The sequence below is a fragment of the Lissotriton vulgaris genome, chromosome 2_1 (genome assembly GCF_964263255.1).
Source record: "Lissotriton vulgaris chromosome 2_1, aLisVul1.2, whole genome shotgun sequence".
NCBI lineage: Eukaryota > Metazoa > Chordata > Amphibia > Caudata > Salamandridae > Lissotriton > Lissotriton vulgaris.
Genome location: NC_141687.1, coordinates 1,881,735,348 through 1,881,807,436, shown reverse-complemented (window position 1 = coordinate 1,881,807,436; position 72,089 = coordinate 1,881,735,348).

Genomic DNA, 72,089 nt, shown 5'->3' with positions numbered 1-72,089 from the left:
GCCTGGAAATCCACAGTGGGTATCTCGAGAAGATTAAGAGTAAGGAACCAGTGTGCAGCAGCAACTGTAGTGCCCTTAAGTATTGAGCATGTGCCGTGTCCCAACCGTAGAATGGGGATAGTGTGTGATGCTTTAGAGTATGTAATGCCAAGCAGTGGACCATGGCAACCAGAAGCTGTCCGGAGAATGGGTGAGAAAATCTAACATTCGGGCTACTCACAGGGTGTAACTTGGTGGAGGCCATGAGGCTCGGTGCATTCCTGACAGCTACAAATGGAGGTGAGGGGAGTGGGACAATAGTTAGGATTTGGCTCCAATCACTGGCTGGTACACAGAATAAATCTTGCTCCTCCACCTATACCGCCATCTCTTTAGAACATTCCCAGACCCAGAAAGACTCCATCTGAAGAAGAAAGCCCTGCGGGAAGAAGTATCCTGGCTCCTGCTGGAAGAAGTGGGCTTAACAAGGACTCTAGGACTTCTGAACCCTACTAGCACGCAGAGACTGCACCTGCTCTCCAAAGGTTATTTGGTTTGCCTCCTGTTTACCTGTTTCAGGGGCACAAAAAGCAGAAGCACCCCTGATTCCAAGTGTGCCCAGCTGACTAAAGAGGTCGAATCCCTAAAGGAGACTTGGGAGGAGAAAGACCAGATGCCCCGAATGCTGCCCTGAGGAGCATGTGACTGCGGGCTAACCAGAAGAAGCTTTCCTAATAATTGGAGGCTAAGTTTGAAGGTAAAGACTTTGACCTGGACAACCCGCTTGGTGTATTCAACCCCCACTCCATCACTGTTGGGCAGATATGTTGCCTAGGTCCTGGTCCACAGCAAACTTAATTTTGTTTTTTTACAAAGCTTTTGACTAATTTCTAGGTCATTTTTCCCTTAAAACTTTAAAAATCCATATCTCCAATTCCCCTTGTCCTATTTTGATTCTCTTGGCGTTTTTTGCTCATTAATCTTTTCTTTCTTTTTCTAAATTAGTTTGGTACTTTATTGCTTTATGTTCTTTACTTTGAAATTGTTTGTAGTGTTTGAACTTAGCAGGCACTTCCCTCAAAACTGCCTACCACTTGTGCCATAGCCACCAGTGGTTGGGCAAAGGTTCTCTCAGTATTGATTTTTGACCTAACCAAGGTGGGTATATTAAGATAGTAGGGTGCCCCATTTCTGACACTCTTATTTTGACTTATCAGTTGGGGAAAGCTTTGTGGTAGTGCCTTTCGCCATGAGCAGTGGGGCCCTTCAGTCCATAAACATTGCCCTGATAGTGGTCAACCAACTGAATGAAAGCTTGAGGAGGTACAGCCATAGGCCCGGCACAGTTGGCCCTTCCCTCTGTAAAGCTCGCCCTTGCAGTTGTCTACCGAGTGAATGCAAGTTTTAGACATGGCGGTCCTCAGCCAGGCGCAGTGGGGCCATTCCTTCCTTGAAGCTCATCCTGCTAGTGGTGTTGCAGGCAGGGGATGTTTGACAGTTCTGTGGACCTAAACTCAGGATCCCGTCAGAGGAGATATCAGGGGACCTATCTTTAAATCCTTAAGAAAACAAAAAATACATTAAAAAAAATGTAAGTGCAAGAGTGGGATCTCTTAGACCACAGACCTGGAGGTTAAGGTGTGGTCACAGTGCCCCTTTATATGACCTTTTTATTTTAATTTTAGTCTTGTGTAATGGCAGGCACTGCATTTCCCCTCAATGTTGCGGCCAGCCAGTTATATCATTCTGGTTGCATAGACTTATTTCTTCAATCTGCAGTACCAAATAGCCAAAGGGAGAAAAACCTCCCACAGGCAATAGAATTTAAGTATATTATAAATTTCTGAGTCCAAGGCTAAGCCCAAATTATTAACATTTCTGATACATATAAAACTTTACTTAGAAGATTATTAAAATGATATCGTGGAGGATTTGTTTCCAAGTGGTGTATGTGAAAAAATGATGACAACTGTGGAGAAGTTACTGTTCCACTTGTGAACCCCTGTATGGGTGCAACCTTTCCTGGAACAAGCTTTTGTAAACAATTCACTAGTTGTCCTTGCTGATGTCTCCTATAGTTTATGGCACTTTTTCTTTTTGACAAAGTATAGGAAAGGATTTTCAATAAATTAAAAAGTATGGGAACACCAACACCAGTAGATTCTGCCCGTTAAGACTTCTTTGTTTCTATTGAAATGGATAAAACACCCACATTCTTTTCAGTGATCACTGTTATACACAGCACTAAAGGAAAAGGTTCCCAATACACTGAATAGTCCCTATAGAGTGAACTAAGCCCATGGAGCAAGAAGCACCGATGGAGGAAATCTTGCCTCTGGAAGCACGTCTGCCCAGTAAAGCTGCGGAAAACTAAACACATGTAAATGTATATTAGGAATGGAATTGTGTGCTCTCCCTCAACACACTGTTGGAGCTGGTTCTGATTATTAAAAAGAGAACAGCAAGGCTTGGAAATCAGGAATAGTTTAAGTTTAATTAAACAATAACATCCGGGAATTGCAGCCACATCTCTCACCGCTGCGGGATGGAATTCACTTTGCATCAGGTACATTACACGCTTTATACTGTACAGCGGGTGCAATAAAGTGAAGCTCGTCCCAATTTGGGCAGGAAATACTGGTCCAGTGGGCCATACATTTCATGTTTAGATGCTTGATTCCACTCTGATAGAAGGGGCCGTAAACACCAACTAGAGGTCACATTTTGAGGTGGTCCAAGTAGCCGGGTATGTCATGTGTGTAGTGACACTTACTACTCGGCATTGTTTGGGCTTTATCTGATGAATGCAACTGACGTTGTTCTGGCATCGTGTCCTTGAGACAAATGTAGCCCTCTGCTGTGCGTCTATTTCTGTTTATGAGTGTGTGCATCTGGCACATTTCTTTAGGTATTACATCCTGGGGCCATGTGTGATTTACTGCTGCAGGCTTCCAGGTGTGTTTGAGGCATGATCCATACCTGGTGTTTCCATAACCGGAAGCACAAGGGGTGAACAGATGGCAGCTGTGTTATGTTGATCTGATAATGGGTCATTCTGAAACAGTAATAAGTGTTTTATGGTGAGTTTGGTTAGCGCAGGCAACAGTGGCTCTACAGTGTGCTGCACTCCCAAGAGCGAGACGTTTCTAAAAATCGATCTGATGCTAACACCTTTGGCAAATGGTGTGACAAAGGCAGCGTTTTTTGGTAGATTTTGCTAACAATCATTGCTAATAATTGAATGTTTTTTAAAGATCTCTAAGCGCATCTTCTGAGATACAGGCCCAGTGCTGGACTGACCTGGCGGGCAGTCGTGCACTGCCAGATGGGCTGTCTTACAGAACCCGTCTTTGACTAGTATTTTGCCCTTGTGGGCAAGTTGTGCCGGTTTTACCTGACCCAGACAGCTCTCAGAGTGAGGCCGGCTCTGAGTCTGGGTACTGACTTGGCTCTGTGAGCCTGTACACAAACCTAGCCATGTGAATATTTGTCATATATGATGTACATCATGCATCAGCCTGTACACAAACAGAGCAGTGGGAATATTTGTGATGTATGATGTACTTCATGCTTCAGCCTGTGCACAAACTGAGCCATGGAGCTATTTGTGATGTATGATGTACACTATGCATCAGCCTGTGCACAAACCGAGCCATGGGAATATTTGTCATACATGATATACATCATGCATCAGCCGCGCACAAACCAAACCATGGGAATTTTCAGCATGTATGATGTACATCATGCATCAGCCTGTGCACAAACCAAGCCAAGGGAATGCTTGCCATGTAGGATGCACTTCATGCATCAGCCTGTGTGAGTGTGTTAGTATGTGTATCCATGTGTGAGTGGGTGTTTGAGAGGCTGTATGGGTGTGTGAGTAGCTGTATGGGTGTATACATGGGTGTGAGTAGCTGTGTAGGTGAATGAATGACTGTGTGAGTTGCTGTATTATTGAGTGAATGGGTGTGTCAGTGGCTGTATGGGTGAGTCAGTGGCTCTATGAGTGGCTGAATGGGTGAGGGAATGGATATGTGAGTGCCTGTATCAATGTGTGAATGGGGATGTAAGTTTGAGAGTGAGTGTGTGAGTACTTTTATGGGTGAGTGAGTGGCTGTTTTGAGAGGCTGTGTGGGTGAGTGTGTGAGTGTGTGAGTGGCTGTATATATGAATAAGTGGGTGTGTGAGTAGCTGTATGGGTGAGTGAGTGGCTGTATGGGTGATTGCTGGTTGTATGAGTAGCTGTATTGGTTAGTGAGTGGTTGTGTGAGTGGCTGTATGAGTGGGTGAGTGGTTGAGTGAATACTTGTTTCAGTCTGTGAATGGGTATGTGAGTGGTTGTGTGAGTGGGTTTATAATCTCAAGAAAATCTCAAGATCAAGTGTATCCTCATTACATACCTTTTTTTTATAACAAGTGACCACCTACGCAACCTAGGCTTTATATCTTCCCTTTATTTAGCGATATGTGATAGTTTTATGATGTACCTTTACTATGCTGCCTTTACATGATGTGATATATTCGTGCTCTGACCTGCCTTCAATGTATGTAAAAGGACTTTATGCACTGTAAAGCGCTCTGATATCCGCAAGGATCTTGTTCGCGCTCTATAAAACTTTCAAAATAAATAAATAAATATGTTGGTATTCACTCTTATAAAGTTCACTGATGCCTAGCATTAAAACGTTACTTTAGCAGTAAATGGTTAAAAACAAATTGGCCTTTTAGCCATGATGCACAGCATCAGGGAAGCTGTGAAAGATGACTAAACTAGTGGAAAAGCCAGTGTTTCCCAAAGGTGAGACTTATTGGCTGAGCCAAAGCTTGTTAATTATCTGTCATAGCATTTCAGGTCCTTTGTGAAGTGATGGAGAGGATGTGGTCTAACGGCTGGAACGGTAAACCTCGGAGTTGGGGAACCAGGTTCGAGTGTCCACAGGGACGCTCAACATCCTTTGATTCTGGGAAAATCATGAATCTCCCCGTGCCTAACACAAATAAATGTGTCCTTGTGTAACATAGCAGGTGCTCATGTACAGCGCTTTGATACCTTCGGGCCTAGTTTGCGCTATAAAAAGCTAAAAAAAAGTGCATGATCACCGTCTATTCCTTGATTCTAATAGATAATTATTGTCAACCAGAAAAAGGAGTTAATTTTTTTAGTGGGCCTGGATGAAATTTTACTTATGTCGGAGTAATTGCAAATAATTCCATGTTACTTTTTGACATGGAATTACCATTATTTATACTATTGCTTCTCCTCACATAATGAAGAGAAATTTGAGAGGAAAAATCGTACTATGAGAGCACATTTAGCAAGCATGAACTGCTATTTTGTTTTTTTGCATTTCTCACTGTTTCTTAGTGCAAAATGCATCCTTTCCTCCACTCTGTACAGAAATACTCTTTTCGCATTATTAAACCATAATCTCACAGAAATCTTATGTAATTCCCATGATTGCACTATATGGAACTACGCAAATTATGCCCGTCCCTAGGGGCAGATTTATGTTAACTACCGCATCCCCAGGGATGCTCCAGTTAATTTGCGCCACAGTGCGCCACAGCTACGCCACCCATGGTGCGCCGCATTTACAATGCGGCGCACCATGGTGCAAAAACGGCACAGATGCGTGACGCATCTGTGCTGGAAAGGTGGCGCATTGCTGGAGTTGCGTCGCAAGCGCGACGCAGCTCCAGCAAGGCTCGGGGGTGCCCCATCTTCACAATGCTGCGTCAAGACCTACGCCTGCTTCAAGCAGGCGCAGGGTTTTGACGCAGTATTGGCCTGAAAGTGACTGAGTGAAATCTCATAGATTTCACTCAGCCACTTTCAGGAGGCGTTACTGCGCAGGAACGCCCCCCCCCCCCCCCCTGCGCAGGAACGCCTCCTTATGGCGCAGGGCTTTACAACGTGACGCATCTCCTAGATGCGTCACGTTGTAAATAGGGCGCATTGTTTGCACAGCCATTGCGTCAAATAAAGTGACGCAATTGGGGCGGAAAGAGGCGTAAGGGCATCATAAATCTGCCCCCTAATTTTTAGCCCTCGCATTGAAGGTAAGCAGTGTGGACAGTCCCTAGGTTGAACCGGAAAACAGGGATGAAAGCGAACCTGTTGCCACACATACAGTATAGCTTTGTTCCACCGGACCAGCGTCCAACTCCATGGTACCTTGTCAACATGGAAGACACAGCGCTCCTCCCTTCAGATGGAGACATGTAAATGTTCTCTTTGTGAACTCTGAATCCCGCGGAAAACGCCAAACTCCCAGCCTTGCGCACTTAATGAAAACAGACATGGCTGCCAGTGGAAGTGTTCCAGCGCCTCTGAAGCCCGCGCCGTGTTAGTCCTCAACCCTGATTGCACGTGACACCTGACTGAAAGCATTTTGCGCTAATTTGCAAGGAGCTTGTCTACTAAATTCGAGGTGAATGAGTGAAGACTTGAGCGGGGCACATTAAAGAGAATAAGAGCATCTGGTACCTGAACGTCCAGGGTAGAATTGTTGCTTTTCGGAGAAGGGTCATCAGGAAAGGTGGAGCAGGTTCACGGAGAAGGCCACGGAACATACATTTTGACTCAGCATGGGGCTGCCCGTATCACTTTGGAATCACAACATTTTCTTTGGCACAGGGACCCCATGCTCGTCTCTGGAGAGGTAACCGCGGCGAGGAAGGCAGTCCTGGCCCTGAACCTCCGCAGGGGACGTCTTAGACATATGATTCATATTCCAGGGGTGATGGGGCCTAAAAACACCTATTACTTTAGCATTGAAACAGCAGTCACTTGGACTTTGTCCCGCAGCTGATTGCTTTCCTTGGATAATCCTTTTCGAATTTTCCCGAACATAAAAAATAACAGCTTTACGGCGTTCCTGACCCTACTTATGGTTTGGTGTATGTTTTAAACCTCTAGTCTGTTGTCATCTTTAAAGAGGGCAGGCAGGAAATAGCAGTGTTGAAGCAGGAGGGGGGTGAATAGTCTGCTTCGTGGTCTGTAATTGATCGTTTATGGAGAGGGGAGAATAGAAGAGAAGGCCGGTGAAGCTGCAAATCTTTAATAAGTAACACATGGGCAATTTAAAAACAGACCTCAGCTGCGTCGAAGCCATACAAACCTACGATTTCTTAAAACAGGCTATACTCTAACGTAGATAGTTATAGTTCCTTCTATGCTAATAATATAGTGTACATATACATACATATATACATATATATATATATATATATATATATATATATATATATATATATATATATATGTATATATATATATATATATATATATATATATATACAAACACACACACGCATATATATATGTATATATTTATTATTATTATTGCCCAGTTTAATTATATATGTATACCCATATGCATAACTGACATGAAATTAATAATTGCACAATTGCCGGAAATTGCAAAACGAGGATTTTATGGTGGAATTTTATTTTCGCACATCCCTACACTTAGCCCCTCTAACTTTTGCCAGTTTGTAGTGGCCATGCTCCACAGCTTTGTGCCAATTGCTGCTGTCAGTGGTGGCCAGAGTTCATGTATTATGCTGTGTTCTATGTGTCCTTAACACAGCACATACTGGATATACACAAGGCATGACCGTGCAGGTGACCAGAGAATGTTGCTCTACCTATAATACACAGTATATGGCGTCTGGTCAAGCCTTTTAGACAAATGCCACTGGCACTGTGTGCTGAACATAGCCTTAGGACGATGCACAACACATAGTGCACATACATTTGCATTCATTGTGCGCAGGGCATTGCTTTTGCAGATGCCCTATTTGATATACATACGGCTACTACACGTAGGGCATTGACATAACCCCGCATTGTTAGAACTGGGGGTCTCTAGTTGGCAATGGTTTGCACCTTTGTCCAAATAGGAACCCTTGCTTCTAGTCAGGGTAAGGGGCTACCCTCCTAAAATAACCCCTGCTCAACCCTGTGGTAGCTTGGCACATGCAGGTAGGCTTATCTCAGAGGCAGTATGTAAAGCATTTGTGAACACAGGCAGTAATACAGTAAAAACACTACAGATGGACACCACACTGGTTTTATAAAAATAAGTATTCTTTATATAGACTTAACACAAAACCCAAACGACAAAAATTCACAATATGGTATTAGGAAAATGACTTTTAAATGATAAAAATAGCTTAGTTCAAAGGTGATAATAAATGCGACATGTTTCTCACAAAGTAACTTTGGATGCGGTGTACAGTCAAAATATCGAGTTTTTTATATCGATTTACCTTAACATTGATTCAAAAATATCGAATGGACACAATATCAACTGGACAGAATATAGACTACAAAAATATCGACTAGAATAGCAATAATATCGATTCCAAAAAATCGAATGGACACAATATCGACTGGACAGAATACAGACAACCAAAATATCGAATTAAAGGTAAGTAAGTTAATATCAATTTTTTAAAGTGTTTTTTATGTTACTATATGTGTGAAAAGTGTATATTTATTTTATAATTTATTTTAAATAATTAATTTTATGGTATTTTATTTTTGCGTAATATAAATCAGTAGCGGGTTGTGGGTTTATAGGGGAATAGGGTGGGAAGTAATTTAATTATACTTAATTAAATAGGTTAATTTATTTCTTGTTATTTATTTTGAATTAATTGTTAATTATTTATTAATTGGTAATTAATTAAAATTTAATTCGTAATTCATTTTAATTAATTGATTAATTGATAATTATGTTAAATATATTATTTATTTTCTGTAGCAGGTTGTGGGTTTATAGGGGAATAGGGTGGGAAGGAATTTAAGTGTAATTAATTAAATATGTTAATTTATTTATTGGTATTACATTTTAATTAATTGTTGATTAATTATTAATTGGTAAATAAAAATTAAATTGGTAATTAATTGTAATTAATTGGTTTATTGATAAATATGTTTATTATATTAATTTATTTTCTGTTGCGGGTTGTGAGTTTATAGGGGAATAGGATTGGAAGTAATTTAAATAAAATTAATTAAATATGTTCATTTATTTATTTGTATATATTTTGATTCAATTTTTAATTGATTATTAATTGGTAATTAATTAAAATGTAATTGGTAATTAATTTTAATGAATTGATTAAATGTTAACCACGTTATTTGTATTATTTTCGTTTCAGTAGTTGGTTGGGGGTTTATAGGGGAATAGGGTGGGAAGTAATTTAATTATAAATAATGAATTTTTTAAATTTATTTATTGCTTATTTTTGTTGAAATTAATTACTTTATTATAAATAACTAATACATTTTTTATTTTTAATTGGTATTCATAGTTAATTAACTTTCATTCATATATGAAGTATTTATGTTCCCTACTGTTGCACTCTCAGGAGTGGGAATAGTAATTTTTACTCCTACGCTATCCAATGCTTTCCCTACTGTTGTACTCATTGGAGTGGGAATAGTAATTTTTACCCCTACGCTATCCAGCGCTTTCCCTACTGTTGCACTCACTTGAGTGGGAATAGTAATTTTTACCCCTACGCTATCCAACCCTTTCCCTACTGTTGCACTCTCTGGAGTGGGAATAGTAAATTTAACCTCTACGCTATCCAACGGTTTCCCTACTGGTGCACTTACTGGAGTGGGAATAGTAATTTTTATGTCTACGCTATCCAACACTTTTCCTACTGTTGCACTCTGTGGAATGGGAATAGTAAATGTTATCCCTACGCTATCCAGTGCTTTCCCTACTGTTGCACTCTCTGGAGTGGGAATAGTAATTTTTACCCCTACGCTATCCAACCCTTTCCCTACTGTTGCACTCTCTGGAGTGGGAATAGTAATTTTAACCTCTACGCTATCCAACACTTTCCCTACTTTTGAACTCACTGGAGTGGGAATAGTCATTTTTACCCTCCCGCTACGTATTTATTATATATATTTTTTTAAATTATATTAATTATTTATTAGTTTTAATGTTATTTAAGTATTTTAAGTATTTTTAAGTTAGTTACATTTATAATTTCATTAATCCTAAATTACTTTTAACTATTTAAAAAGTCGATATTTTGACTATCTATATTTTTTACATCGATGTTTTTGATTTGATATTTTTGTACTTATCTGTTTGGAGATAGGAAGTCGATATTTTGGCATTCTATATTTTTAACTCGATATTTTTGTATATCGATTTTTTTGACATCGATATTGTGTCAGTGATCCCTTTGGATGCGTAACGCAAGATAAACAAAAGGTTCGCAGGGAGGACAATGCAACAGATCCTTGCTTCGGGGGAGGTGATGCATCTGTTCCTCGATGCTTGTGCAAAGTAGGCGATGCATCTGTTCCTTACCAGAGAGGAGGTGATGCGTCTATCTCTTGTTACATTCCGGTTGCGATGCGACAAGATGGCGTCGCAATGCGACGATCAGGTGTGATTCAACAAGATGGCGTCTTTGAAGCAGTGCGACAACATGAAGGTGATGCATGCACGCCTGATGGCCATGCGGCAACTCGGGAACTTCTGAGCAGCGGCAGGCCCTGTGACACGCTGCAACCGAGACACGCTTCTCTGGCAATGCGACGGCAACCCCTGCGGCGGCGACACGCTTCTTCCGGTGATATGATGGATACAGCTGCGGCGGCGACAAGCTTCTTCTTGGTGGTCGCGCTTCCAGCTTCCAACAATACGCAGCAAGGAAATTCAGGGGGGAGCGGATGGTGAAGTCTTGTATCCTCGAGACTTCAGCAGGAGGCAAACACAATTCAAGCCCTTGGAGATTCTTCTTCAAGATGATGAAAGGTTAATTCAAAGTTACTTCTCCATTCCTTGGCAAATAAGTAACCACTGCAGGCCAACCCAGAAAACAGCACAATGGCACGGGGCAGTCAAATCCTTAAGCTTCATTGGTTCCCCTCCTTGGCAAAGGTTCGTCTTGGTTCCCAGAAGTGACCTAAATTCTTGGGAACTGGGCCCCAATATTTATACTACTAATGTATTTGTTCTCTGAAGGCAGAGTGTGTCTGTACCTGGCCAAAACCAGTTATGTCCTCACTTGTGCAGCTTCCTGGCAGGAGGTGGAGACAGCATTGTTGAAAGCAGACCTGGCCTAGGTAGCTGAAAGGTAATCTCTTCCCCTTACTCTCTCTTCGATGAGGGCTCAGGGGAGTGAAAGAAAATCTCTGCCCCCTACTCTTTATTCAGCCAAGGTCCTATTCAGCCCAGCCCGGACTCATCAGAATGTTGGAGCCACAGCACTTCTGTCACTCACAAACTAGACATGCAATACACAACCTAGCAGAGGAAGGCTGGATGGTTAGGTAAGAAAATACCTACTTTCTGAAAGTGGTCATTTCAAACACAGAAAGTAAAAATCACATTCACTGAAAGATGTATTTTAACATTCTGAGTTCAGGCATACTAAATTCATTTTCTACTATGTTCCCTGGGTCAGTTAGGGCATGTCCTACCTTTTTCCTACAATGCACCCTGCCTTTGGGCCTACCTTAGGGGTGGCTAACATGTAGAAAAGGGAAGATTTAGGGACGGGTAAGTGGGTGCACTTACCAAGTCGACATGGCAGTACTAGACTGCACCCAGGCTCTGCAATGGCAGGCCTGAGACACACTTTACAAGTACAATCAGTGCTGCAAGCCCACTAGCAGCATTTGATATACAGGCCCTGGGCACACATGGTGCACTGTACTAGGGTCTGACAAGTAATTCAAATAAGCCAATCATGGAGTCACTAATCCATTACAACAATTTACAGTAGGGTCCACTTGCACTGTGGCAGTAAATAGCAGTTGCACAGTGCCCAAAGCATGTAAACAGCAAAAACATATAAAAAAATTGAGGAGACAACAGCGAAAAATGGAAGGGAGACTCACGCCAATGGTACCAGGTCTAACACACATGTACTGTGCACAGGCCATAGCCTTTAAAAATGTCCTGCTTATAGTAAATTCTGGGACTAGCTTCATATCTCCCTGCCGCAGAGAGCACACTGCACGATATTGCGCTTATGCTGCACAGGATATTGCTTTAGGGCATTTCCTGCATGGAGTACCTAATGGGCATAGCCTGACTAGCTATCCATGTAAATGGGTATTTTTGTGGGAAACTCTTACTGCTGTATTGAAAAAAAACTGGTTTGCGGCCAAAGAAGCTGCTATATGCCTCCAGCACTTCTTGTGGCGGCCAATCCAGCACCACCGAGAAGTGCCAGGAAAGATCCTCCAGCCAGAGGTGCTACAATATACACCTGCTCGTCTTGTGTATACAATATGGACCGCTGCGGATGACAACAAATGAGAGCACACTTGAAATACAGAAAAGGACCAGGCCTAGAGAAGCAATGTAAATAATCAAGGCGAAATAATAAGCATAATTAATTTAAAAAAATAAAGAAAAAGCAATAGAAAAGACACTGTAGGCAAAACTAACCGGATCTTGAAAAGAGTGACAGACAGTCCATGAAAAGAAATTTAACGACGAAGAAACATCAGAAGTATAATAAGACTTACTGTGTTACAGTTTTAGAATTTGAGAGTGGTGCATCATGGGTTAATGCACCCAACTGTGAGGTTTTTGTATAATCAGCTGGGTAATAAACTCCATACTAGTGATAAAAGAACAGTGCGCTGATATCCCTATTGTGGGGAAATGTATGCAATCTGCGGTTATATGTATGTATGTATATGTATGTATTTATAATCTTTTATAGCGCGTGTCTGTCACCCCACGGGTATCCTGGCGCTTTGACTGATGAAAATCCTGCCATACATCCTACTGGAATTTGGGATTAAGAAGATGCAGTCCTAGGAAACAGATGTGTTTTTAGGAGTTTCTTGAAAGAGAATCTAATCACAGAAAAAAAGTGTAGTAATTTAACACATCTGCTACAGAGAGTTTAGTGTAATGTGCAGGTCACACGTTCATTCCCAGTGAAACATATCCTTGATTTAATGCACCAATGGCAGAGGTCTATGTGAAACCGCTAAATCAAATGTTCATACCTCAGTGAATTCTGTCTCCCAGCAGTGTGCTGTAAGTGCAGGGTATATAATAACAAGGTCCCACAATTAAAAGCAATGTAATTTAAAAAACAACATTGGAAAATGTAGCAGTAAAATGCATTGTTCTTTCGCCTTAGATTGCCCTAAACTCTGTCCATCCCATCTCCTGCCCACACCCTTGGCCTTTTACTAGCCCTGCCTACTGGATCATTTCCCTTAAATCTCCCACTGGTATTCATTTCTGGACATTACAACAATCAGTCTCTTTTAACATAAAGCACCTACAGCTAACATCATATCAAACACCCACTATATATACATCTGGGATAATGTTGCCTCTGCTGTACACTATTATAAAGATGGTAGTGCAAGTCACTGAGGAGTCCAATGACCATATAGAGGACCACGGCCAAAGGCAGAGTTCCTTTAAACGGTTATGGAACTCCGAGGTGACTTACAATATCCTTCTCTTGTACAGCAGGGGGTACTGTATCCCTTATTGCTTGTGGTCACGTTATCACCTTTCCCACTAACCAATGAAATCCTTGGTATATGCCTCTTTTATATGGAAGAAAGAGCATGTTTGTAAACCTGAAGAATAGATGTTCAATATAAGTTGTAAAAAAAGTGTAATATGTCAGTTTTTTGGGCACAGTAGATCGGAATGAGTAGAAACATGAAGAATGATACTACTTTTCCCATAATTATCAAGGGAGAGCAAACAATGAACATGTTATTATAAATATCTCCTTTCTGCCTGTCATTGAAGAGCAGAAGAAAGAAAAGCCACATTTCATTTTCTTTTTTTAAACTGCTGTTTTAATTATGCTGCCGGACTTGACCTGCCTTTCCCCTCAGCTGGTGGCACTGGCAGGAGGTATTATCACTAGTCACTGATTATAGAGAAATTAGAGCTGAGTTTTTATACATATTTTTTGCCTGATCACCTCAATTTTTCTTTGACTGTTACTGGTGGTTACTGACTCTGATGTGACGCGGACTCTGCTAACCAGGTCCAGGGCCAGTACTTGTTTAAATGTATATTGTAATTCGGTGTAGTTAAAGATTGGTTGTTTGAACCAATTATAGGTGATTAGTATATGGCGGGGCATGTAGCTTAAGAAACCTCAGTGGAGTTAAAGCATTTAAGTGTGCCCTGCTGTGGTGTTTGCTGTCATTTTAAAACCAGCCCTGCCTTGCAGGCTGATTCTGAAAAAAACTATTTCCATATTTGACTTTGGAATTAAAAGTACTTCCAAAGTCAAACAAATCTACCATTTTGGTACATATGAGTCACCCATAAGGTCTGCCATAGGTGCTACAAGGGAAGGGTGACTTTTAATTAAAAGCAGGAACTTTATACGTTGTTTTTTATGCCCTTGGGAAGGAAAACTGCAAATTTGATTTTCACCATTGTAGTTTTGCTACTGCCATAGGCTAACATGTAAAGGCTTTATTTAAATTTAATAAAGTCTAACTTTTGACAGGAGTGAGTTAGAACAATACTTCAAAGTATCAAAATAATAGTTACAATAAATTCAACAACTTGTCAAGGTTGGATTTATTATAACTATTGCAGGAAAGCAGTTTTAGAACTTCCTTTACAGAGGTTACCTAAAGCAGCCCTGTAGTAGCCTCTTCTGATTGGCCAGCATTTAACAGGCTGAGCCAGCTGCTCCTCATTGGGTGAGAAGTGGCCTGGGCTAAAACAATGCGACCATCTATTGAGAGGAGATCTGCTGCTTGCAGATGCCAAGACAGGAAGGGGGCTGGGTAGCTAAACTGGTCTTCTAGGAGAGAACCACAGATAGATAGATGTATTGATTAACTTGGTTTGTAGCTAATTTCAATGGGCACTGGTATATGACAAAGAGAGTATCTTACAGTCTGTGTTGTCTTGATTATGTGGGTCATAATTACGATTTGTTGAATATCTATCCTGTTGTGAGTTATATGTATTGTTTGTACCTTTATAAGAAGGTTTTTTATTGGAGCAATTTTTTGATGTTATTTTTAGATGTTTTTATGGATGTGTAATGAAATTGCAATATTTACTATTTTGTGAAAATAAAGCGTTTTTAATGTGTATATAGCATTGGATTATGTTGGTGTAAAGTAAACAATTGCGTGCTTACAATTGTGATATTTGAGGGTCAAGGGAATCTCACATTTCTTGGTTGAAAGTACCTAATTTCCCTTGTCTAGCAATAAGGGGTCCCTCTCTACTTTTCTAATATAGAACCACAGATAGCATAAGATCCAAGCCCCCCCTTCACTTCCTGCACCTTCAGCCAGATGGGAGCTTTTCTAATTAGATTAGGAGAGAGGCTGAAAGGGTAGTACAGGGAAAAGTTAGCCACACCTATGGGTTTAGCTAGCCAGACTTGATCTTACAGGAGAGACTTTCTCTATTTTGATTTGGACTGAGATGTGCATTCTGGGACAAAAATATGCCACACTTCAAAGGCGGAAGTGATCATCATAGAGGGTGGCAATTTGAACCCCATTTGTTGGGGGTGCCCCCTCCTTCCAGCCCAGAATCTAGAATAAATATAGTAGAGCTGCACAGCACCTCTGATCCCCGCTTGGAAACATCTCAAGAAGAAGGACTCTTGGACTGCACAAAGAGAGGCCTGCGCTCATATGGACTACACCTGCTGCACTCTCAATGCTTCCAAAAAAGGGGACTTTGCCTGTCTTAAAGGGTCAAGGAGTGGACTCTCTCCCTGATCAGCAACAGGGAGAACAGTGCTGGAAGAAGTCAGCTGTATCATCTCCAACAAGGGGAAGCCCAGCAGACCAGCTTCACCTAGCCTTTAATTGATTTGACCAGGTGCAGTGTGGGAATTGTAGTCCCGACGCCTAAAGAGGCAAACAGAGCTTCTGGGCCCTTGGCTGATTTTCTGGACCCTCAAATCCCCTCAAAGGACCTTTCAGAAGAAGTTCTGAAAGTCTGGAAACATTTTGACAACTTGTGGTAAATAGCTCCAAAAGAAGACTGGTCTCAACGAGCTACGACACAGCTTAACTGTGCAGGTTTGCCATTCTGAAAGCTCCGGAATGCTTCGACTTGGACTGTGAAGAAAAACACCCCCAGGATTTACCAGGGCATCGTGCTGCTGCAGGCCGCTGTCTTGAACTGAAATCAGTATTGATAAAGCTGATCACTTGACGTCAAGAGAAAAAGCTCCAAAAAAGTGACTAAATGCAAAGGTAAAAACTTGGCCGGCCCCAACCACTCGGTGTATCAGACATGTGCTGCACTGTGGTCAGCTTGAAACTTTGATGTGGTCTCAGTCCAGTGCGAGCAGATAGCCGAGGTTGGCATTTTTCACTTTTAAGTCCTGGAAAGCACATTTTACCATTTAAATTTTACAAATTCATATCTCCGGTTCCCTTCATTGGATTTTTGATGTGCTGTTGTTAATATAAAGATAACAAGATTCTCTATTTTTATAAATTAGTGTTGGATTTTTATTTACTGTTTTGGTGATATTAACTTCTTTACATACCTGCCTTCTAAGTTAAACCTGACTGTTCATCAGCCAATATACCAAGGGTTGAGAAAGGATTAATTTATTGAGACTTGAATGAACCTTATTTGTGTGAGAAAGTGCTTTTTTTGCATGGTTAACCCTAACTTTTTTCTTGATAAGTGATGGTAACTTGATTGAGTGTGACCTGGGTCCCTGCCAATCATGTTTCCAGGGCCTGTGCTCTTTCCCAAAACTGTACTTTTGTTTCCACAATTGTCAAAATTCTGGGCCATATGTAAGTCATTGTTAAAAGAACCCCTGGCACCAAGGGCCTTGTGACTAGATAGGGACTCTGAGGGCTGCAGAATGTATTACACCACCCTCAGAGACCTCTCACCTGAACACCCACACACTACCATTGCAGGGAGCATTGTTTGGGGCAGGCCAAACTCATGAGTCGACATGGCACACGTCCCTGTGTACCATGCCCACCGACACTGCCTGTGGCATGGATAAGTCACCCCTCTAGCAGGCCTTACAGCCCTAAGGCAGGGTGCACCACACCACATGTGAGCAATATGTCCCTAATGTGTCTGTGCCATTCCCAGACATTGTAAGTGCTGTGAAGCCATTTTGAGTACATGAGTTGGGAGTTTGTCACCACTAACTGCACAGCTCCATGAGGGCTTTACTCAAGACTGAGAAGATTGGTATCAAACTTCTAAGCATACTAAAAACTGCACCGATGCCAGTGATGGATTTATTATGAAATGCACTAAAGGGCTTCTTAGTGATGCCCCTTTGCAAACAACCAACTCCTAGCGCATTGGTTGTCTGGTCCCTGCCAGCCAGCCAGCCAGCCAGCCAGCACCAGACAGTTTTCTGACCTCATGAGGTGAGAACCTTTGTGCTCTCGGAGGTCAGAAACAAAGCCTGCTCTGGGTAGAAGGGCTTCTCAGTTCCCCCAGTAGGAATAGCAATACTTGGTGGTGAGCCTCAAAGGCTCTCTCCTTGTGTTATGCTGTTTTGGGCAGCTCCAACTAGTGGAGATACCTGTACTAACCTCACTTTTTGGTGGCAGGTCTGGTGGAAATATTAGCAAGCAGAGTAGGAGTGTCCACATCGACCTGGCATACCCCTAGGGTTGCCAGGAGCTGAGGTGAGCCCTTCTCTTAGAAATTCTCCATCTTGAATTGGAGAATTAGGCCCATTAGGGAGAAGGATGTGCCCCTGTCCCCAAAGGGAGGTGGCACCCAAAGGGTATAGTCAGCCTAGGGGACAGTAACCATTATCTACTGCCCGACTTCAGCTATGCCCTCAATTTTTGTATTTAATGGCTCCACTGAACCTTGTTCCTCAGTTTCGATGACCTAGGAAGAAGAAGGACCGAAGAGCCATACAGCAGTGGGGAAGAAGACGAGGACTGACTTAGCCCCTGCACCACTGACCTGCCTCCTCCTTCAGCGACCCTGCTCCAAAAAACTAGGGTGGCACACAGCCAGCAACCTTCAAGAACACTGGGGACCTGTGCTGTCTTCAACAAGATTATTTTCTCCCATGGACACCAGATTTGTTCAGCAAGGACTGTGGATCCAGGCAAATCTGCGACACTTGCACCACTCTGGACCCAACGCCCACGGCCCGAGTCCAGTTGGCCCACCAACCCAGTGAAGTCTCTCCGGCGATCCTGACCTGTGATCTAGCATTAGACGAACTATCCTGACCTCCCCCTCTATGCCTGCAGCCTCACCCTGAAAGGTTCCCCTGATCGCGACCGGAACCAGTGAGAGAAACCCGATGCCTAAAGAAAACCCCTGCACCCACAGCACCCAATGAACAGTCTCCCGGCATCCCACCACTATCCTACTTACTTCTCTAGTTGTGGGACTCCTTCAACCAGCTTCCTGAACCGAAGCTGCAGCTGTTTTCTCCAACTCAAGATCTCCATTGGTTTCAATGGGTCCCCTGACACCTTCTTTCTACTCAGCACCCACCCACCCCTGTGTCGCTGGTGGTGCAGTCGCAGTGCTATTTGGTGGCCCTTCCTTTAAATGGTCTGCATCAAGGATGCCTATTAGCTCCCTTGCTGTTTTCTTTATATCTGAGAGACCTACCAGAAAACCTTAACCAGGTAAATAATTTTCCACCTAAGATTGCAAATTTTAAAATCCATTGTTTGATGTACGCGGATGATGTAGTGATTCTAGACCTGACCCCATTTGGGCTCCAAAGAAATCTGTTGGCACTTACTAAATATACCGGAGAAAATCATTTAATCCCAAATGTCACCAAAACAAAAATAGTACCATTCACAGGAAAGAAGCATCATGTCAAATATAACTGGACACTATTGTATTGTATTGTATTGTATATTGGATTTATATAGCGCTTATAACCCAGGGGTCTCTAAGCGCTTGCCTTGGGAACCCATCCTGGCTTTTCCCTGTGAGATAGCCCCTACAGGGCATCCCCAAGGTGAAAGCCAGGCATCCCGCCGCGGGGGGCTGTTGTGGAGATTAAGCAAGCTTAATGCCCAGAGTTGCAGAGTGTGAACCCATGATTAGGTCAGGCACCGATGCGAGAATTATTGAGTCCGTGGACATTTGAGCTCAAGACCCTGCCGCGTCGGGAATTGAACCCTGGTCCCGGGTCTGACCTCTGCTTCAGGGTCTGCCTGCTCTAACCAGTGAGCCACACTTCTCCACTAGGGGGAAAGCCATTGGAAATTGTAAAAGAATATATATATCCCGGGAGAATTTTCACCCAGTCCCTGCACAACCTGCCTCACTTGTAAAAAATGGGTCGAAAAGCAGATGTCCACCTAGGAGCCCCCCAAAAATTATATATCTCCACCGGTCAAAGACACCTCTCTTCTTTGTTACAGGTTTATAGCTCTAAAATTCCAGCCGTTCTATCATATGCAATAGAACATATTCCAATCAATGAATGGAAACAAATTGATATCAAAGAAGGGAAAATCCTGCGGAAACTAACCAGGATGCTGCAAGCTGTGCCGGTTCAAGCTCTCCGGCTCGAACTATCATTAGTCAGCTCTTTTTCCAGAAGGATCGCGAATATAATAAGATGGGCATATAACTAAGCATGGGTGAATTTTGCGAATTCGCGATCCGCGAATTTGCAAATTTGCAATCCACAAAATTCGCGCGAATTTGCAGAATTTTTATTTTTGCGTGTTCGCGGTTGTTCGCGGGTTATCTCGGGTGTTCGCGGGGAACTTTGCGTATTCGCGGGTCGCTTTGCGTGTTCGCTGTTTTTTTTTTGCCTGGTTCATCACTGCCACCCTCTCGTTTTTTATGCCCTTCTGCCCTCTGCCCCACTGGTTTCTGTGCCCTTCTGCCCTCTGCCTAACTCATGCCCTCTGTCCCACTTTGTGCCCTTCTGCCCTCAGCAATAAGTCAGCTTCAACAGGAAGCACTAATAGATAAAGTATAGCAGGTGCTTGAGTTGAAGGCCAAATAAAGTTACACAGTCATTAATCACCCCAAGTTTGGGGTGATTAAAGATTGTGTAACTGAATTTGAGATGCAACTCTAGCACCTGCTTTACTTTATCTATTAGTGCTTCCTGTTGAAGCTGACTTTTTGTAACTATTTTAAAGTCTCTGGCAGCTTGCCGGTGCCATTCTAAAATAGTTACGAAAAGTCAGCTTGAACTTGCGAATTTGCCCAAAATCCGCAAAATCCGCGAGCGGAATGGATTTTCCACCCATGCTTACATATAACCTGGTTCATGCTGATCAAGGAACTTTTCGAGCTCTATTAAAAATTGAAACACTTGACCCAGACTCTCCGAAGTATGTGTTTTTAAAAACTTATGCAGAGCTTTCAAATTATCATATGTGACTTTGGATATGCTAAAATCTTGGTCACCAGCCCAACTGAAACTATGCCTAAAGTATCTTACCCCCAGGTTAAGCATGACCCTAGACAAGCAATATTGTTCTGTCCTCTCAACGTACAAACAGTACGCAGATACAATCGGTTTTAAAAAAACGCAACAATATATATATTTTTTAATCTAAATCATGGAGTCAGGCGAAGTATTATTCTATTACGACTTGGGATACTACCCCTGAAATCATACACAATTAAATGGTTGCCAAAAAGAGGAGGGTCTAACCTCTGTGACTTATGTAAAGGTGGGGTGCAAGATCTGGAACATGTTCTCTTTGCCTGTCCAAAGTCGTCTATTGTTGCTGCCAGGAACAGATACATAACACCGATCAAAATTAAATGTAATATAAATTCTGTTCAGAATATGATTACCCTTTGCAATGCTCCACCCAATGAATTTGTGTGTATCAAAGTGTATAACTTTTTAAAATCATTTTAAAACTTGTATTAGATAGATAATTTTAAAACCAAAATTGTAATTTTATTGCTAAAAATGTGTTGTTCTCGCAAGAGAACTGAATCAAATAAACTAAACTTGAAACTTGGTGGCCCTTCCAGTGCTGACCTCAAACCCCATTGCCTGTGTTCCTGACCCGCAGGTTTTTACCTCTAACTGGTGCCTGTTCGAAGTACCTCCAGCCTCCGTGGGATAGCATTGGGCCAGTGACCTCTGCACCCGGCTGCCCCAGTGCCACTGGTGGTGTAATAGCTAACTTGGTCCGTCCCTTGCCCAGTGTTCAGAAAAACCCCAGGTGACTGACTGATCTCAGAATCGTTTACTTACCTGTAAGTTACTCACCTGCATTTCCTTTCATAAGATTGCATTGGTCTCTCACCGTATTGTTTTAAGTGCTGATCCTAAATACAGAGTATATCTTTCTACTTTGATAAGCATTTCATGCACATGTAAAGTATTGTTTGATGCTATACAAACCTATTGGCAATAATACCTTGAACGTATTGCAATTGAAAAGTCTACTTACTTGCAACTGAGTTCCACTTGGTTCCTAGAAGAAAAACAACTAAAGTAATATTTTTACAAACATTGGTCTGGAGTCAATCATTGAGTGTGTGTTCTTGGCTTGTATGAGTATGTACATCAAATGCGTTCACACTACCCTCTGATAAGACTAACTGCTCAGTCCAGCTACCACTAAATTGAGAGCAAGGCATTAGCAACTTTACCCTATGCTATGCCATTGAGACTGGACTCTGTGCAAATAATACCTCTCTGTGGTTTAGTATATACAGAGCCATCATCCTACAATTTGTGATTGTGGTATAATTACTGCATGTAGGTTTGCTACGTGGAACTTCGTGAAAGTTACAAAAAAACTCTGCGAAGTTCCACGAGTGGCGGAGTGAAGTGTGAACTGCAGTTTGTGCAGGTATTCCTGCAGCTCGGGTAGAAACTCCCTTCACAAATATAGTTTTCTGCACTCCGCGACCTGTGCAGAGTGCAAAAAAGTCTGCAAACTCCGTGAACGGAGCAAAGTTCACCTCCCTGGCCTGATAGGTATCTACCTGCACCTACTAATAAACCACCTTCCAACATTTGGTGTGCAGTAGTGGGATCCAAAACTTGTGTTTAACTCCTTAACTGCTGCGCCAATTCTGCCGCGGTGCGGGAGTTTTAATGAGTGGGTGGGGCCGCGTCCTTCAACGGACGTGCACAGCACTACCCAGGTAGTGCTAGCTACTGCCGTTGGCCAACACGCGCACGGAAAGGGTTAATAGCACCAATCCGCATTTCAGTGAGGCAATTAAAAATCCTCTAAATGATGTAGTGCAAAAATTGTTTTTGGTTTTGAATTTTGACTTATATTAATTAATTCATTTTAGATTTTTCAAAATTTCCTAACTCAATTTTTGTAGCAGTATTTTTCAGCTAGCAGATACATCCTCTGAGAGAGGAGGCTCCAGAGGTAGAATGGGAGGGGGAGGTTGCCCCCTGCAGCCTCCACAAGGAGGAGGAAGAATGTCTGTCTACTTACTCAGTTACTGGGGCCCAGCCTAAAGGAAGTGGGAGAGGGGTACATCACTTGAGGAGTAGAACTGTCCCTCAGGGAGAGAGGGCTTGAGGCCCAGTTAACCTACATAGCTTTAGAAGCAGAGAAGTTAACCCTGGTCAAAAATATGTGGGCAAGGAGAGAACAGAGAGATGGAGGCAGCAAAGAAGAGGCATAGGTGTCTAGGGGTGGTGGGTTTGACCCAAGGCTGCCCAAGGGGATTGTCCCTAAATATCAGGAAGATGATGACATAGGCAAGTGGCTGACAGCATTTAAGAGGTCAGGTAGGATGAGGCGGATGAGCTGGGGTTCACTCCAATAGGAGATGAATCCAGTGGGTGGAAGAGATAGGCTCTTGATCCTAGAGGGGGAGGAAACTGAGTCCTGCTCCAACATGAAACAATGTCTTTGCAGAAGATTTGGTCTCAACCCTGAGCAGCATAGAATGACGTTTAAGGACACCTAGGAAACCAGTAGCTTATCTTGGGTTGACTTTGTTGATATTGGGGAGGGTCTCAAATATATTCTTTTTTATGACACAAGATTAATTTTACAGCCAAACATTACTCATCCATGCCCAGGTATCCCTTTAGGCACAGGTTGGATAAGTACTATAAAAATAATTATACTTATGGTAATTATGGGGAGGTGCAAAAAAGAGTACAATAATCCTATGACCTTACATTTGCCAACATGTTTCTACCCTATTCTTACAGCCAAAATTTGTCCCAGGCATGCATCAGGACAAAAGGAATGTCAGTGCCCCAGTGTGAATACTTACTAGCCCATCCTGGCTTTTAGCAGCCAGGAAGAACACCATGATGAAGCATGTCACTACTAGAATGACTGAGGGTTGTATATAAAAGGAAAGCCTTTTCCTCTCTTGTATTTCAAGACATCACACTATGCTACTGTGGGTGTACTTGTGCATGGGCAGACAGGTACTTTTTTGTTAAGAAGTTTCAGGCCTTGTACATAGTCCAGCACATTCTGTTTGGGTTCATTGAGAGGCTTCTGTCATGCTTCTCTCACCAAACACATGTTTATCAGCATGCTGCCCACAGCGCAGGAGGCGCATCATGTCGTTGTTTTTAATCTGGGTTACTCGTGTAATGGGACTATATGTCCCATCTTTCCTTCTAATACGCTGAGTGGTCATTCCCACAGGACAATCAATTAAACAATCAATCATATCCTTTGTAAAGTGCACTACTCACCCGTGGTGGTCTCAAGGAGCTGGGGTGGGGAATGCTGCTACTGCTCGAAAAGCCAGGTCATGAGGAGTTTTCTGAAGGTCAGCAGGTCTTGGGTCTGCCGTAGGTGGATGGGGAGGGTGTTCCAGGTCTTGGCGGCGAGGTGGGAGAATGATCTGTCGCTGGAGGTCACTCTTCGGAAGCAGGGGACTGTGGCGAGGGCAAGGTTGGCGGAGCGGAGCTGGTGGGTGGGGGTGTTGAAGCTGAGTCATCTGTTGAGGTAGGTTGGTCTGTGTTGTGGAGTGCCTTGTGTGCGTGGGTGAGGAGCTAAAAGGTTATCCTCTTGTTGACCGGGAGCCAGTGCAAGTCTATTAGGTGGGGTGTGATGTGGCTGCAGCAAGGGATGTCGAGATCAGGCGTGCAGAGGCATTCTGGATGCGTTGGAGCCGTCTTAAGAGTTTGGCCGAGGCTCCTGCGTAGAGGTCGTTTCCGTAGTCCAACCTGCTGCTGTTGAGGGCCTGGGTGACCGTTCTTCTCGTTTGAGTGAGGGTCCACTTGTAGATCCTGCGGAGCATGCGGAGGGTGTTGAAACACCACGCCTATTGGCGCAGAGCTTTGAAAAGGGAACTCTAACTCCCATCATCCTCAGGATTCCAACTTCTCTTTTCCACCTATAACGCGTCAAGCATCACACATTGCTTATTGAGCACACAAGTGAATCCACAGCTGGATTCTGATAACAGCGTAAAAGCACTCCCCGGTGGCCATCTCCCCATACAGCAAGCCAAGAAGTGCGGTACCAAGTAGGTATATAACAGTAGCAGGACTCTTGGAATTGAGAGTATGAGGCCTCGGTCCGGATGATGGCATGCTGCCATGTTGCAGCATTTCTCTTCAGTGTACACTTAGAACATATACATGCTTAGCTGGTTCTAATCCGTATTACAGATGGCTAATGGTTCTAGCTAGACTTTGGCTACCTCTTCCTAACTGCAGCGCTCTTGACCAGCTGTAGACATTGGGCTTGCTAACAGTATATGAATCTTTTATTTATCTTTGTTTATTTTATGGATTACTCGTTAACCCTTTCGCTGCTATGACTCCCCCCAACCCCTTTGCTAAGCCTTTTATGGCTATTTGGGGTAGTTCGCACTTAGGCCCCTGTAACTTTTTGACCACATAAGGTATATATGCCAAATTTGCGTCCTTTTCTTCCAACATCATGGGGATTTTAAAGGTATCCAGGGTTTGTTGATTTCCCTGGAGGGGACCCAGAAGTCAGCCAAAATACAGCTAAATGTTAATATGAAACATTTTGAAATGGGAAAGAAAAGCTGCAGAAGAAAGCGTATAATTTTTTCCCTACAAATGGTATCAACAAAGGGGTTATGGTGCTGAAATCACCATCTTCCCAGGTTTCGGGGACAAATGGACTTTTGTAATAAAACCAACTTTTTTTACACAGTTTTGGTATTTTAGTGGGACGTAGCCTATTTTTTCTATTTTTTGTGCTTTCAACCTCTTTCCAGTTAGTGATAGAAGAGGGTATACAATCAATAATTGATCCTGGACAGCTTTAAATTTCAGAAAAGTAGACAGAATTTTAAATTCAGCAAGGGGTCATTTGTGTAGATCCTTCAAGGTTTTTTTATAGAAACTATCAGTTGAAAATGAGAAAAATTGAAAATAAGGTGAAAAAAACAGCAATTTGTTCCAATGTTTTCACCTGTAACTTCTTCTAAGTATAACAGGTTTTTAACCCCTCCCCTGCTGATGACGTAACCGCTCCGCCATCAGCCACGGTGGCGCTGTGCTGATGACGGAGCGGTTCCGTCATGGCCCGCCCGACACGCCTGCGCAGCGCGGATTCCGCGCCTGCGCTGGGCGTTCTATTGAGCGGGCAAGCCATGACGGAACCGCTCCGTCATAAGCACAGCGCAACCGATGCTGGTGACAGAGGGGTACCGTCACCAGCATGCGCCCGCCGCTCGGCCGCCCTCCCCCCTTAGCACTGCAGCGGAATAGCCGCCGCAGTGAAGGCGTTAAAGAAATATACTGGTACATCCGCTCGACCCATCTGGTTGTGGGGATATATAGGACTTGTAGGGTCACCAAGAACCTGAGGAACCCTGAGCCAATAACTGAGCAGCGGCTTGGAATGGTTTTTCATTGTGTACGGGGTATATATCAATTCATTTGGTAAAATATAAAAAGTGAAAAATAGGTATCAAAGACACCTATGTATTTTCAAAATGGGAACAAAATATAGAGTTTAGAAACAGTAGCTATTTGCACATCTCCGAAATCATGGTGCCCATATTAGCATGTGAATTATAGAACATTTTTCAAAGTGTCTTCTTTTTTACACATCTTACATTTGGAAGGCAGAAATGCATCAAAAGTCAATAGGTAATAACAATTGCTCTACAATTCTGTGTTCCACTAAGTCTCCTGATAACATTTTTACCTCACCTATATGGATAGGCCTAGTGCACGCAACAGGAAATGGTCCAAAACACAACATGAACACTCCATATTTTTACAGTGAAAACAGACCCTTTTTTAGCAAAGTGCCTAGCTGTGGATTTTGAACCCTAGCTCTGCTGGCACCTCAGGAACCCTATCAAACCTATACCTTTTTAAAAACTAGACAACCAGGGGAATCCAAGATAGGGTGACTTGTGTGGCTTTCACCAGGTTCTGTTAGCCAGAAACCTTTGCAAACCTCAAACTTTGTTAAAAAAAAAACATTTTGCTCACATTTCTGTGATGGAAAGTTCTGGAATCAGCTTGGACCACAAAATGCCACCCAGCCCGCATTCCCCAAAGTCTTCTGTTATAAATTGTGCCGCACTTGTGTGAGTAGATCTAATGCCCATGACAGAAAGCGGCCCAAAACTCAACGTGGACACACCACTTTTTTTCAGTGAAAACTGACCCTTTGTTTGCAAAGTTCATAGCTGTAGATTTTGAACCCTAGCTCTGCCGGCACCTAGGGACCCTAGCAAACCTATACATCTTTGAAAACTAGAAACCCATAGGAATACAGGATGGGTTGACTTGTGTGGCTTTCACCAGGTTCTCTGATTAAAAGTTCTGGAATCTTCGTGGATCCCCAAACTTCCATTGACTCTGCATGCCACAAAGTCTTCCAATACAAATGGTACCTCACTTGTGTGGGTAGGCCTAGTAACCACAACAGGAAACGGCCCAAAGTGCAACGAGGACACACCACATTTTTTCTGTGAACGCTGACCCTTTTTTTGCAAAGTACCTCCCTGTAGATTTTGAACTCTAGCTCAGCCAGCACCTAGGTAAACCTGACAAACCTATTCATTTTTTTAAACCAGACACCCAGGGAAATCCATGAGGGGGTGACTTGGGTGACTTGGGTGGCTCTCACCAGGTTTTGTTACCCAGAATACCTTGCAAACCTCAAACTTTATAAATTTTCCTCAAATTTCTGTGATAGGAAGTTCAGGAATCTCCGTGGATCCACAAAATTCCACCCACCCCGCATTCCCCAAAGTCTTCCAATAAAAATGGTACCTCACTAGTGTAGGTAGGCCTAGTGCCTGCGACAGGAAACAGGCCAAAACACCACATGGAAACACCACATTTTTATAGTGAAAACGGACCTAATTTTTTCAGAGTATCTAGCTGTGGATTTTGAACCCTAGCTCTTCCAGCACCTAGGTAGGGAAACCTAGCAAATGTATTCATTTTTGAAAGCTAGACACCCAGGGTAATCCAGGAGCGGGTGACTTGTGTGGCTCTCACCAAGTTCTGTTACCTAGAATCCCTTGCCAACCACAAAACTGGAAAGGGGCGACCACTCGGTCCCCCCGAACGTATGGTCGGGTGCCCCGATCCCCCCGGGAAGCCATTTTGGGCGGGGGGCGTGTCACGGCTGGTATGCCCGAAGCAGCGTAGCCGGGCGCGCCTTTTTCCCGCCCAGAAGGGGGCTGTCCTAGACACCTACACCGTTGGCCACGCCCTGTAGGCGGTCGGAGGAGGGTCCACGCCCTCCGGAGAAGAATAAATGGAGCAGAAATCCAAAGAAGCATCCTCTTGTTCCTGTGCTTGGAAGCTGCACCTCCTCATTGCACGTGAGCCCTTGACGGAACAAGAGCCAATTTTGAGAATTTAATTTTGTGTTTCTTCTTTCAGCGAGTTCGAAGCTTCCTGACCTAGGACCTTGAGGATCACCCTTGGACGATGCCTGGCAAGAAGGTCGGAAAGAGGGTCGGAACCGACCAGATGCTTCGTATGCTGGTGAAGGATATGGCCGACATGAAGAAGCAGATGGCGGCAATGAACGGTGCGGGTGGACCAAAGAAAGTCATCGGACCAGCATTGCCGGGAGTGGTCCCTAACGGGAGAGGTAGAAGGGCCAAGAAGGGGGCATCGGGTGGGGAGGCCCCGGTTCCCGAATCACCTCCAGCGGACCCGGTCACCCCGATCGAGGCCCCAGTTCCGGGCCCGAACGCGGGACAACCAATCCCTGTGGTGGTCACTCCTGTGAACGAGGAAGATATGCCTCCGGAGCTGGCTGCCCAGTTGGCGGCATGGTTGGGCAGAGAGAATGAGGGGGCCACGGCTGAAGAAGCCAGGTCGATAATGAAGCAGTTGCGGCAATCGAAAGATGCTGCGAAGGCACCGTGTCCTCTTGTTTCCCCGCAGGCTCCCGTGGAACAACCAGTATCGGGCGTTGGTTCGGCAGCGACAACGGTCACAGCTACCGGTTCAGGTAAGCAGCCATTGCCGATGGCGGGGGAGGGATCGGTACCCTCAAGGAGGGAAAAAGTCGTTCAACATATCCCGATTGATGTGAAAGAAAGGATCTGGGCGGATAAATATGTGAACATGTTTTCCTTGTTGACCGATCACTATGAGATTGAGCATATAAAAAACCAGAAAGAGTTTTTGCATCCCAGTGTATGGCGCGCAAAGATGGCGGGTTTCAGAGTAGATGAAACGATAGCCAATTGGGCCAGAGCGTTTGGAATGTTCACTGCAATTATGGGGAAACGTAGGCCCGAATTAGTGGTGGAATTAGCCGTTTATCAGACACGTATCATGGAATTTTATGAATCATACGGGGGCAATCAATGGTGTTGTTACGATAGCATATTTCGTAAGTCCAAGGAGTACGACTCATCCCTGACGTGGGATTGTTTCGACTCCATTTCCTGGCAGAAAATTGAGAGGTCGAGCACGGCGAAGTCGCCATTTTTAGGCGGGAACGGGGTGGAGCCTTCCCGCCATTCTTTGGGGGCGCCCTTTCGGGCGGGTACAAGCAGCGATCAGAACACAAAGAATACTGGCAACTCGGGTAAGAAAGGGGTCTGCTGGAGCTTTAACAGAGGCAAGTGTTCTAGGCCACAGGGATCTTGCAGGTTCAGGCATGAGTGTGCAGGGTGCGGACAGTCCTCGCACCCCAAGAGTGCGTGCAGAGCCAAGAATGGTGATACGGGGGGTAGGCGGGGCGCCAAACAGGTCTAAAATGGACCGAGGGGCGCCATTACCTACCCCGGTTGATATCATGGCACTGATCCCTTGGCTGAACGAATACCCTGATCATATCTCCGCCGGGGTGTTGCGAGACGGTTTCTCATATGGTTTCCGCATCCCGGCGGGGGATTTTCGGGAGAAAGCACAATGTAAGAACTAACTATCGGTTCAACAGAATACGGCGGTGGTACAGGCAAAGATTGGTAAGGAAGTGGCCCGAGGTCGGGTTGCTGGACCATATGACATACCACCAGTTGGCAATTTTGTTTGTTCACCTTTGGGAGTGGTCCCCAAAAAGGACCCAGGGGAGTTCAGGTTAATACATAATTTGTCAGCTCCTAGGGGCCTTTCGGTGAATGATGCGATTGACCCGGGAGTTTGTACGGTGCGGTACGCATCCTTTGATGAGGCCGTCGCCATTTTGAATCGCCTAGGGCCCGGAGCGCTGATGGCTAAATCAGATATCGAGTCAGCGTTCCGGTTGCTCCCGGTACACCCAGATGATCAGCGTCTCCTAGGTTTTATGTTTCAGGGACGCTATTACATGGATAAATGTATGCCAATGGGTTGCTCCATCTCTTGTGCGTATTTTGAGAAATTCAGTCGTTTTTTGCAATGGGCGTTCACAAGAGTCACGGGCTTTACACATGTTATGCATTATCTTGATGATTTTCTGTTTCTGGGGGCAGCCGGGGACATGGAATGTGCACAGGCCTTGAGGGAATTCTGTAACCTTATGGAGGAGTTTGGCACCCGGTAAGACGGTAGGGCCATCTACTACACTCGAGTTTCTCGGGATAGAGCTCGATTCTGTAGAGGGGTGCTTCCGCTTGGCCAAAGAGAAGGTGATGAAATTCAGGGCCTCGTTAAAAACATGTCTCGGCGAAAGAAAGGTAACTCTCCATCAGTTACAACAGGCTGTGGGTCAGCTTAACTTTGCCCTGAGAGTAATACCGATGGCTCGCCCCTTTTCCCGTTCTATCGCACAAGCCATGGTGGGCCTCAGGGAAGGGCACCACCGCACAAGACTGTCAACAGAGGTTCGCCAGAATATGCGCATATGGCTGGCATTTCTGGCGGATTTCAACGGTCGTGTTGTGTGGACCAATCCACCAGTTTCCTCAGAAGAACTGGGGTTGTGGACCGACTCGGCGGGGAGTGTAGGTTTTGGCGCCATATTCGGCAATCAATGGTCGGCACGAACCTGGCCGGAGTGGTGGCACGATAATGGACTCACTAGTAACATTGGGTTTCTGGAGCTGTTCCCCATTCTGGTGGCCTTGGAAACTTGGCCAGAGGGGTTTAGTGATTGCTCTGTGGTGTTCTGGTCTGATAATATGACCGTGGTTGAGTGTATCAATAGTCAGGCAGCACGCTGCAAATGGATTTTGAGATTACTGAAGGAAATTGTCCTGCTATGTATGAGACTGAACGTCCACTTTAGGGCAAGACACGTGCCAGGGGTACTAAATCAGGCAGCTGATGCGCTCTCTCGTTCCCATATGCAGGCCTTCCGGGGTTTTCTGCCCTCAGCGGACTCGGTGGCGGCACCATTTCCCGAAGCTCTCTGGTCTCTCGGTGCCCCGGATTACAAAACCTCGTGGGAGAGAGTCTAGCACCCAGGACAAGGAAGGCATATGAAGGGGCGTTCCGTTCTTATTGGTCCTTTTTGGGTTCAGCTAGGGGGGAGCACTGGGGGCAGGAGGAGTATGTCCTGATATTTCTGGTATCCTTACATCAGGCAGGCAAATCAGTGGCTATGGCCAATAGGCACCGGGCCGCCATTTCTTTTATGGCACGGGCTCATGGCATCCAGGACCCCACAGCGTCCTTTTTGGTACAAAAGGCGCTGCGTGGGTGGCAACGCCTTGAGGGTCGCAGAGTGGATGAGAGGCACCCGATAGGTTTAGAAAGGTTGTCCCTGTTACTGTCCGTACTCCCGGCGACTTGTTCATCTCAATCAGAGACGGTGCTATTTCGGGCCGCTTTTGCATTAGCATTCCATGGGGCTATGCGGGTAAGCGAACTGGTAGCGAGGAACAAGCAGGATATGGGGGGAGGTCTGTGTCGAGAACACATTCAAATTAAGGGGGAGACAATGGTAGTCTCAATTGCCAGATCTAAGACCGATCAGGGAGCGATCGAGGACAGTGTGGTAGTCCAGCGGATTCCAGGGTCTCCCATGTGCCCGGTGAAATGCGTGGAGGAGTATTTAGCGCAGAGGGCGGCATCATGGGGGGGAACCTTGCTGAGGCACACCGACGCCACCCCACTGACTAGGTTTCAGTTCCAGCGGGTGTTAACAATGGCAATCGCGGCAGCGGGCTTGAACCCGAGCGATTTTGGGACCCATTCCTTTCGGATAGGGGCTGCTACAGAGGCTACAGCCAGGGGTCTGAGTGTTGAGAAAGTAAAGCGGTTGGGACGTTGGTCCTCGAACTGCTATTAAAGGTATGTGCGTTTGCACATGTTGTGAAGCTAATGTCTTGCACTCACGCTTCTTGTTTTCTGTTTGGTTTACAGTTTCGCGAGCAGGCTTTGCGGGGCGGACTGTGCAGTTGACCCGACACCTGGGGACCAGCGGTCAAAGTCCACCGGCTGATGAAAGAGGGGTGTGGGTCGTTGGCCACTCATACGTGAGGCGAGCCGCGGACTTATTCAAAGCAGGTGACATGATTCACGTGGCTGGGGAATACGGGTACAGGGTGACCTTCCACGGAAGGGGCGGGCTCTGTATTGACCAGTTTCAAAGTTTCTTTGAGGGACTGTTAGGGCGGACGAGGTCACCGCCATCTGTAATCATAGTGCATCTTGGGGGCAATGATTTGGTGACCATTGGTCGACGAGTGCTTCTCGAGTTAATTTTGTCCACAGTAAGTTGGTTGGCAAGAAGGGTTTCGGGGTGCACAATCGCATGGTCACACATGATTCCTCGGAAGGTGTGGCGGGGGGCCCTCTCTGTGCCAGCATTGAACCACTCAGTAAAGAAGATTAATAACAAGTTGAGTAGGTTGTTCCGTACAGGTAAATTGCAGTGTATTCCACACGGGTGTATCAGGGGGGATCATATGTATTTGGCGGATGGGGTACATTTGTCCCGGGAAGGAAATGTCTTACTCATAGGAGACTTCTTAGCTTGGTTAAAGGGTTTACGTAATCATGACCTTTAGTAGGAGCTTTTGTGGGGGGTCCGGATAGCCGGTCAACTATCCGGCCTGTGGCGGTAAGGTCATGATCGGTGAGCAGTAATTGGAAGATCCCTAGAGGTGGGGCGCCACCCATTATGGATGGGAGCGCCCGGGGGGAGGCGGCCATTGGCCCCTCACACGGGGAGGCGGTACCCTTCTAAGGATGGGACCGCCGAAAGGGAAGGCGGTCAAGACTCCTCCCTGGGGAGGAGGGGCTACGGGTCCCCTCCTTGGAATTTCCCGGGGCCAGGACATCCGCGACGGCGGATGTGGTGAGCAGTGTGGGGTGGGAGGGGGGTCTACGCTACCTTCTAGACACCTCACACGAGTCCTCGGACGACCACCAAGAAGGCGTCGAGTAAGTATGGGCCCCCGTTAAGACAAGGGAAATTGGAAGTTGGCACAGAGGTACAGTCCTCTGTGCGCCCGCCCCTCACAAGTAAGGGGGGGAGTCTGGTATTAGGGATCTGACACCGGTTACGACCTTGCCGTTGGCCCGTAATGTTAGGATGTACAATTTGAATTTTGAGAAATGCATTTACAGGATGTTTTAGAATCGGCTAGGAGAACCTTTGTATTAGAGATATGTTAAGGTTAGCCAATAAACATCGTAATGTATAAATGAAATTGTACAAGATATGAAACTGTTATTTTAACGTTTTAATTTTGTTTCATATTTTAATAAATACGGCCGGGAGGGTAACTCCCTCCCGCCTTCCAAAAGCTCAAGAACTGTATCCGTCTTCCCATCCTTGGGGATTGTGTTGGGAGGGGGTGACGGGTATCCAGGCCATATGGAAAGGGGCGACCACTCGGTCCCCCCGAACGTATGGTCGGGTGCCCTGATCCCCCTGGGAAGCCATTTTGGGCGGGGGGCGTGTCACGGCTGGTATGCCCGAAGCGGTGTAGCCGGGACGCGCCTTTTTCCCGCCCAGAAGGGGGCTGTCCTAGACACCTACACCGTTGGCCACGCCCTGTAGGCGGTCGGAGGAGGGTCCACGCCCTCCCGGAGAAGAATAAATGGAGCAGCAATCCAAAGAAGCATCCTCTTGTTCCTGTGCTTGGAAGCTGCACCTCCTCGTTGCACATGAGCCCTTGACGGAACAAGAGCCAATTTTGACCCACCCACCAGCCCCTGATGACAGCGTTTGGGATTGCAATAAAGTCGATTGATGATGATATGAGTTTTATTTTTTCAGGTTGTTGCTAATAAAGTGTGATGTCTCTTTTTCAGGTTGTTTTTAATAAAATTTGATGTGGAGATAATGTTTATACTTGAAAAGCTAGTATAACGGTATATGTCGTTCTTAGTAGATTAAAACAATGTCGTATTTATTTTTGGTCGGGCGGTAAGGTCATGATCGGTGAGCAGTAATTGGAAGATCCCTAGAGGTGGGGCGCCACCCATTATGGATGGGAGCGCCCGGGGGGAGGCGGCCATTGGCCCCTCACACGGGGAGGCGGTACCCTTCTAAGGATGGGACCGCCGAAAGGGAAGGCGGTCAAGACCCCTCCCTGGGGAGGAGGGGCTACGGGTCCCCTCCTTGGAATTTCCCGGGGCCAGGACATCCGCGACGGCAGATGTGGTGAGCAGTGTGGGATGGGAGGGGGGTCTACGCTACCTTCTAGACACCTCACACGAGTCCTTGGACGACCACCAAGATGGCGTCGAGTAAGTATGGGCCCCCGTTAAGACAAGGGAAATTGGAAGTTGGCACAGAGGTACAGTCCTCTGTGCGCCCGCCCCTCACAAGTAAGGGGGGGAGTCTGGTATTAGGGATCTGACACCGGTTACGACCTTGCCGTTGGCCCGTAATGTTAGGATGTACAATTTGAATTTTGAGAAATGCATTTACAGGATGTTTTAGAATCGGCTAGGAGAACCTTTGTATTAGAAATATGTTAAGGTTAGCCAATAAACATCGTAATGTATAAATGGAATTGTACATGATATGAAACTGTTATTTTAACGTTTTAATTTTGTTTCATATTTTAATAAATACGGCTGGGAGGGTAACTCCCTCCCGCCTTCCAAAAGCTCAAGAACTGTATCCGTCTTCCCATCCTTGGGGATTGTGTTGGGAGGGGGTGACGGGTATCCAGGCCATAACATTCTACTCACATTTCTGTAATGGAAAGTTCTGGAATCTGCACGGATCCACAAAATTCTCCCCATCCTGCATTCCCAAAAGTCTTACAATAAAAATGGTACCTCAATTGTGTGGGTAGGCCTAGTGCCTGCGACAGAAAGCGGCCCAAAACTCAACATTGACACACCACTTTTTTTCAGTGAAAACTGACCCTTTGTTTGCAAAGTTCATAGCTGTAGATTTTGAACCCTAGCTCTGCCGGCACCTAGGGAAACCTAGCAAAACTATACATTTTTTAAAACTAGACACCCACGGAAATCTAGTAGGGCATGTCTTGAGTGGCTCTCACCAGGTTCTGTTACCCAGAATCCCTTGCAAACCTCGAACTTTGTAAAACAATAACGCATTTTCCTCATATTTCTGTGATGGAATGCTCTGGAACCTCTTTGGATCCACAAAATTCCACCCTCCCTACATTCCCCAAAGTCTTCTGATAAAAATAGTACCTCACTTGTGTGGGTATACGTAGTTCCCAGACAGGAAACAGGCCAAAACGCAACATGACACACAACATTTTTACAGTGAAAGCTGACCCTTTTTTTCAAAGTGCCCAGTTGTGGATTTTGAACCCTAGCTCTGCCGGTACCTGGGGAAACCTAGCAAACCTAAACATTTTTGAAAACTAGACACCAAGGGAATCCAGAAGGGGATGACTTGTGTGGCTCTCATCAGGTTCTGCTACCCAGAACCCCTTGCAAACCTCCAACTTAGTAAACAAAAAAAGAAAATATTCCTCACATTTCTGTGATGGAAAGTTCTGGAATCTGCACAGATCCAAAAAATTCTCCCCATCCTGCATTCCCAAAAGTCTTACAATACAAATGGTACCTTAATTGTGTGGGTAGGCCTAGTGCCCGTGCCAGGAAACAGGCCAAAATCCAACATGGATACACCACAGTGTTTCACTGAAAACTGACCCTTTTTTTTCAAAGTGCTTAACTGTTGATTTTGAACCCTAGCTCTGCTGGCACCCAGGGAAACCTAGCAAAACTATACATTTTTGAAAACTAGACACCCAGGGAAATCTAGTAGGGCATGTCTTGAGTGGCTCTCACCAAGTTCTGTTACCCAGAATCCCTTGCAAAGTTCAAACTTTGTAAAACAATAACACATTTTCCTCATATTTCTGCGATGGAATGTTCTGGTACCTTCTTGGATCCACAAATGTCCACCCTCCCTACATTCCCCAAAGTCTTCTGATAAAAATAGTACCTCACTTGTGTGGGTATACCTAGTTCCCAGACAGGAAACAGGTCAAAACGCAACAGGACACACAACATTTTTACAGTGAAAGCTGACCCTTTTTTTCAAAGTGCCTAGTTGTGGATTTTGAACCCTAGCTCTGACTACCTGGGAAAACCTAGCAAACCTAAACATTTTTGAAAACTAGACACCAAGGGAATCCAGAAGGGGATGACTTGTGTGGCTCTCATCAGGTTCTGTTACCCAGAACCCCTTGCAAACGCAAACTTTGAAAAAATCAACACATTTTCCCAAAATGTTGGTGATGGAAAGTTCTGGAATCTGTGTGGGTCCACAAACTTCCACCCACTCCACATTCTCCAAAGTCTCCCGATACAAATGGTACTTCATTTGTCTGGGTGGGTTAAGCAGGGAAGGGCCCAAAACATGTTGTGGAGACATCAAAATTGTCTATCACAAAACAACCTGATTTTGCAGAGGGGCACACCTGCGTTTTTGGCCCCACGCTCGGCGGATGCCTAGGGAAACCTACCAAACCCAGACATCTTTGCAAACTAGACACTCAGGGGGAGTTTAGGGAGGTATGGCTTGTGTGGACCCACCAACGTTTTCCTACCTAGAATTCTCTGCAAACCTCACATTTAGCTATGTGGGAAAGTTGTAGGATCACCAGACTGACACAAATATCCTACCACCCAGAGTTCCCACAGGTCTCCTGTTAAAAATGGCACCTCACTTATGTGGGTGGGTACCCTCAACAGGCAAGAGCCCAAAATGTATTGTGGAGACATCAAAATTACCTATCACACAACAAACTGGTTTTGCAAGGGAAGGCACCTGGGTTCTTGGCCCCAGGCTTGGCGGATATATCGGAAACCTACTAAACCCACACATTTCTGAAAACTAGACACCTAGGGAGTCCAGGAAGCTATGGATCCCCCTACCCAGAATCCCCTGCAAACCTCAAATTTTGCTGAAACAATCAAATCTGACTCATATTTCTCTGTGGGAAAGTAGTAGGTTCACCAACACACATTTCCTACCACCCAGCATTCCCCAGGTCCCCAATAAAAAATGTACCTCACTCGTGTGGGTGGGTCAAGTACCTGCGACAGGCACAGGCCCAAATATATTATGGAAACATCAAAATTACCTATCACAAAACAACTTGTTGTGCAAGGGAGGGCACTTGGGTTTTTGGCCCTGGGCTCAGCTGCAATCAAGGGAAACCTACCACACACACATGTTTCTGAAAACTAGACACACTGGGGAGTCCAGGCAGGTATGGCTTGCATGGCTCCCCCAAGGTTTTCCTTCCCAGAATCCCCTGCAAACCTCAAATTTTGCAGAATGTTTCCACACATTTTTGTATGGGATCACTGTGTTGGCACAAATGTCCTACCACCTAGTGTTCCCCTTGATCTCCCTAGTGAATGATACCTCACTTGTGTGGGTGGGCCAAGGGCCTGTGACTGGAAATGACCAAAAACATAGGGATTAAGGGTATAGCACAGCAAATTCTAAGCACTATATTTTGTTAAAAATAAGTTTTTAGCCAATTGTGCATGGGATAGGGAAACAAGTGTGGTATGATTTTACTCGAGAGACCATGGGGAATACTAGGTGGTAGGACATTTGTGCCAGCATTGTGATCTCACACATAAATGTATAGAAAAAGTTTTTTCAGCTTAATTTGAGTTTTGTAGAGAATTCTGTGTAGGAAAACGTTGGGGGGTTCACGCAACCCATATCTTCCTGGACACCCCCAGCTGTCTAGTTTTCAGAAATGTGTGGGTTTGGTAGCTTTCCCTAGATGGTTGCCGAACCCAGGGCCAAATGCCCAGGTGACCCCCCTTGCAAAACCAGGTTGTTTTGCGATAGGTAATTTTGAAGTCTCCACAATACGTTTTGGCCCTTGTCTGTCGCGGGCACTTGGCCTACCCACCAAGTGAGGTACCATTTTTTGAGGAGACCTGGGGGAATGCTGGGTGATAGGTCATTTGTGTCAGCCTGGAGCTCCCACCAAACCCAGACATTTCTGAAAACTAGACACCCAGGGAAGTCCAGGGAGGTTTGGCTTGCGTGGATCTACCAAAGTTTTCCTACCTAGAATGTCCTGCAAATCTCAAATTACCTGAAAAAATCAAATTTTTGGGAAATTTGCGTGTTTTCACTTTGGTCTCTCATTGGTCTCACAGTGAACATTAGACCATATATTGACCCATTTTTGTTACGCAAACCTCATGTGAACAGTATGTTGGAAATCCTGCATTTAGCATGCTTCATATATGTCTGTCATATTGTGACTAAATACTAAGTGTTTGTTTTTGTTCAAATATTCTGTATTTCTGGTACTTTTGTTCCAGACTCTGGACAGACAAGTAGACTTCTCTGTCGCATGCAATTATATGTGCATGCCACTTGTGTTTAGTGAACCAAAGAATCGCACTGACAATTCATTCCTTTTATCCTGCCAAATACCTGAGACCAGTTTTGGCTGTAAGAATAGGGCTCGAACATGTTGGCAAGCTGAGGGTTGTAGGACCATTGTACTCTTTTTTTGTCTCTCCTCATAATTATCATAAGTATTATTATGTTAATAGTGCACATCCACCCTGTGAATAATGGGATACTTGTGCAGGATGAGTCATTTTTTGTAGTAATATTAATTCCCAGAGCACCAAAAATTAATGTATATTCATAAGGCTCCCTGGAATACAGTTGAGCCCATCCTGGGATAAACCCGATGATGAAACATGTCACTACTAGAGTGAGTGAGGATTGTATATAAAAAGTAAAAGCTTTTGCTTCCCTATATTTCAAGTCCCCTCACTATGCTACTTCGGATCTGTGGGTTTACTTGTGAATGGGCAGACAGGTACTTTATTGTTTTGAGGAAATTAAATGCTTCACACACTGTCGCCTAAGTAAAGCATGACTGGTTGTCGGCCAAGCTACCAGGAGTTGAGCAAGGATTAGTTTCTTGAGTCTTGACTGGACCTTAATTGTGATTGTGGTGTCATTACCAGTTGTAAGTACCTACCTGCACCTACTAATAAACCAGCTTCCAAAATACAGAGATTGCAGAATCCAATGTATTATAGTCCTTTTAGAATAACATTTGTGAATACAATTAATTTAAACCTTAATCAGCATTTAAACAGTCACAAAATATATTTTATCAAAGGAAATCCTTATAACGACAGGGGAGACATGGCCAGATATATGGTGGGATATATGGCTGGCTGATTGGCTGGAGGAGTGGATTGGTGCCTGTTGGATGGTGGGTCATATGAATGTATAGATTAATAGAGGAAAAGGGTTTGAGAAAAGAAAGGCAAAGTCTCATATTACTTGTAATACATACTGCATATGGAAACTGAGCATGGTCGTCAGGTATCACTAACCATATGATCACAAAGCATCTTCCCCCTTTTTTGATGACACAGACTACCATTACCTTTGTGTCATTTGTAGTTTATTCAACAATCCGTACCAGGGCACCCACTCCTGTTCCAAAGACTGCAACAAATGTAAAATACTGCACCAAGATAACTTTGCTTATATCTCACCCATCTTTCAGAAACCCTTAAACAATATCACAAGCTCATTAGAGCAACACGCAAAGAATATAACACTCAGAAAATTGACTCAACCCAACCCCACTAAAGAAATATTCTCTTTATTGAAAACGCTTACATTTCGTGCACAAGTATCTTTCAATGTTACACCTTCCCCGGAATTTTGTAATAGTATAGCTACCTTCTTTTCCACCAAAGTTAATAAAATCTATGAAGACCTTTCTGAGACAGTACAGAAGGCAATTAAACCATCAATTAGTGACCATCCAGGTGATTTGGCCAAGTTAGACCTCCTGAAAGAATTGAACTCTCTCTTTATATCCATCAAATCTGTCTCTCCCCTTGACCCAGCCCCACCTAAAATATTGTGTTTAGGGATTACTGCTATTCTTCCCCACTTACGTGAACTTATAACAAATCAATGAATCTATGCTCGGTGCCTAAGTCATGGAAAAATGCTATTGTAATTCCCATCAGGAAAAATCTCACTCTGGATCCATCTATTCTAGAAATTCTCAGACTAATCTCCCTCCTACCTTTCTGGGTGAAAATACTCGAGAAACACTTTAATAGCTATTTATTAGAATTCAAGAAATGAAAGAGATATTACACCCTTCTCAATCAGTGTTCCGGTGCACAGTACTGCACTGGGTTAGCCCTCCTCCTGTCTGAAAAATTTCTCAGATAGAATGCAGATTTTCAACATTTAGAAATGTTGAAATGTTGAAAATCTGCATTTTACATCAGGGCCCGGAGGCCAATATTATGCATGTTCAAAGTTCACCAAAAACACTTGACAAAACATTCTCCACTGGTTTAAAATAAAATCTCTTAAATGTTGACTCACAACTCCAATCTGCAGTCTTCATAATTCCACTTAAACTAAAACCTTTCATATAGGCCTTACTAGCCATTGCCCCCTCACCGAATGTGCTCCAAAAAACTAGTATCTATCCCAGCATTCAACAACACTTCTCTCACCCATCTAGCCAAGGTAGCAGAAGAAACTGCCTTAAAAGGCTCCTTAAAGAAATCAACAGCTGAGAACATCTACTTGGTCTCAACCCAATAGTTCTTTTTTCATATTCCTTTAAACAATGTACAACGCACACATTTTTATTCTCATCAAATTGAGGATAAAAGATAGTCCTGGACATAGTCTTAATTCTTTTCCTTAACTCAAAACAAACACCTTCCGGTTGAAAAAACCTAGAATCCATCTCCAAAGCCCTAATATCAGATACCCTTCTACAAGAAACCAAACACAGCAGCATGGCTAGTTTCCATGATAACGATTTTATACTCGAAGACACATTCTCACCCCAACTATCTAACTCTCTCAAAACTAAAGAAAGGTCCTAAAGAACACCATACTTTGCCTTTGGAGGAAGAATCATTCTTACACTTTTAACCAACCTTTTAACCATACTATGTTGCCCAATTGGAAGGCCTGCCACTAAATCATGCTCTGCAGAGATAGCCGACCTACTAATATTCACTGAATTATAAGCTAAACCTTTCCCATACAATTCAGATAAAACATTCACCACATCTACCACATGAGCTGATTTGGGATCCAAATCCCTCTCAAAACACCAACCAGACCATCTTCTCCATGCTGATCAATACATTTTTGTTGTTCCTTTCAACCATGAACTTGTGATAAGAGACTCAGCTTCCTCCGATAATCCATGCACCTGCCAAATTCTCCTGAAATCAACCAGTCTCAGCTGTCCTGTTACTACTAAATCGTGAACATTCCCTTGTGGATGCAGAATAATCTCTCTCAAATTCGGTAATAACACCGGATCCTCTATCAACAGCTCCATCATGTCTGGAAACCAAACTTGGGACTTCCAAAATGGAGTTATCATCACAATCCCCGCCTTCTCCCTCCTGAGCTTCATCAATGCTCTCTGAATCAAAGAGAATGGGGAAAAAGCATAATATCTTCCTGCATTCCAATTCTGTAGAAAAGCATCTATTCCCCCTGCCTATGGCCTCCAACTGTAAAAGTTCCCTATGTAACAATTCAACCTGTCAGCAAAAAAGTCCACTTGAAAAGGACCTCATCTCATTTCCAACATTCTGAATACCACCCTATTTAACTTCCAATTGCTCACATCCTTCAGATATCTTGAAAACCAGTCCGCTTCTACGTTGCTCAGTCCCAGAAAATACTGAGCTTGGACCACAATCTCCTTCTCCAAGCAAAAATTCGCTAGCCCCCTTGACCGAGGACCTCCCAGTTTGTTTACATATCTCACTGAAGACAGATTATCCATTTTCAAAAGGACACAACACTTTATCTGATCCTTCATGAAACTCTTCACTGCAAAATACCCTGTCAGCAGTTCCAGACAATTTGCGTCTCCTCCTTGGACCATTTCCCTCCTGTTGACACCATTCAGCACCTTGCATCCCAACCTTGAAGACTCGCATCCGACTCTATCTCTATCTCTGGCACCTCTCCAAAAATTGCTCTTCCGTTCCATGCATCCAAATTCATCATCCACCAATTCAATTCCTCCCTCGAATCCTGATTCAAACATAACCTCTGAGAATATTTCGCTCATTTCCTCAAATGATAACCCTTCAACCTCTGTAATGCTCTGTAATGAAGAGGAGCTGGAAAAATCGCCTGAATCAATGCAGACAACAGACCCAACAACCGAGCCAACTTTCTCAATGTGATCCATTCTGAATCCATAGCCCTCTTCACCTCCTTCTTGATTGTCTTCACTTTCAACATTGGCAATTTCAATACACAATCCAATGTCTGAATCTTAAAACTTAAAAACTGAATCTCCTGCTGAGGAACCACACAAGATTTCTCCTTGTTCACTACAGAACCCAAATCCTCTATCACTCTTATTGCAAACTCCGTCTGTTATTTCGCTAGAACCATCTCTTCCGCCATGATAAAAAAATCGTCCAGGTACACAATCAAATGAATCCCCCTTGACCTTAACCAAGCTGCCACCGGACGCATCACCTTCGTGAAACACCAAGGGGCTGACATCAAACCGAATGGGAGACTTTTGAATCTCCATAACTTCCCTTTCCACCTGAACTGAAGAAAATCTCTCTGCTCCTTGCACATCGGAATAGTTAAATAGGCATCCTTCAAATCTAACCTTGTTAACCAATCTCTTTTTCTCAAAAGATCTCTCAACATGTGAATGCCTTCCATTTTGAAATGACCCAGTCGTTCAAATCCTTCAAATTTATTACAGGACGCATTTTCTATTCCTTCTTTTCCACTAAAAGTAAATTGCTTATGAATCCTCCTATTACAAACTTTGCCTCCTATATTGCCCCTTTTTCCTCCAGAGCAATTGTCTCCTTCATCACCATATCCTCCATCTCTTTTGAAAACCTCAAAATATTTGGGAACCTTTCCTGAATTGGATTTTCTACAAAATCTATTCTGTAACCAACAACAGTTTGCAAGACCCATGGATCTTGTGTAATCTCCTTCCATCTTGAAACAAACAGGGCTAGTCTGCCGCCCAACTTTATTCGGATAGAAGAATGGCCTTGTAAATTCCTTACCTGAGGCACCTCTTGTTCTTCGTTCATAGTGCATGCCTCTTCCTCTGCTTCTCTGCCTTTATGGAAAAAAATTCCCTTGACCTCCTCTCGAACCATAAAAATGTGTTCCATTTCCAGAATTATAGGGTCTGCCTCTCCCAAAATTTCCTAGCGAAATTCCTTGTCCCCGGCCGGGGAACCGGCCCCACATTCACCCGGCCGCTCCAAGAACTCTCCTGACGTCTTTCTGTGCCTTTTCTACGGGACTGAAGGTATTGACATACCGGGACATATCTTTAACAAAGTCATCCCCAAAAACAAACCCTCACAACGTTCCCCTGGCTCCTTACCATCTAAATCCACTAATTTTGGATCAATCTTAAACAAGATTGACTTCCTCCTTTCAATGCACAACGCTGTATTTGCATTTCCCAGAAGGCATATAGCCCTCTGGTCCCACTGGCGCATCTCCTCCACATCAATTCCAATATTATTTGAGTGTGCCTCCTCACACATATCAAAGATTTTTGGTAAAGGACCTAGGATATCTAAGAGTCTGTCCCGATACCCTTTTAATCCCTTCTCCAGTCCCTTCCTAGGATCCTTTCCCGATTTATTAATAAATGCCAGCATCTTTTGATCTAACTGTGGCGTATAAGCGACTTTACTGTCAAGGCTAGGCCTCGGACGCTCACTTCTCATTCTTGTCCTTACTTCCTTTGGTATTTCCCTTCTTATCCAGAAACAAACATATTTTGCCACGTGCTCCACCGGAGCCCATTGTGGTGACAAAGGGTGCTGTATTAAAAGAGGATCAAACATTTCCTCGCCTTGTGGGTCAATTATTTCTTTTTTCTCTAATTTGATTTCTCTTTCAATCAATTTACATTTCTTAAGAGAAACCTCCTCCACGTCAGAATCCTCCAGACTATAACTACAAGTTAGTTCTACATCCCCACTTGAACTCATATCACATGCCACAGCGATATCTTACATCTTTTGCGCATTGTTTGCGCTTCCTTTCGCCTTTATAACGGTGAAACTTACCTTCTCTCTCTTTCTTACTCGCATCCATATGCTTTCTTTTTTGACCCTTTTTTCCTCCCAGACTGAAAGTTCCAGCCATCATATCCCCCTCTACTGTGGTCCAGAAACTTTCATCATCATTAATTCTCTGTCTTTTTTTAATACCTTTTTCTAAAGTATTCTCAATTTTTTTTATCAATGGATGCCACCATCTCCCCAAACATTTTGTCCATATAGGACTTTATTCTCTCTTCAAAATTTCCCTCAGCACCCTCCATACTAAGAAATCTTTACTCACAAAATAAACTCAAATAACTATAAAAATTAAATTACAAACTCCTCCGATTACCATGCACAAAGTAATAACTCCTCCAACAACAAAAACATTCCTAACTCAATACCTTTCCTCTCCTAATGAAAAAACGACCTCTCACTGAACTTATAACCGGAGTCTGTCATAAACCGGCATCCAATCTGACAGACTTCGATCAAATTCATCCCAAAACATGGATGCCATTACTCTAATCCAAGTCTAAGGAACTTTTCCCAACTTCACAAAATGGTCGCCGTACGCTGCGTGAGTACGGCGGCCTGAAATTGATACCAAACGTTAGCGAGTCAGCTCCTCACAGATGAAATATCCGGCTCGCGCATTCACGACGCTTTTCCTGCTCACCTTCAAAAAGGATTGCCTCGCGCTTCCTGAGGATAAATCTGCCTTGCGCCTAAAACGCCTCCTCAGCTCTCGGGCAGATGGACTGCCTCACGCTTTATCGCGCTTCTACGTGCATCCAAACAACCGTCCAACTGCCATCATGAAGGTAATTAAATATTATATCTTACAAATATCGACTAAACCAAACCTTAATCACCGCCCAAAACCGCTAAGCAAATGGAACTACAAATTTCCGATTCCAGTACTAAGAGAATAAAATAAAAATAATACTATTTCTTAAAAATACTCAATACTTTATTATTAACTGGTCTAGAAAATAAATACACAGTTTTAACAAAAAAAATTCTAAAAATGTTTTCCTTGTAAATACCCAGTTTAAAAACATTAAAATATAAACTCAGTCATTTCTTTTTAATATCATTTTAAATTGTTTACTGAATTATTAATTTAAAAATGATCTATTTATAAATAAGATTATTAAAGACAACTAAAAACATTAAGTATTATAACATTTTACGTAATAATATTCCTCTTATCATAAATACAGTCACTAAACAAAACGACAGTTATGAAAAGTGACTTATCTGTAGCCTGAGCAGCAACAAAAGAGGAAGATGGCTGCAAGTTCTAAGTGAATATGCATGTTCAGAATTCTAGAAGTTCTTATGTGTTCTGATTTTATTTATTTGTTGCTGCTGCCTGAGTGGTAATAAAAGGTAGTGCATAATATTGGCCTCCGGGCCTTGATGTAAAATCAAACTTCATCCAGGAAAACTCCAAATATCTCACAGACAGAACTCTGCACTCTAGACTATCATGCTAATTGACCGTCAGTGCCTAAATGAAGCACCCAATCAGTGAAACCTTCTTCTCTGTACCGTCAGCTATATTATGGATTTTCTCCTGGGAAAGAAAAGAAACATCAAAGGCCGCCTGGAATCCGGGAAGGCAGTAACATGGTGAGTTTTCTCCAACAAATTAGGAAGATGCACTTCTCCCAACAGACAGAGCCATCAGTATGACAAAGGTAATATTGAAAGACAGAACTCTGGATCATATTCACCCTAATACTGGAAGCAAATCTCCCACAGTGATGATAGGCAAGATCACATGCATAGCTATCTTTCATCTCTTTTGTCCCACTCCTTCCTTAAGCGAAGCTGTACACTTGCCTTTGTACTTTAAAAGCATCTACTTCCAGTCAAGCACCACAACTATACTCTTCCAGTACATGTCACATTGCAGTCCTAAACCATTTGAACCATACGCAATGCCTTATGAAATGTAGCTGCAATGTCTGTCACTACTTTTTGATCATCTACATAGTTACCCAGAAACTATGACGTATTCCATGATTAGATCACAGTTATGCTTATCTTGCTATACAGCACAATGATTCACTCACCGGCCACCTTACAAATTCACCTTTCCAACAAAGCACAACCTGTTGGGTAGCATGATGCCCTTCCACCAAAGCACAAAGATGCATCGTCAGTGGTATGAAGCGCTATAAAAATGCAAATACAATAAAAATCTGTGCTGGATCAGGGACTAGGTTAAAATTGTATCTGCACCCTGCACATCTCTAAACAGAGCTGCCTCACTTGTCTTAACGCATGAAACAGAAAATCAATCGCGTATTCTACAATAGATGTTGTGAAGGTCTGACTGACTGACTGATTTTTTCTTGTAAAGCGCACTACTGCCGAGGCGTCTTGGCGCTGCATTAGAGTCAGGCATTTACTTCGGGCCTGTTATTATTACTTGGGAAAAAGCCATGTTTTAATTTCCTTCCTGAACGCCCGTCTGTTTGACAGTCCTCTGAGTTGAAATGGAAGTGTGTTCCAGAGTTTAGACGCCAGGAACGAGAAGCGCTTTCCTCCACAGCGTACTCTTTTTATTTTTGGGATTTGGGCCAGTCCAAGGGATGAGGATCTGAGAATTCTGTTTGGGACGTAATGTGCAAAAAGAGATTGGACGTCTTTAGCACCCTCTCCAAACAGGGCTTTGTGGACAAGACAAAGTGATTTAAATTCTATTCTTCTCCAAACTGGAAGCCAATGAAGGTTTCTGATTGCTTTGGATGCGGGGTGATGTCAGGGAAGCCCGAGCAATACTCTGGCTGCTGCGTTTTGAATGGCCTGAAGCTTATCCAGTTGCGCCACTCCCATTCCCAAATAAAGTGCATTACAGTAGTCGATTCTGGACATAATGCTAGCGACAAATACTGTTTTCCTTAGGTTAAAAGGGATATAGGGGAGAATCTTTTTCAGTCCTCTTAAGGTGAAAAAACATCCGGACGTGACCTGATTAAATTGTGGAGCCCAAGTCAGGTTTTTATCAACTATTACTCCTAAATTCCTGGCTTTTGACACTGGTGTCGGGGTTGGCCCTGCCTCATTCGGCCCCCATTGTTGACTCCAGATTTGATCCTTTGTACTAAATTCCAGGACTTCTGTTTTTGCCGTATTAAGTTTTAAAAAATTAGTATTCATCCAGCTCATCACGGACGAAATACAATTACAGAAGTCCGTGGCTCTGGTGTCTTCTGACTCCGCTAACGATACTATGAGTTGTGTATCGTCAGCATACAACACCAATTTGAATCCGTGGCTCTTTATAATTCTGGCTAGTGGGGTTACATATATATTGAATAATGTGGGTGATAAGGCAGATCCCTGAGGTGCAGTTATAAGAGGGGTGCTGAAAGGTAAGTGAAAAATAGCAAACTTGACCTCCTTTGCCTTCTCAGCTGTGCTGGACCCTAATGCATGTAGTTAATAATACTTGTGGGGAGAAGGGAAGTAAAGAAATGTTAATAATGACTGAAGAAAGAATGCACATTTTAACTACAAGTGTAAGAACTCCCACAAAAAACGAATTCCTACTCTCATCCCACCTGAGGAGCGCTGCTGTCACAGTGAATTAAAAGAGGTGAGGAGCAGTGTGCTGTAGATCAGAAGGACCACAAAGGCACTCAAACTCCTACCCAGCACAGGGCAATCAAAGGCTGGAGGGACCTAAAACGTTAAAGATAGAGTGTTGATGTTGAACAAAATTGACAAAGGGGAACCATCTCAGAATTTCAACAAAGGCATCTGGCCATGCACCATGTCAGGGACTGAACTGCTGAAACAAGAGGGAAAAATAAGAGGTCCAGCACAAAAGCACAGTAAGAGAAAAATAGAAAGGAAATATTTGGAAAAAGTCCACCAAAACACTTTCAAGAACTTAGGAACCGCAATGGAAATTGTACTGAAATTTAGATTGTAGAGCAAGAAAGGTTAGTTTGCTGCTTCCACAGAAAACTTATAGTCATTCTTGGAGCTCAGAAGGTTTTTATTTCAGTTTCTAGTTCAACTCCCCAGCATGTGTGGTACTTGAGATGTTCTTCTGATTACTTAACTGGACTCTTGTTACCACCTCTTCACTCAGGGCACCAAAATGTCCTTCTCCTTCCTCTCCTGCACAGGTTCTCTGTGCCCTCAGGTTGGCTTTCCAACGACCACAAAAGCCAATGCAATTCTTCTATACTTTTATTTTACATTAGTGTGTAGATGTATAAGTACATGAATACATTGTGCCCTGAAACACCATCCAGTCTAAATAGAGGTGCCCCACGTCTCGCATCCGATGGATCTTCTGCTTCCACAAAGGTATCTAACGCTACACAGTATTTCTCAAGGTTGCAAGCTGATTTTTGCTGAGTCGCGAAAGGTCATGCAATAAAAATAAATGCCTTTAAAATCTGTATTTATTTGTCACATTTGCTACACTTAAAAAAACAGAGTTCATATGTTGGGCTATGTCTTCTGACAAATTGATGTTTATTGTTTTAATATGGGAATTGCTGTTGACAAACTGCAGTCAGAGAAAGAAAAGTAAAGTGAATTATGTGGCAATCTTGCTGGGGTACAGGGAGAATGAAAGGGCAGGCTGTAGGATGTACTTTTTTGTAACATAACAAAATAGTGTGTAACTAAACTGTACACACTTATCTATTATTCGAAGCAAAAATGAAGTACTTTTTTTGTAATCCTGATGTGTGATGGAAACAAAGATTTTCATAGGATCAAAACAAATCAAGACACTTTACTTGATGATGCACAAAAAAAAAATATTCACTCAAACCAGATTTCCACACATTATTGTTTGTATGTAATATCGTTTTATCAGTAAAACTGTATGTCTGTGCTATTTTAGGGGCCAAATCAATGTAAAATGTGCTGTCTATAAATGACAGGGCCCTACCACATGATGCTTTAGTTGCTGTTAAAAACTGCCTGCCTCATGTTCATTAAAGGTAGGTGGTTAGCAAAACATTGTTGTTCTGAACTTTTGGTTGTGGTTCCAAATAGTTTGGGAAGCACTGCCCTACAGAAATAAATTAAACATTCATAAAAGTCTGATGAAAGTTTAAAATTAAATGCTCACTGTTATTAACCATCATGCTTGCCGTATTTGCTGCACATTATTAATATCTGATACAATAATGACTTTATGATTTCACACTCTTCATTTCACTTTCTGTGAAGTGCATGTTCTGGTTTTCCCACAACCATTGGTGCCTTTCTTTTTATTGTTTGGGAAACAACCTGTTTTAAGCATTTGGGATTGAGTTGATCAGCAAATAAATAAAAGTAAATTTATTTATTTATTTATTTATTTCGGCCAGTTTGGCCATAAAAGACACATATACACTTTAAAATTAACCAATCATAGCTGCATACATAACAACAATTAATTAAAAAACATTGTTAAGAAATGATTTTTTACAATCTCCATTTAAGATATATTTCATTTTGGCAGAATTTTGTAGACATATACACGGTTCTTGCTCAGAGTACCTGGCCATGTTTCTTACGGATAATGTAAACAGAGTAGAGGAACCTACTTATGCTAAATACAATGTACTGGGTTGAATTGCTTTTCATGATCCTATGGGCTATAGAACAGGATCTGGTTCCTAGAAGGTTACACATTGGTTTTAGCCATTTCTTTCTAGCATTCATGTACGCACTACATATAAAAAACATATGAGCCTCATTCTCTATACAGGCATTGAAACACATAGGGCAACACCCGCTTTTAACATTCAATTCTCCCAGTCTTTTCTGTGACCATCGTTCTGTATTATGGTTCAGCATAAGTATCCCATATCTGAACTTTAAGTAGAGGGACTTTGCGATAGGTGGCTCTATCTCATCAAAGAATGATTCAAAACAAAACTCATTCTTGAATGATAAGAAATCCTGAACTACAGACCCAACTCTACTTCCATCTACTATTTTGTCACTCATATGAGTCCAGAAGGCTCGCTTGACTATTGATTTAGAACAGGTCGGCAAGTTGTCAGGCGTCTCCCACATTGAGTATAAGCCCAGGAGGGTAAACCATTTTTTGATATGCACAAGCCACTGGATAGAATTAAAAGTATCAAGATTCAACAGTTCTTGTAGACCTTTTCTATATTCTACCAATTCTGGGGTGGTCCATATCCTAACCCAAAATATTAGTGGTCTTAGAATGGCAAAATAATCTGTTCTTCTAAAATTCAGGTCAAGTTGAAGGGGTATTAGAGGTGTGCTATTTGGGACCCTTACAATGGCACGCATAAATTTGTTGTCCAGGCTCTGAAAACTATCTTTAGCCCAAGGTCCCATATCTCTGCTCCATATAACACAGCAGATTGAATTTTGAATTTAAAAAGTTCTAAAACAGGGGTTACACTTTTGCTTGTGCTGGCATTCAGTTTGCATATAATCGGTTTAACGTTGTGGGCATATGATATCTTACTTTTCTCAATTTGGGCTTTCCAACTTAGTTTCGAATCAAGTGCAACACCCAGATAAGAAAAGTTTTCCACAGTACCTAATTTCTGGCTATTCAAGGTCAAGAACCCTCTGTCTGGTTTACTGGGATTTAATGACATACATTTTGTTTTATCTGCATTAATTTCCAAACCCTTTGTCTTGCAGTAACAGCTAAAGGAGTTAAGGAGTGCCTGGAGTCCCTTCTTGGTCTGAGATATGAGAATGGTATCATCTGCGAAGAGCATCGCAGGCACCCTTTCTCCATTAAGCTGCGGGAAATCATTAATACAACCGTTCAGATAATCAGGGACATCGTTAACAAACAGAGAGAACAAGGTAGGGGCCAAAACGCACCCCTGGCGAACCCCGCGTTCAATAGGAATGTTGCGCGTCAGCTCACCATTTGGACCCCACCTAATGTTTGCAAAGTTTCCAGCGTGCAACTCAACTATTTGAGCCAGGAGGCATCCTGGTAGGCCTACTTCACTTAACGTTTTCCAGAGCAAGCTGCGCGGGACAAGATCAAATGCAGCTCTCAAGTCAATGAAAGCTACGTACAGGTGACCTTTCCGAATATGCACGTACTTCCAGATCAAACAACAGAATCGAAATATTTGGTCTATGGTGCTGGTCTTGCTCCTAAACCCAGCTTGGAATTTGGAGATTATATTGGAATCGTCCAGCCAGTCGTTGATCCGAAATAACAGGTGTTTGGCATATAATTTTTGCAGCGTGTCCATCAGACTAATTGGTCTATAATTAGAAGGTGTCAGTCTATTCCCCTTTTTAAAGATTAACACGACTTCCGCTGCACGCCAACTATCTGGAAAGCAACAGTTTGTAGACAAAACATTAAACAAGCGGTTCACATAAGGGGCCCAAACTCCAACATCGTGCTTATATAGGTCCCCCGGTATTTTATCTGGGCCTGGTGCTTTAGTGTTTTTTAGTTCGTTAATCGCCCTTACTGTTTCCTCCTGTGTAAATTTAAGGGGTTCAATAGGAGGGGGAGACCATATACTCCTGTTGTTATCACCATCGTATTGTTTGTAAAGAGATGTGAACTGGGTCACCCAAGTCATTTCATCCAAAAACATGTCTTTCACAACTCTGCCTCCGTGCCCCTCATTTGCCACCAGTCTCCAGAATCCAACATTATCATTGGTTTTTGCTGCAGCTAACATTTCAGCCCAGATCGACTCCTCCCACTGTTTTTTTGATGTTTTTTGGGCGCGTTTGTATTCCTCCCTTGCAAGTTTAACTTCTTCTTTTGACTTACTTTTAATAGCAAGCAGTAAGTTTCTCTTAGCAGTCCTGCATGAGTGGTCGTACCATAGTTTTCCATGACTGCCCACTCTTATGTTTTGTTGTTTTTTCTTTGGCATTTTTGACAGATATGTTTGTAATTCACTAAAGAAAGCATTGTGGAGTTCAATGAAGTGATCAAAGTGTACAGGTAAAAAGGTTTGGTCAGCTATGTGTGCAAACGTCTGCTCGAAGAGAGAATACACCGACGCTAGAGCCTTGCCATCTGCCAGAATGCGGGGCCATTTTACTGCGCGTCTATTGTTGTTTATGAGAACATCCTCACACATTCTTCCGTTGGTGTTCTCAGTTGGTGAGGTGATAGTGTCACTAAACATATGCACATCGATGCAAAGTTCCAGAGGATAGTGATCACTTTCCCCCCTACTTGTCACTTTTAAGTCAATCAAAAAATGCCAGATACTAAGTGAAACAAGTATGAAGTCTAAATTGCTATTGGCTTTGGGAAAGGTCGGTTGTTTTAGCAAATCCGAAGGGAAGCGGCCGTTGCATGCTCTAAGGCCATGATCTGCAGTTAGCCTTAGTAGTTGGCCGGCCAAGGTGGAATATTTGACAAATTTTGAAGTTTTGAGCTGGGGAATTTTATACACTTGGTCCTCATCTTCAAAAACATCATTGATGCCAGAAACAGGTTCGAAATTGCAATTTAAATCTCCTCCCAAAATAACCGGAATATCTCCAACTACATTTTTCAAAAAGAGATCCAATGCTTCCAAAGTAGGCGAGACCTTAGAATGACCAATTGGTCTGTTGTATACATTGATGATGTAGCATTCATTTCCATTAGGGGGAGTAACCTTTAGGGCCAAAATATCAGGAGTGCCTGTATCGATAGATTCAACCCTCATGACCAGAGTGATTTTAAGCCAGATGATCAGACCCCCTGATGGTCTTCCTCTATCAGACTGGACTGCCTCAGTTCCATAGGTTTTGTATCCGACACGGTGTGGAACTTCAGTCGCCCAGGTTTCTTGCGGCAGACAAATATCACTGGTGTCAACATAGTCTGCCCAATCGGGGTCTTTTAAGTGTTTGGCAACACCAGCGATATTCCATGATAGGATAAGCAAGCGAGATGTTGGACTCTGGTCATCAAAGGCTGGCATGATTACCGGCTGATTGAGTACACTGCCTAACTGTGAGTTAGCCATTTCTTTCCCTACCTCTTTAGCCATTTCTCTATCTACAGTATCAGATCCCCCGTCCAGACAACCCATAACTAGGCTATAGCATACTTTGTCAACTGGTAAAGACAGTTCCTTATTCTGTTGATTTGGCATTGTCCTACGCATCCTATCCTCAACATCCTTATTATCATCAGACATTCGTTGATCAGTTTTGGAATGAGGATTGACATTAACAAGAATACAAAAGGTGTCATATAACTTGGAAATACAATCTGGCATAATTCCAAGTCAGTCGACGGCATCTAAACAACTGTATCTATTGAAAGTGGGAATGCCAGACCACATATTTTGATCAACCTGTCTAGCCAAGTTAGGTGCGTAACCATGATACTGGTTAACAGAGTTCCAGTCAGGGCCATATTGAATGGGCCTAGGTGGAGGGTAAAAAAACGATAGGGGCCTAGCTTCAATGGGTGGTGTTGCTCCATATGATTTCCATTTGCAGATCTGTTCAGCACTCTGGGGTTCCTCAAAAGAAATTACAATACAATCACCCATAATTGATTTAGCCATGGGCCCTACCCACGGTACCCTCCGAACCATAAGGATTTTGCTTTTCATGTGGTTCGGAATGGGTTTGTTTGTATTTAACCAATATATCACTTTATTTTTTAGGGATTGGAAGTTCTCTTCATATTGGCTTTCTAATTCAGGCACCCCTGTAAGAACGGCTACAAATGGGCTGGCGTCAGGTGGCAGGTCTATATACCCTCCTTTAAAGTTATTGTACGTATGGCTAGATTGGTAGTTTGTCTTGTTGGTTGTATTTGCAAAGGATCTGTCAGACAGGGGTTTGTTACTTGCAGGGGTGATATGAGGATAGGCAGGAGGATTTGATGGAGGTTTCTTTGGAGCCGGTGCACTCTGAATAGAAGAATGGGTAGTGACAGCATTTGGCAGTTGGGATGTATTACTTTGGCCATGACTTTTCTGCAGGGGTTTGTTAGTGGTGTTTACAGATGTAGAAGTTGTGGGAAGTGAATGTGATTTGTCAGTAGTGTTAGTTAGTTGTTTAGTGTTTATGTTTTTTACTGTTCCCTCCTTTTGTTGCTGTTCATTAGTTGGGTTTTTATTCATTGGAAGCACAGGAGCAGGAGCTGGAGCTTGCTTAGGGACTATAGGTACGTCAGTACAATTAAGGCTTAAGCTTGATAAGGTGATGACACTTTTCTCTACCTCAAGCAACTGATTCTCAATACCAGTTAGCCTGACTTCTAGCGGTCTAAGTAGTCTCTTAAGCGTCTCCCACACCAATTTTAGAAATTCTTCCCTTCCCCCTTCTTGTTCTATCATATCTAAAGAGACTCTTTGGCCCTCATGAACAGAATGGTCAGCCATTGTAATCGAGTCATGCTCATCTGTATTGTCATTAGTACTTTCTACAGTTAAAGGCGCTTCCTCAGATATAGTATTGTCAATAGGTACGCTAGGCATGTTTGGAGCACCCCCCATAATGTTCTGGCTAAGTGCTACCTTTGCCTTTTTCCTAGCATAGGCAGTTAAGTGTTTGCGTTTTCTCTTGTGTTTTAATGGCGCTTTAACAGGCACCTGGCTTTTGTTAGACTCTATTTCAACCAGTGTTTTAGGGTTCGCCCCATTTTTGGTACCCTCGGTACTCCCTATCGGGGGATACAAAGGAGGAGGGCTTTCGGGTTCAGCACTAACGGTAGGCCCAGTGAAGTCATGATTAATAAGGGGGGTTGTTTCCTCTGTGATAGAGTGAACCTCGGCCAGAGTGATGATTGGTATGGGTCCAGTAGTGCGCTCAGGAGTTTTTGAGGTGGCAATACTACCTAAAGAAGATTTTTTCTTAAGTGCAAGTTCGGTAGAGAGCCTCCTAGCACACTCTAGTTCTAGTGATACTTTGTGCTGGAGTTTGGTTATTTCGTTATCAATGGAAAGGCTGGTCCTGGTGATAAAATAATCTAGGGTGCCTGTAGCCTTTTTTGAGGTCTTAGTAGACTTACTCCTAGTTTCGCGAACAGACATTGTGTGGGCCGTATGTAAGATAAATCAAAGCATGGAACCCAACTAAATAATTCACATAAAAAGACCAAGAGGGATGGCCCGGTCCGGTCTTAATCGGTCTATAGCGGCCTAAAACGGCCCTGTCTTTGCCCAGTCTTCGCCCGGGCTGCGTCCCGCGCTGCGGGAGTAGGATGTTGTTATGAAGCCTCAGGAGGGCGGGGGGCGGGCCAGCAGGGAGAGCGGACCGGAAGCTCTCCGTCGGTCTGGCAGGGACTTCTGGGAAATGAAGTCCCCGCACGCTCGCAGCCCCGCTGCAGCCACACGCCCGGTGCCGCTTTTCCTCCTTACCGCCTCAATGCTCCTCAAGGACGTCAGGTATGGTCCCCACCTCAACACAGGCGAAGGGGCACCCGCGGAGCGGGTGCGCCGAGGTGTAAAAAGGTGAGCCGCTGTAACACGCTGGCAGTGCAATATTCCTCCGTTGGGTATGCAGACAGATTAGCAAAGTGTCCCACTCGTTTGGCAAGCAAACTGCTGTTATGAAGCCTCAGGAGGGCGGGGGCGGGCCAGCAGGGAGAGCGGACCGGAAGATCTCCGTCGGTCTGGCAGGGACTTCTGGGAAATGAAGTCCCCGCACGCTCGCAGCCCCGCTGCAGCCACACGCCCGGTGCCGCTTTTCCTCCTTACCGCCTCAATGCTCCTCAAGGACGTCAGGTATGGTCCCCACCTCAACACAGGCGAAGGGGCACCCGCGGAGCGGGTGCGCCGAGGTGTAAAAAGTTAAGCCGCTGTAACTCGCTGGCAGTGCAATATTCCTCCGTTGGGTATGCAGACAGATTAGCAAAGTGTCCCACTCGTTTGGCAAGCAAACTGCTGTTATGAAGCCTCAGGAGGGCGGGGGGCGGGCCAGCAGGGAGAGCGGACCGGAAGCTCTCCGTCGGTCTGGCAGGGACTTCTGGGAATCGAAGTCCCCGCACGCTCGCAGCCCCGCTGCAGCCACACGCCCGGTGCCGCTTTTCCTCCTTACCGCCTCAATGCTCCTCAAGGACGTCAGGTATGGTCCCCACCTCAACACAGGCGAAGGGGCACCCGCGGAGCGGGTGCACCGAGGTGTAAAAAGGTGAGCCGCTGTAACTCGCTGGCAGTGCAATATTCCTCCGTTGGGTATGCAGACAGATTAGCAAAGTAAATAAATACAGATGAAGGTGAAACCTTTATCAGCCAGGCAAATTATTAACTTTTTCACACACTTTAGAGCCAGTTGAAATATTTTTGATAGAGAAATGCTGAATCTGGAAGCCCATTAGTTGGCAAAATTGAAAGATTTCTACAAAGAATGTGAGTGGTTAAACCTTGCAAATTGGAGTAACACAGATTTATTTCACCCCTAAAGTAATATTTGCAAAATCAATTTGCATGTTTCCTTAGTGTAATTAAAATAGTCATGCAAAATCAATTTCCACAACAAATTTAAGATTACTACATAAGCGCGGTGGTCCCTCCTCCGCTAAGGCAGAGGAGCGTTGTCCCTCTGCTTCAAAGCAGTGAAATAAAGGAAACCTTAAGCTTTGGCATCTTTCGGGGAGGCTGCTCTGACTGCAGAGGAGCAGGGGAGGAGTGGTTTGCCCCCTCCTAAGTGCACAGGACTGTTTGGCTGGCCCTACTAGGCCAGAAAACTTTCATGCGCACTTTACTTGTTCTCCATGCAGGCTGTATTACAGCCTGCGAGGAGAACATGCCCAGGCCCCCATTCCCTGGCTGAGTGCCAACCTAGACCAATCACAATGCTGCATTGCAGTGTTGTGATAGGCTATTGGGAGGCTGAGAGGATGCTTCTTGCTTCTTCCTGCATCTTGCTGCAGACCAGGAGACAGGAAAAAGAGGACGGAGGAGAGGCGGTGGCCGTCCGGCCATTAGAGGTAAGTGTTTTTTTTTACTTTTTCCATCCTCCCACACTGCTGCCCCTGGCTCACCACCCGGGCCCAGTAGCAGCCGCCACTGCCTAAACGTTTGTGCATAAAAATAGTCAGCATTGGCATAATTATACCCCCAACTTAAACAGAAGGTTTCCTCACAGATGGCACAAGTAGAAAGAGGAAAGAAGAGTGTTCTGGCACTGAGGAAAAGTGTCAACACAGCACAGCGGGTTCAAGGGGCGATGAGAGATCAGGATATAGAGGCGATATATGTGGGAGACTGCCAAAGAGATTCAGTTAATAGGAAATGACCCACGTGGTATCAGTGGTGCTATATAACTCCAGCTATGCCATATATTGGTTGATTGCTATAGTGCTCCTTCTTGCAGGAGAAGGTGGACAGGGCACATGAGTACTTTCAAATAGGAAAGGCATGCCACCGGTGTCTACAGTATCTTCAGCAACCTTCAAAATTTGAGGGAAGGTATGTGCAATATGGTGGCACTAGAGGAGCTCTGACATGGTGCTCCCCACTAAGTCACTGCTGCTGGCGATGCTATACCCACACCAAGGCTGGACCAGCCAACCAGTCCAAAGCGAAGACGAACATCTCTAAGGATGAGCACTTACCACGTGATTCAACAGGGAGTGGTCTCCAAAGACAAATGGCGGCAGCAATTTAGTAAAGATGGCAGTGCCACACCTCCCCTGTATGCCAAGCAGCCCTCTGCATATCCTCCAGTCATAGACAGAGTCCTGCAGCTGGGTACTCCCAGTCCTGGATGGACATCTTCATCTAAAGGGTGGCGTAGCCAAGCGAAAAGGGGAGAAATGTTTTCATTTCTCCTCGTTTTTTCCTCTTTCAATGCGTGCTGCATTCTACAGCACGCATTGAAAGAGGAAAATGCTTCCAGTGATTGCTTTTGTGCAGGAAGCGGCCCCTTCCTTCACAAAAGCAATCTCCCCATGGCGCAGGCACCCTTGCACCATGGTACAGGGGTGCCTGCGCCGGGCTGCTGTTTCTGCGCCAGCGCAGGGGAGAGCACAAGAATGCGACTTATAATTGTAGATATATTGCATTCCTGTGCTCTGAAAGTGCTGCAGCGTGGCGCAGCCAAAGGGCTTGCGGTGTCGCGCTGCTGCACTTTCTTGTAGATCCGCCCCTAACAGTATATAGGCTAGACCTCCCTCTAGCACTGCACTCTATGATTCATTACAAATAAAGAAAAAAGTGAGGAAAGTTGATTGCTTTTAATTCCAAGAACCTACATTTCTGTTCAAAAGTATAAAAATACTTTTTGTCTCCACTCCCCACAGCTTATGTCTCACAGGGCCCAGAATTGTGCCTCCTCTATGTGTGACCCTCTGCTTTAGATCCCTGTAAACCGCCTTCTCTTCCTACTTAGTAGTACTCGAATGCCTGGAAGGCTGCTCGCTCGTGGAAGAGTCTCCCCTCCGAGCTTTGTGTCACGTGCAGTCAAAGATCACCCTCCCTCTGCCTGGGCTCAGACCTCTTAAATTGATCCATCGAAAAGGAAGAGATTGGAGCAGCACTTTTATAGACATGCTACACGGCTCTGATCACAGCGAAAGACAACAAAACAAGCCTGCCATGGAAATGAAAGTGGCTTTGTAGAAGGGGTTGTGATCCCCTCTAAGCCAAGCGGTGCGCTTCATGGACAGGGCACACAAGGGCGACTTTCATCCCTCCGAGCACCGCGACCGGGGGCTGCAGTCCGACTTGAAAGGCCCGGCGCTGCTCTCCGTCCATGTCAGCAGCGAAATGGAGGCGAAATGGGTAAAAAATCACCGGTAATAACAGGGGCCTGGCTTCAAAAGAGGTGAACAAGGGACTTCAAACGCTGGTGTGAGCACTGTGCATAGGGAGAGATCAGGGGTTCGGCCTCCGACGTTCATTCTGTTCCCTTTGAAGACCTAAAATTAGTAAGGGAGAGGGCGGAAAGAACACGCATTTCTGACATGGACTGCGCCACTGTAATCGCGGGAGCCAAAGATGAAAAGCATTGTGGGTTGATTGGCGCTGGTTAAAGAAAATCTATACAGCCTTGAAAACAAGGAGAAAGTGCATCAAAAATCATCGATACGGGCAAAAGTCGTCCAAGCTTAGTGCTCTCGGTGGCGAATTGTAGGTAAAAGCTGGAGAAGGACTTGGCAACGCGGAGTGGTGACCCCTCTCCACTCAGGTGCGTTTACCGCCCCAGCAGCACACGTTTCCTTTTCATATCTAAGGCGACCTACCTTTGCATTTCTTTCAGCATCTTGTTTCTGTTCTCTTGATAAACCTGTTCGAATGCCTGCATCTTCATGTACCTACCATATTAAAAACAAAAAAACGACCTACTCTGCCTGGATTCTTTTACGGCCAAGAAACTTGTTATGATGTGTACTTGTTTGATCTTCTGAGCTCTGCAAAACTGTTTTTGTTGGATGGGAAATATAGCCCGGGAGCACTGCATGAAGTCCGTTGCGGAAGCAAGAAAGCTATGCAGAATATAAGAAATTATATAAGTAAACATTTATTTTCCTAATTATTTGCCTATTTGCTTAGAATTTTTGCTGCAATGCTAACTGCCTTCAGGCTCGGCCTGTCAGAGCGATTCACACATTTTCAAAGAGTCTGTGTAGGTTATACAGAGAAGTGTTTCAAATGCTCAATAGATATATTGTGTTATGATAGATATATTGATATAGCGTACAGTTTGATAATGGTGTGGCCTTGCTGTGCTAACAGGCATCTGGAAGACTTCACAACTTGGGTCCAGATTCTCAAAGGTTTAGTGTCAGGTTAGCATTACTTTTTCACCTTTTTTGGGATTTAAAAACCAGCGCTAATCGGTATTAGCGTTGGTTGGTATGTAAATAATGCAAAGCAGCGCGGGATGCCGCTTTGCATTACTTTGCACCAAGGGGGCGTTACATGAGTGGAACATGGACGTTTCCATGCAACCATCCATAGTGTTTGACGCTAAATCCTATTCACTAACATTGGTAGAAAGGGTTTAGCCCCAAAAATGAATGCTGCTGAAAAGCAGGCGTTAAACTGAGAAATGTTTTAATTTCTCCCTGCTTCTTCGACTTTGCATGCATACTGTACTGTACAGCGCATATACAAAGTAGGAACAGCTTTTAAACTTGCCTAGGTATAGTCTTTTGTACAGTAAGGCTACCCTTTCTGTACAAAACCTATGCTAGACTCAGGCACATGCCCTATCACTATGGCGCTAAGGTGTGTGCTTGGCACAGGGCAGCAGAATTCAGTGCCGGCGCAAGGGAGATGACAGGAGACTGGCATATCTCTGTGACTATAGGGGTATATGTTCAAGGAAGTGGCAGAATGAGGCATTAGCCGTCATGGCTTAATGCCTCACTCCGCCACTTCAGAAATGCAAGGCTGCACCTAATTTACAATAATATTATGCAGCCAGGCGTTTACCCTGCGCTGGCGCTACACTTAGCAGTCTAGCACCAATGCAGGCACCTTTGCACCATAGTGCAAGGGTGTCTGCGTGCAGGGGAAAGATTGTTTGTGTACCTGAAGGTGCCCCTTTCTATACATAAACACTCTTTAAATGCTATTTCGGCACTTCAATACGTGCTGTTTAATGCAGCACATATGGAAGTCACAAAATGGCATTTTTTTAATAAGGTTGTTTGTGTACAGGAAGGGGGACCATCCTGTATTTAAACAATCCAAGGCATTTTGCTTATTCCATGTGTGCTGCACATTGCAGCACACATGGAAAAAGTAAAAGCAAAAAGAATTAATGCATTTCTCCTCGTTTCGCCAACTTAAGTCTAGGTTTTCCCTGGTTTTAATTTTGGCACTGTCTCCTAATTACTTTGCTTTTATAAATATGGTGCAACGTCAACATCAATGGTGGTTGTGGTGAAACTCCCACAGCGACACCCACTGCCCAACCCTTTCATGCTAAGCATATCATGAAAGGGGGCCTTATTTACAAGGCAGCGTTAAGCCACGTTAAGTGGTTTAATGCTGCCTTTTAAATAAGGCATTGCACCTATTTCCATCACAACGTTGTAAGAAGTGATGTTTTGGTGGCGATAGGGGCTTGTACAGAAGCCGCATAGCGTTTTTCCTGCTGTCTCCCTGTCACGCAATGCAGCACAGCATGCTGTGTTGCCTCACTCCTTTCAGAATCAGGGCCTTGGTCTGGAAAAATGTATTTCTCCCCAGAATCTGTGCAATGTCCCACCTATTGTTTGACTGGGCCTATTTACTTGCTAGGCAAGTGGGTGATACTCACTGAGTTGTGTCTCTATGCTCCTTACTGAGTGCCATACAACCCAAGGGCTAAGCTGAGTCAATTGTGCATCTTTTAGGTCTTTACACTAATCGATTGCCCTCTACATGAATGTCTCTGCTTGGTAATTGGCAGTACTAAGTCCTGCTGGGACCATGATAATCAGCTTGAAGTAATTTAAAGCAGTTTTTATATATGCTAGAAGTCACTTCTGTTGAAGGTCCGTGAGAAAAGGCCTATTTTGATATGGTTAGCCCTCCACTTTTTGCCTGGAACATGATGTGGTTTCATTTGAAAGTGCACAGGGTCCCTGCCAACCAGGTCCCCTGTGCCAGTTCTCCTTCTCTAAAACCATACCACCATTCGCACAACTTCAGATCCCCCTATAAGTTCAGAGAAAATGGAACCCTGGTACCTAGGGACTTGGGACGGAAGCTGCTCCCCTAGGGTCCTATCACCCAGGCCATACTAACTGTCACTGCAGCCTGCATGCCTTGGTGCAGACAGAAATGACAAAGTCAACATGGCCCACTGCCTGTGTGCCACCGCAAGTGACACTGCCTAAGATATAGGTATGTCACCCTTCTGGCAAGCCTTATAAGCCCCAAGGCAGGGTGCATTTCATCTCAGGTGTGGGCATATCTGCAGGAGCAGATATGCCCCAATGATATTTAAGTATATTCTTAATATTGTAAGTGCCAGGGAAGCCATAGAGACTACATTGGCTGGAGACTCAACAACTCGAGTTCCCCAGCCCCATTATGGCTTCACTGAACCCAGGATTGTTTGGTACCAAACAACTCCTCTTAATAAACCCACTCTGATGCCAGTGTTTAATTTATTAAAACATGTACTCCCAGGGCACCTCAGAGGTGCCCCCTGAAATACTACCAACACTGATGTGGTCTTAGACTGGCTTTAGGCAGCCTGCCACCACCAGACATTCTTCTGGACACATGGGTTGAGAGCCCCCACTCTCTGAGGCCAGAAACAATGTCCATCCTGGGCAGAGGTGTCACTTATCATACCCCATGATGAGCACAGTGCTCGAGAGGAAAGCTTCAAAGACCCTTCTGCCTTTCTAATCTGAATTCTGCCTCTGTTGCTATCAGCAAATGGCAGCCCCTGGTTCAAATTCCAACATTTGGCGGAGAAACAGAAGTATAACTTACTGAGAAAGAAAGGTGTGATCACCTTCAACAACCCAGCCACTCTGGTGCTGGAGGTGAAGTGAAGCACATTTTTCAGTGCCTACCATCTTGAAGATGGTAGGGCTTATCCAATCAGTGCTTGGGATATGTCCCTCTCCCACAGGCAGGTGGCATAATAGAGGGTATAAACACCCCAGGTAAGGATCCATTGGTCCCTACCTGTCACTCTCCTGTTCCACCCCTAAATCTAGTATTTAGAAAGCACCCTCAGACCCTGAAATCAGATTCCTGATGACCCACAAAGTAGGACACCGAAGAGCTGTACCAGCAAGAAATAAGAAGGACAAGTGATTGACTTGGTGCCAGCCCTGCTGGCCTGTCTGGTGCTTTTCGCCATTTGATTCAAAAGTCACCTCAGCCTATCCAGGCAACCTCCAAAACCCTGGGACGACTGCCTCCCTTTAACAAAGACTCTATCTCTCCGGAGGACAGCGAACCTGTCCAGAAGAAACCAACTTTAAAGAAAAAGAACTCTGCCCTGAGGAACAACAAAACTTACTCCAGACCCACCTCCAACTCCAGGTGGCCCACCGGTTCTGCAAAGGTTCCCCAGTGATTCTAAGAAAGAGTTCATCATGGCTTGACCCCTGCCAGATTGCATCTTGGCGCTTGCAACCTCAGTCCAAAAACTCCCGCTGACCGTGCCCTGCCTGGTAAGCTGTTCCCATTTCGATAGGACACACCTGCACCTGAAGCCCCTGGGCCTTGGGAAGTTTGACAAAGGGTCATTCCATCCCCTAGCTTCAGGAATTACATGAGCATCTGTGGGTTTTCTTTGTTCAGACTCCTGACTCGAGCCTGCAGCCAATTTTCAAAATCAATCTCCCTCATTGAGTTGCATTTGGCTGCTGCACCCTGCCGGCCTTTTGCCGCTGGTGGTACAGTCTAGGTGTTAACCTGAACCCTCCCTGATGTTGCCCACCGACCCCAAAGACTGGATTTGTGAGTCATGTACTTACCTTCAAAACTGCATTCTTGCTCAAGTCTTTCCAAGACCTCCAGAGGGAATTCCACATGCTTCGGTCACAGTCCTATTGCTACCTTCAGTTTCGTCATGCCCTTTCCCCCTGCTTAGAAGGTCTAGAGTCTCTCCCCAAATTCAGACCACTGGAAGCTAAGGTTTTTATGGGCAATCTGCAGGAGAAGAAAATTTCCCGGATCTACCAGTCCCTGGTAACGCATTGCTCCCCCACGCTTTGGAAGCTTCGGGGGAACTGGGAGGTGGATGTGGGCACACTGGAGGAGGAGGATTAGATGGAGGCCTTGGCGGCTCCCCGAGGAGCGGCCATAGTGATGCGACTCCGCCTCATCTACTTCAAGTACTTACATAGGATCTACTTTACTAGGGCGCGCTTGTGGTGGGCGGGGGCTGATTGCGTCCCCGGAGTGTCTTCGGTGTGGTCGGGAGGAGGGCACGTTCATCCACGCGGTCTGGCGGTGCCCCTCTCTGGATCGTTTCTGGAGGGGAGGGTCTTTGCCTGCCTTTCGGAGTTCCTGGGGTGGGAGCTTCCCCGTACGCCACGGCTGGCGCTGCTACATGTCATGGAGGGAATAGGGGGTAATATATACAAATGCCACCTTATGCAACTGGGATTCACGCTGGCTAAGCGACACATCGCCAGAGCGCGGAAAGCATAGAAGAATAGATTCGATTTTTGTATGGGGTTAGAACAACCTGTGTTCGTGGCCAGGGGGTGCCCACGCAAGCATTACAGAATTTGGAAACAGTGGGTGGATTATCGGGGCCTGTGGTTGGACCCGCCTGCCGTGGCAGAGGATCATCAGTTGGGGTGACTTCCTCTTATATATTTGACCTGCGGCGATGCTGGGGTGGAGCCTGGGGGAGGCTTTTAAGTGTTCTTTGATTCTTCTGGTTTATTTGCAGGCTGTGGATGGGATTGTGCGGGCGATGTACGACCAAGTGGGAGGGGGTAGGGGTGGGAGGGAGTTTGGGGGGGATTCTTTACAATACTATGTGTTCTGTTTATGGTTTTGACAGTATTTTGACTTTATTCTCTAAAACTACAGAAAAGAAAACGGAAAGTTGATTGCCCATTTATCTTAATGGTCTGATTATGCGGATGTCTCTGGTGTGCAGAGCCCTGCGATATATATAAGCGACTTGTCAAATAAAATATGTTTTGAAAAAGAAACAGCATTCTTGATTTCCTCCCATAGGTTAATATTGCTAAACCGAAAAATTTCACTGACTAATTTTATAAGTGAAAAGTATTTTTCATGAGAGACGTACTTACATTTTAACGTACATCTTGTTCATAAAATAAATCTCGAAAGAAGCTTTATTTTATAAAATTGGTGTGGACCTCCTTTTTGAGGCTTGTGTGATTTATTAGTTACTGTGTGTATGACAAATGTCTTACACTCCTCTGTGTTAGGCCTAAGGCTGCTTGACCACACTACCACAAATAGATGACTTTGGGTTTACATGGTGCCCTGTACACTTCTGGGGGAATCACTGGACTCTTTGCATGATATAACCACTTAGTGGTATATCACATAAAGTCATCAAAACGAGGGGGGTGACCGAGTGCACACCAATTTTTTCTATTTCATCCTTTAGTTTTCTGCACATTTCATCTGTTTTGCATGCAAACCCGGTTATATGTGCTCTGCCCAAAACATGTGCTTGTGAAACAATTGAAAATGGGGTGACCTCATGCCCCAAGCCGGACGCACAGTGTTGCATTGTTCGTAACAAAATACCACAATTATTCCTGTTTCTCAAGATTTTATTCTTTTTTAATCCACGTCTTGTCAAATTCAATACTTCTACTCCAATCACATGAGAGACACTTATTCACTGTATCCTAAATGCTGTCGAACTGCCTATCCAGGCTTTAATTCTGGAGCACGGAATGTTGATAAGTCATCCTCAAAGGGTATTCTGTGTTTACCCAATGCATTTCGGGCCGTTCCAGGCCCTTCGTCAGGGGTTATCTACAAATTCAAAACATTCCTGTTAGACCATAATCTGCCTGAACGTGTTAAAATACTATTTCAATTTGTTAAGAATACATGCCACAAACCACGACTCACCCCACAAACAACGTCTGCCCTCTGAATTCTTTTATCAACCTATTTTATGCTTGGTACATTCCTTCCCAGATTATCACAATTACACGTGTTACCCTTCCATTTATTTAAACCCATAACCCATTGATATCCATTTAATGTCTCCAACAAACCAGGTTCAAAATATATTATCCGTCCCACAAAACATAGTCCTAAGGTATGTGCTCATTAGGACAAAGTTTTGTGGGACGGATAATATATTTTGAACCTGGTTTGTTTGAGACATTAAATGGATATCAATGGGTTATGGGTTTAAATAAATGGAAGGGTAACACGTGTAATTGCAATATCTGGGAAGGAATGTATCAAGCATAAAATAGGTTGATAAAAGAATTCAGAGGGCAGACGTTGTTTGTGGGGTGAGTCGTGGTTTGTGGCATGTATTCTTAACAAATTGAAGTAGTATTTTAACACGTTCAGGCAGATTATGGTCTAACAGGAATGTTGGACAGGCCACATGAAGGGCCGCTCTCCCCCGGCCCAACCAGGCCCAAGTCCAGTCACGCAAGTACCACACACCACCATTGCCCGTCCTCCGTCCCCTCAGGGACCCCTGCCCTCGAGCCTGCCGACCTCGTGGGTCCGATCCACTGCTGGCCCACGCGCCCAACCTGGGGCGCCATCTTGGACACTCCACCGCGAGGCCGCCTGAACCCCGATCGACCTCGATCCTGGGCCTGGCCCGGCCTCAGACATTCCGGCACCACTCTCCACCCAGGAGGTGGGCGGGCTACTTGGCAAGTCAATGGGAGAAAGAGGTGTCGATGGCTCTCCCCCGCCAAGTGCCGCTCGCCCATCGCCTCCCCGGGCGCTGGCTCCACCCCCCTGCTGGGTGTCTGGACTCCCTCATCCCGGACCTCCCGACCTCCAAGTGCGAGGGTCCGGACATCAAAGCACACCAGCCCTATAACTGGGGCAGCTCCAGAGCAGGAAGGCAGTTGTATCTTGGAGTCGAGAGACGTAAAGAGGAACTCATCCTTGACGGACTACTGGCGCTGCCGTAGCTCTGTCTTGTGCACCATCGTCCTGCCTGTTGGCGCTGCCACAGCCTTCGCAGCCTTCATCCTTCATCGTCGTCGGGACCTGCTGGTGTGGCCGCGGACCGTTGTAACCGTCATCTTCACCGGGACCTGCAGGCTCCGCCGCGGACCGTCGTTTTCCTTCGTCCATCTCGGGACCTGCTGGCTCCGCCGCGGCCCGATCATCTAGAACGCCGAGCTCGAGGATTGAGAGCTATATCCATCTTTTGGTAACAAGACTGTCCCGCTACCCTTTTCCTAAGCCAGAGACTAGAACCGAGGGGACCCCTGAGTCCAGACCTCCTTGTACCATATCATCGTAACCTAAGAATTGCATATAAAGTCTCGTTAACCTTCAACCTTGTGTGGTGTCCGTCTGTGGGGGGGGAAGTTACTTGTCTGTACAGTCGTTGGAGACGGCTCTCCCCGGAGACCTCTCCCCGTAATCTCGGCCGACCCTCCCGGTCCGTCTAACAAGGAATGTTTTGAATTTGTACATAACCCCTGACGAAGGGCCTGGAACGTCCCGAAATGCAGTGGGTAAACACAGAATACCCTTTGAGGATGACTTATACACATTGCGTTCTCCAGAATTAAAGCGTGGATAGGCAATTCGACAGCATTTAGGATACAGTGAATAAGCGTCTCTCATATGATTGGAGTAGATGTATTGAATTTGACAAGACGTGGATTAAAAAAGAATAACATCCTGAGAAACAGGAATAATTGTGGTATTTTGTTATGAACAATGCAACGCCGTGCGTCCGGCTTGGGGCATGAGGTCGCCCCATTTTCAATTATATCACATAAAGTGCCAGCTTCCTATAAGGTCTGTGTGTGGAGTGTGCTTGTGGGGAGTGCTGCTGTGGGTACGGGGATACCTAGGTATGGGCCATATCTATGTCATATGTTTGAGAGATGTGTTGTCTAAAGCATTGTGTTGGGTGTTTGTGTGTGCAGTATATGGGCAGAAAGTGCTGTCATGAGAACAGAGCCAGCCAAATAAATGGCTATCAGTGCCTAGCTGGGTTTATCTAAGTAATCTGTCTGGATTGTTCTGTTGAATGTTTTATGCTGAAAATTAAATGATAGTTAACAATAAGGTGTTTCTGTACCATGTTGTGGTTTATGTGTTATGTTCCTTCCAATGTGTTCTGATGGATGTTGGTCTACTTTGTATATCAATTCAAACACTGCAGTACTTACATATACATAGATCTGTCATGTCCTTTAGCTATGGTGAGGCATTCAGTTAGATAATCTCATACCTTGCCAAGCCTCTCATTTGATTAAGTAGATGATGATGATTGTTAGAAATGGGGTCTCTAGTTGGCAGAGGTAGGTACCTTTGTACAAATAGGGGCCCTTGGTATCTTGGCACGAGCAGACAGATTTATCTCAGAGGCAGAGTGTAAAGCATTTGTGAACACATACAGTAATAAGTGAAAACACTACACATGGACACCACGCCAGTTTAGAGAAATAAATATTCTTTAACAAGACCAAACGACAAAAGTCATTGATACAGTTATCAAGATATCTTCAAAAATAGGTTATTCACTCAAATAAAGCTTGTAGCAACAGATAACTCCACCTAGAGTTATTACGACGTCATGACAGATGAAAAACCCAAACAACGTTGCTGACCGCGAGGTGCGCAGCATCTGGTCCGGAATCAAGCAGACCCACAAAGAACAGTACCTTAGAATTGATGAAAGCAAAGACGGTGCATGCGTCGGGGAGGTGAGGCTTTGTTGGCACCTGCAGCATCGGTTCCTTATGACCCCAGGGGAGGTGATGCCTCTGTTTCTTACTGCAGCGCAGGGGAGGTGAGATGTTGTATCCTTACTGTGCCGGGGAGGTGACGTCACGAATGGTAGCGAGGTGTCGGTTCCTTACGATGGTACGATGTCAATGGGTTCGGGAGTCACCCACATCGAGGATCAGCTTCGCGTTGATGAAGCACCGGCATTGCTTAAGTCGGGACTGCAGTGCGAGTCAGGAAGGTGCGTTGTGGATGCCACAAGCAGGTATCCTGGGCTCTGTTGCAGGTTACGGCTTCGCTCGCCGGTGTCGATTTTGCAAATTCCTTCTGCAGCAAATTAAACAGAAGTTCCAGTTGCGGAGAAACAGAATCGATGAAGTTGTTGTGTCCCTGAGACTTCAGAACAGGAGGCAAGCTCAATGTTAAGCTCTTGGAGATATTCCTCAAGATGAGAAAGCAAACATCAAAGTCCTTTTCTCCTTTTCTTGGCAGCAAGCAGCCACTGCAGGCCAACCCCAGACTGCAAACAGCAAAGGGGCAGTAGTCCTCCCCAGCTTAGCTGGCTCTTCTCCTTCGCCAAGATTCCTTTTGATTTCTCAGAAGTGATCTAAAAGTCTGGGGTCTGGGCCCCACTTTTTATACACACAAATCCTTTATTCTCTGAAGGCAGAGAGTGTCTGTACCTGACCAAAACCAGATCTGTCCTCACTGGTGCAGCTCCTTGGCAGGAGGTTGAGACAGCATTGTTGAAGGTAGACCAGGCCCATTCAGGTGAACAGGAAATCTCCTCCCCCTACTCTAAATGCAACCCAGGTCCCTACAGCCCAGCCCTAACTCATCAGACTTCTAGAGCCACAACCCCTCTCCATCCCCTGTCATCCAAAAACTTAGCAGAGGCACACTGGATGCTAAGGCAAGAAAATACCTACTTTCTTAAAGTGGTATTTTCAATCAAGCAATCAATCAATCAGGGGGTTTATGTAGCACGCTACTCACCTGTGAGGGTCTCAAGGCGCTTGGGGGGGGGGGGGGGCGGCTCCGGATCAGTTGAAGAGCCAGGTCTTGAGGTACTTCCTGAATGTGTGCAGGGTCGGGGAGCATCTGATGTTCACAGGGAGCTTGTTCCAGATTTTGGCTGCGATGTAGGAGAAAGCTCTCCTGCCAGTTCTGTTTCTGTGGATGCAGGGGACCTCTGCCAGGGTGAGGTCGGGGGAGCGGAGGTTCGTTCCTCTTAGGTACGTGGAAGGATACTCTCTCATTGAGGTATTGGGTCTCATGTTGTGGAGGGATTTGTAGGCGTGGTTGAGGAGTTTGAAAGTGACTCTCTTCTCGGCCGGGAGCCAGTGGAGGCCTTGTAGGTGTTGGGTCATGTACTAATGGTGCTGTGTCTCGAGGACGACGCTAGCTGCGGTGTTCTGGATGGTCTGAAGTCTGTGCAGAAGAGTTTTGTTGATTCTGGCGTAGACGACGTTGCTGTAGTCCAGTCTGCTGGTGATGAGTGCGTGGATGACTGTCCTTCTGCAGTCTGCGGGTATCCTTTTGAAAGTCTTACGGAGGCTGGGAAAGCATTTGAAACTAGTTGAGGCAACGGTGGTGGATCTGGTGGTTCATGGAGAGGAAGGAGTCAAGGATGATACCGAGGTTCCAAGCGTGGTCTGTGGGGGTGGGAGGGCTCCTGAGGGCAGAGGGCCACCAGGTGTTGTCCAAGTTGGAGGTGCATGGCCCAAGGATGAAGACCTCGGTCTTCTCAGAATTTAGCTTTAGACAAGACAGCTGTCCTTCATCAGGCTGCCACAATATTCATACCTTCCTGGCAACAAAGTCTGGTGTCTTCTGGATCCTTCGTGAGCGTCAGATACGATGATGAGCCCATGCTGTCTGACGATGGCGGGGAGGGGGGCCATGTAGATGTTGAAGAGCGTGGGGCTGAGTGACGATCCCTGGGGTACTCTGCAGTTGATTTAAGTGGGTTTGGAGAGAAAGGGAGGGAGTCAGATCCTCTGGGTTCTGCCAGAGAGGAAGGTGTGGATCCAGTCTAGAGGGGCTCCTTGAATTACTGCGTCGTACAGTCTGGCTGTGAGAATGCAAAGTGAAATGGAATTGAAGGCTGCGGAAAGGTCTAGAAGGATGAGGGCCACAGTGTGTCCCTTATCGAGTAGCATGCGGATGTCATCAGTGGCGGCGAGGAGGGCGGTCTCGGTGCTGTGGTTGTTTCATAATCCTGTAAGGGAGGCTTCCAGGATGGCGTTCTCTTCTATGAAGGCAGTCAGCTGTGCGTTTACGACTCTCTCAGTGACTTTGGCGGCAAAAGGGAGGAGAGAGATGGGCCAGTAGTTTTTTAGGTCTGTTGGGTCGGCCGATGGTTTCTTGAGGAGGGGTTGAACCTCCACCTGTTTCCAGTAACCTGGGCAGATGCTTGATCTGAGGGAGGCATTGATGGTGCGTCCTAGTTTGGGTGCGATGACGTAGGCGGCCCGGTGGAAGATGCGCAGTGGGCACGGGTCCGTTGGGGCTCCTGAGTGGGTTTTCTTCATGGTTGCTTCGATGAGTTCGACGGTAGCGGGCTCCCAAGACGTGATGGTCGGCTTATTAGCGGCGGTGGGTAGGGGAGTGGTGATCGTCATTGGTTTGCTGATGTTATCGTAGAGGGTCTTGATCTTCAGATGGAAGTAGGAGCTGAGCTTGTCACAGAGTTCCTGGGAAGGTGTGACGTCTCTGGCTTCACAGGTGGGTTTTGCGAACTGCTGTATGACGTTGAATAGTTCCTTGTCGTTGATTGCTTTGATCTGGACTTTGTCTCTGGTCCGTTTGGTATCTCTTATGCGCTGGTGGTATTCCTTCAGGACGCTCTTATGGTTGCTTCCGTGGTTTTCAGGTTTCAACAGGTTTTCTCTAGGCGTCTGCAGGAGCGTCTGGCTTCTTGAAGTTCTGTGGTGAACCAGGCGGCAATGCGAGACCCAGCTGTGAAATTCTTTGGCTGTGGTGTTGTTGTCATTCGTGGCGATGGGGGTATTGAGGGAGGGTGGTGTTGAGGCGCTCCTCTGTGACTTCGTTCCAGTTCCGCAATGGCAGGGGTAGGGCGGGTTTTAAAAATCATTGGGCTTTGAGAGAAGGAAGCGCTTGCACGTGACGTTTGGTAATCACGGGTTGTCAGGTGGGGAGGGTAATGGATCTTTAAATTAAGTTGGTTTGGAGAGTCGGGTAACACTCCTTGTTTGAGCGCATATGGGGAGAGTACGACGTGCAGTGCAAACATCAGATATGCACGGTAGGTCTACAAAATAATGGGGTGAATCCATAAAGAAGGGAATCCTTACTGGAGGGGTAATCGGGTTGTTGGCTGAAAGACGAGGGAGCTCAGATAGTTGGCACACATCAGATAGATTTTCACAGATAACTTATAATTTTAATTTTTGTAACACTGTTTGGAAAGGGAGGGCACCTGTTTGGTTTAAGTTGTTTTGGAAAATAACAGGTATTTAAATGAGCCACATACTGTATTTTGGATTATATCTCCTGATCGAAATCGAGTATATTCTTTGACATCTTACTTTTGGGTAGGGATAGAGTTAAGTTAATCACTAATAATTTGGAGAGGTGGCCTTTAATACTAATTATCGCTGACAGATGCATCTTTTATATATCACAGATACCCCTGACGAATGTCAAGTGGACTGAAATGCATTGGGTGATGATATTGGAACTTAAGAAGGACACGAAATTTCAAGTGTTTTTGAATAGGCCTGGACGGGCAATTCTAAAATATGCAACACGCACAAGAAAATGAATTTCGTGCTTTTGACGTGATAGATGAACTTGGATTAAAACATGGAATAAAGTGGATTATTTTTGAATACTTTGGGATTAAGTGTATTAAATGAAATACCAAATGTGTATCTGGCTGTGCAATTCAGTGCTGACCCACAAACCGTGGCCCACCTTTTCAGTGCGAGATTATTCACAAAGGCTAAAGGAACGGAGCCGATTAAATGGTGCTGCACGCCGAACTGGATTAAACTGAAAAAAACAACCACAATTTCAAAAGAGGGTGTG